Raw genomic sequence first — 72,089 nt, forward strand, 5'->3', positions numbered from 1 at the left:
GACGCTATAATGTGCAGAGCCTTCCCCTCCACTCTGAAGGGGGCAGTGCGTCAATGGTTTTCTCGTCTTCCGCCACGATCTCTCTCTAATTTCATAGCCCTAGGCTGGGCATTCTTGGCTCACTTCGTAAGTAGCAGAGTACACAAGAAGATAGCCGCCAATCTCTTGGCTATAAAGCAGCAGCCTGAAGAATCCATTAGAAGTTTTCTTACAAGATTCAATAAAGAAGCCCTACAGGTGCAAAACTTGGATCCGATGGTGAAGTTTCAAGCCTTAAGAAGCGGAATCCGAGATGTCGAGTTGAAAAAGTCGTTAATCATGGACGAACCAAAGACATGTATGAATTGTTCTTGAGGTGTGAAAAGTATATCAACTTGGCTAAAGTTCTTGCGGCGGAGAGAGAAGACAAAACCGAGAAGAAAGCTCAGGGGAAGAAGGAAGCAATCCCTCGAGAGGTCAGCGCGAAACGCAACCGAGATGACGAAGATGGCAAGAAAAGGAAAGATGATAGGAAAGCCTGGGTTCCTAGGGCCATAGATCGAGAATCCAAGCCAAGCTATACTGCCCTGAAGCACACCCAGGCACATATATTGAACAAGATCAAAGACTAGACGACACTACGTTGGCCAGCCAAAATGGTCAAACCTGCCCACGAATGCAACAAGAATAAGTAATGCCGTTTTCACCATGTTCATGGTCACGATATCGAGGAATGCAAACAGTTAAAGGACGAGATAGAGGCGCTCATCCAGAGAGGGCGTCTCAGCCGATTCGTCAAGAAAGAGGCGAATGATCGAAGGACGGATTACCGAGCTCGAGAGCTCAAGGGAAGGCGAAGATCACCCCCTAAGGCTAATAAAGAAGAACTCCCCCGAGGTGAACCCCATACCGAGAATGCGCTGTTGAGAGAGATCACGACCATATTTGGTGGGCCTGGCATGGGAGGAGAAACCTCCAACTCCTGAAAGCACCATGCAAGAAATGTGCTCCAAGCCGAGACCACAGTCAAGAGGAGGAGAACCAGTTATCCTATAACTTTCTCTGACAAAGACTTGGCAGATATACAGACGCCCCATGACGACGCCCTGGTAATTAAGATGGTGATCGCTAACTGCGGGGTGGGGAGGATCTTGGTGGACAATGGGAGTTCAGTTGACATTCTATATTATGATGACACATTCGAAAAGATGCTCCTGAAATCCGAGATGCTAAAAAGAGTGGAATCCCCTCTGTACGGGTTCAATGGAGCCCCTGCCCAGGTTGAAGGATCGATCGAGTTGCTGGTCACAGTGGGGATAGAACCCAAACTCTCTACCGTAATGATAAACTTTTTGGTGGTAAAGGTGAATTCCGCACATAATGGGATATTGGGATGTCCTGGTCTCAACACTCTACAGGCAGTGGTTTCCACTCCCCATTTAGCCATGAAGTTTCCAACCGATCACGGGATTGGGGAATGTCGAGGAAGTCAAGTGACGGCCCGTCATTTCTATGAAGGATATCTGAGGGCCAGGGGGAAGGAGCCACAAGTGAACCTTATCCATTTGGATGATAACCGAGATATCAAAGAGCTAGAAAGGAGTGAACCAGCTGAGAACCTGGCTCCCGTGGAGATAGTAGAAGGGGATGCCACGCGTATTGTCCAGATAGGCGCAAATCGACCGGCGAAAGAAAAACCGACCTCATTAGCTTCCTGAGAGCTAACATGGATGTATTCGCCTAGTTTGTCGCTGACATGCCAGGGATAGACAGAAAGATAGCTGAACACAAGCTTAGCGTCTACCCCAATGCCAAACCAGTATTTCAGAATAAGAGAACCTTTGCACCAGAACGACAAGAGAAAGTGATTGAAGAAGTAACCAAGCTACTTGATACAGGCTTTATCGAGGAAGCCATCTACCCAGAATGGCTCTCTAATGTTGTAATGGTCCTCAAGTCCAATGGCAAATGGTGAATGTGTATTGATTTCATTGATTTGAATAAAGCTTGTCCTAAAGACTACTACCCTTTGCCTCGCATTGATTTATTGATAGATGCCACGGCAGGCCATGAAATGCTTTCTTTCATGGATGCCTATTCAGGGTATAATCAGATCAAGATGTATGAGCCCGATATATTGAAAACTTCATTTATCGCGGGCAGAGATACATATTGTTACATCCGCATGCCCTTTGGATTGAAGAATGCTGGAGCATCCTACCAACGCTTGATAAATTACCTTTTCAGGCATCAAATAGGTCGAAATGTGAAAGTTTATGTAGATGATATGCTTGTGAAGAGCCTGAAAGCACAGGATCATATTTACCGATCTAAGTGAGGCATTTCAAGTCCTGCGAGAAAGCAAGATGAGCTTAAACCCAGCCAAGTGCGCTTTTGGAGTCACATTTGGAAAATTCCTCAGTTTCATGGTCTCAAGAAGACGAATTGAAGCAAATCCATCCAAGATTAAGGCTATACTTGAAATGCATCCTCCTGGAAGAGTCAAAGAATTGCAAGAACTTACAGGAAGAGTCGCAATGCTAGGGAGATTCATTTCGGCTTTGGGGGACCGATGTTTACCCTTCTTTAAGGCTCTCAAAATACCGAGCAAAGGAACGTGGAACTAAAGGCTCAAGGTTACCTTTGAATGGACCAAAGAATGCCAGATTGCCTTCACCGAACTAAAAAGGTATTTAGCACAACCACCACTTCTAGCCAAGCCTGAACCAGGAGATATATTGCAACTATATCTGGCCATTTCTACCGTTGCAATAAGTGCTGTATTGGTCAGACAAGATGGGCGAACCCAAAAACCGATATATTATGTCAGCAAAGTCCTCCTAGATGTTGAAACCAGATATAGTAGTATGGAGAAATATGCCTACGCGTTGGTTATGGCGGCTAGGAAGTTAAGGCCCTATTTTCAAGCTTACACCATTGAAGTGCTCACCAACCAACCTTTGAAGAAGATATTAGCCAAACCAGACCACTCAGGAAGACTGGTAGCATGGTGCGTGGAATTGGGAGAAATTCGACATCCATTACAGGCCCCGAACTGCAATAAAAGCTCAAGTCTTGGAGGATTTTCTGGTAGAATGTACACTTCCCGATGAGGAAATCACTACCACCACGGGGCCCGAGGAGATAACTGAAGAATGGACGCTCTATACGGATGGTTCATCCAGCATGCAAGGATGTGGGGCAGGGTTGATATTAACCAACCTTGGAGGATTTATCGTGCAATACGCGCTAAGGTTCGAATTCCAGGTTACTAATAATGGGGCAGAATATGAAGCTCTGATTGTAGGATTGAAGCTGGCACAAAGTCTAATGGTAAAGCGTATTACCGTACACAGTGATTCATAGCTGATAGTTAATCAAATCAAAGGGGAGTATGATACTAAAGAATCTCGGATGGCCCAATACCTGAGAAGAGTCTAGAACTTAATCACAAACTTCAATCATTTCGAGATACTGCAAGTACCTCGGGCGCAGAATGCATCGGCAGATGCCCTCTCCAGACTCACCACCTCGGATTTTCAAGATTTGGGCAGAACAGTGTACCTGGACGTACTCACCTCCCCGAGCATAGCACAGTCCGAGGAAGTATTGCCGATGAGACAGAACCTTGTTGGATGGATCCATTAATCAACTACCTCCAGAAGGGCATATTACCCACCGATAAAGAAGAAGCAAAGAAAATCAGAATGAGAGCTACTTGATACACAATGATAGAAGGGATACTATATAAAAAGGCATTTGCCATGCCTTATCTAAAATGCCTACAACCATCTGAAGCAGAATATGTACTTCGGGAGATACACACAGGAATTTGAGGACAACACTTGGGGGGCATAGCACTAGCCCACAAAGTCATCAGACAGGGATACTTTTGGCCATATCTCCGCAAAGAAGCATTGAGTTTTGTCTGCAAATACCTGAAATGTCATAAGTTTGCACCTATCACCCGTCAGCCTGCAATCAAACTCACTTCCATTTCTAGTCCCTTACCCTTTGACCAATGGGGAGTGGACATATTGGGACCTTTTCCCAAAGCATCTGGAGGTAAGCAATTTGCAGTGGTAACTGTTGACTATTTCACCAAATGGGTAGAAGCAGAAGCATTGGCAACCATTACTACAGCAAAAGTCTGAAAGTTCTTCCTACATTCAGTTATATATAGATATGGAATCCCAAGAACCCTTATCACTGACAATGGGAAGCAGTTTGAGCAGAAATTTAAAGAATTTAGTGACCAATATGAAATTCAGTTAAGAAACACCTCAGTATCCCATCCCCAATCTAATGGGCTGGCGGAAGCGACGAACAAAATTCTATTAGATGAAATTAAGAAAAAACTGAAAATAGCCAAAGGATTGTGGGTGGAAGAATTGTCCAATATTCTATGGGCGTATCGGATAACTACAAGGTTAGCAACTGGAGAAACACCTTTTATGCTGGCATATGGAACTGAGGCAATACTCCCAGTGGAAATAGGAGAAACCTCGTTGAGGATACAACTCTACAATCCCGAGGTTAATGATGAGGAGTTAAGAGTAAATTTAGATTTGTTGGAAGAAATCAAAGAAACAGCTCGGGTAAGAAACGCGGTGCACCAGTAGTACACAGCACGCTACTACAATGCAAAGTTGAAAACCAAAAGGTTCCATCAAGGGGAACTAGTTCTACGCAAGCTAGAAGCATTAGACCCGAGGTCTATGGGGAAGTTATCACCCAATTGGGAAGGACCATATAGGGTCTCCAAGCGAGTAGCCCTAGGAGCATATCATTTGGAGACCCTGGAGGGGGCACACATACCACGATCCTAAAATGCAGAGAACTTGCAAAAATTCTACCAATAATGAGGTTAGTTTCCAGTTGTTTGAATTCTGGTAACACTTTGTTATTGAAAGTTCCAAAATTAAATTCCAGTGCTGTTAGCTATTAGGCCTCCAAATACATCATTTGTGAAAAATCAATGATTAGTTAATAAAGTTGAAGACAAAAATCAGAATTTTTTATGGTTGTGGATATTATTGCTTTTATTAACAATGTGCCAGCAAATAAAATAATGGTGATTTACACCATAGGGGCGTTTCCCCAAAGAAAATGATGGTCATTCGACCATAATGGTGATTTGCACCATAGCGGCGTTTTCTCAAAGAAAATGATGGTCATCCCACCATAATGGTGATTTACACTATAGGGGCATTTCCCCAAAGAAAATGATGGTCATCCGACCATAATGGCGATTTGCACCATAGGGGCGTTTCCCCAAAGAAGATGATGGTCATCCGACCATAATGGTGATTTGCACCATAGGGGCGTTTCTCCAAAAAAGATGATGGTCATCCGACCATAATGGTGATTTGCACCATAGGGGCGTTTCCCCAAATAAGATGATGGTCATCCGACCATAATGGTGATTTGCACCATAGGGGCGTTTCTCCAAAGAAGATGATGGTCATCCCATAAGGGCATTTTCCCAGAGAAGATGATGGCCCACAGACTGAAATAGAGTGAGTGGCATCATAAGGATGTTTTTCCTAAAACAAGGATGATGATTAGCTACAACTTTACAAAGAGGATTCTATAAATCAAAGGAAGCAATCACGAGATTACATGAGAAGATATTCTACAGGAATATAAGATTGCGCATACAGAAAGATGAAAATATATCAAGAAGATTGCTCGGGTAACAAGAATCTTTTATTAAATATTCAGTACACTGATACAAGTATACAAGTGCAAGCTTACAAAGCAATTACATTTCTCAAATACAAGTACACAGTAAGGTTTACAAGCACTACAAAGAAGTCTTGCTTGGCTCCAAAAACCACTTCACCAAAAGGAGAAAACCTGGCAAACGAATTGCACAACCACACTGTCAGGAGAAAACTGGCTTTAGGGTCCCGAACAGAAGAAGGCTGATGAAAACCAAAAGCTGAGAATGGGGAAGTGTGAGACAGGAGTATCATTGACACAATGATCGATACCTAGCTCGATCATGATGAAGTAAAACCACCTACTCCACAGCGACCTCGAGAATCAACAATTGACTGCCTTGCCAAATGGGATTCACCATCAATACGCTAAAGCACCAAAATAGCCCTGTTTCTACTCCCCTCAAGGAATCAGAAATGAGGAGCCCGAAAAATCCTAGGAGAAACACTGGCTTTGGGTTCTCCAGCGCACCAACAGATCCACACCACTCCCTGTCAAATACGTTAATAGTGAAGGTTGGCGGCAAGGAGTCTCCTGAAGATTCTCTACCTCTCCGATGCTACCTTCCTTCTCCAAAGAGTTGGCAAAGGGAAGGTCCCCCAGAGAGGTACCCTCACAGCCTGATAACTCAAAAAACACTGCATGTCGATTGAGGATCGAAGCTGTGATGGAAAATGTCGATTGAAGATTGAAGCCGAAAGTGCTACTTCTAAGAAGATAGATCTTCAAAAACTTGCAACCTCTGTACCTTAGAAAACAACGACAACCCAGGCACCATAAGAAAAGAAGAGTCTCTATGGAACAGTTAAGGAGAGACAATGCAGAAGATTCCATTTTTCTTTGAGGAGGCAAAAACTATAAAAGGGGCAAGCCCTATTTATAGGGCGAGATGACGATTCAAAAGAAGAACCGAATATTGGAGAAATAACTACCCCACTTACTGAGAAGTTACGTCCAAGGCCATGTGTTTCAACCCCAGTGGACCAATGGTCTCCCAGAAACTGTAAGTGGAACAGTTACCTAGATGACGATTCGATTTCCTCACTAGTCACATTAATGCAAAAGTATAAGAAACGCCAGTCAAATAGGGATATAATAAATGTTAGCGTGGGAAATCCACAAAAAATCTCTGAAAAAGGGATTCGCATCGTGATGAAGAAATACGTCATGGAAAAGGACAAACGTCAATAGAAGTCAGGAGAAAAGAAGGATTTGACAATTCAATAAGTAGAAAAAGAAACATAAATCCAACCAGTACTAAGTACAAAGAAACAAAGTATATACATCTGAGCTACAACAACTACAATTTCAGACGTTTAAGCTTCGGACGAGGTGGAATTGGGGGCAGGTGCCCTGGGACATTCTGTGGAGGAGGAAGAAAAGGTATGGACAATGACAAGGGGTCAAGTGCAACCTCCTGCACGGGTACACGAGGATCAAAACCCAATCTTATTATTCTCCAACTAAACTGGGGGGCAACTTCTTTTATCTAGTCATATAGGCGTTGAAAACCCTCCAAAGCTTTATCTTTGCAGAAACGTTCAAATGCAGGCGATTAGATCACATGATTAATTGTGAGGTTGGTTGCAGCATATCTCTCTGCCCAAAGATAATCACTCACATTGTCCACTATGTCTCGGATGAATTCCAATCTAGCCAACAGATCCTTTTCCCAACGTTCCAAAATCTTATAATCTTCCAATTCCTCTTACAACTGTGAATTTTGCCTTCGTAGAATGTCGTTAGCTCTATCAAATGCCGCTATCCAAGATTGTAACTCTTTTTCCCACTCAGAAGCTTCTCGGGTAACTACATTGACCAAAGAAAGATGTTCCTAGGTAAAAAGTAGTAGGAAATCATGATCGGGTATGCAAATAAACAAAAAATCCGAGATAGATAAGAAAACCCATAGCAAATTCTCCATTAAAAAAGCGCATATGTGGTTACAACAAAGACAAAAAACATAAGATGAAAATAGCAACGAAAGATCCAAAACACCAAATTTGGCAAAATAAAAGAAATTAGGCTGTAGAGGCATCTACAGCATGTGAGGGCAGTCGAGGTGGTGGACATAGCCGGAGGAGGATTCTCTTCTCCCAACTCCCTTCCTTATTCTATATCAAACTCCATATCCTGTGCTTCATTCTCTTGGGAGGCAACCTCAGGAGCATCCGAAGGCACAACTTGCTCAGGTTCAGTAACGGTAGCTCCATTGGGATTGACCCCAGAACTAGGTCCACTAGCTTCAACAGAAGGCACTTGAGGAAATACAAATGGAGAGGGGCGGGGAATATCCATGTTTCCAACTGGAGAAGCAGGCTTATAAGCACCCGATTCTAACCGCTCCAGCATATGCTCCACCTCGGGTATCCCCTCAAAGCTGAAATCTGGATATTTCTTCTATATTCGAGCCCAGATGGAGTAAGCCGTTTTCAACAAGATCTTGGAAGCTGTCACCTTATGGTGGGTCTTGCAGAGCTAGGATTCAAGATAATCATTAATGGCCTTTGTAATACCCATGCCCAAAATATAAGGGTAATTTGGACTTTTCACTTTGTGTGCAGAATCTGTACCAATGGACCAATAAAGGGTGGAATTGTGGTTGTTAGTATGCACACTAGAGGTAAAACCTTACTAGTATTTTGTTAGTATTAGTGCAGGGTATGCTTATTTATTTATTTATTTTTTCTTTGTGCATGGTTATATGTTGCTAGTATCCAAATATATTTATTTATAAGTTTATTTACATCTAAGAGAGGTTAGCCTAGTGGTTAGGACCCCATATGGATTTAAACAGGTCTAAAGATCAATTCTTGAGGGAAGCAATTGAAAGGAATTTTATTTGTTTTGCTTTGGATAGCTTGGTGGACACAATATTGACTTTTGACTTGGGGACTATAATCGATATTGAAAGGAGAAGAAACATTCTCTTTGTCAAGTGTACTTGAGAAGTTGAGATAAATTAAGGGAAGGGAGAGAATGAAGAAACTTAAAGTTTAATGAATTAATAAACTGTAAAATAAATTAAGAGATTAAAATTTAAAATTTAATTAAAAGGGGGTTGAAACCTATTCTAACAAATAAAGAAGAAGAAGTAAAGAAGAGGAAATAAAGAAGGATTGAAGAAGAAGAAATAAAGATGAAGAAATAAAGAAGGAGGAGGAAAAACAAAAAAAAGAGAGGGAGAAAAGAATTTCACGTAAGAGAAAGAGAGAAGAGGATTCATTAGACTTGTTCTTTTTTTTTTGAAGGTAGACATTTTAACATTTTTATACTCTATTTCATGATCATTTGAATATAGGAGATTGATTCTTGAGGTGGTATTGTTACAGTGCACAGTTTTGGACAGATTCTGTCCGCTGTTAGAAAAAAAAATTGTATCTCTTAATCGGTAAGGATTTTGGACCCCAATTTTGGTGGGATTATAGATGACATGTAGATGAAATATTTTTTCAAATTTGAGGCCCATCCAATTTCGTTTGGTATCCCATCTGAATGAGAACTTGAGACTAATCTGTTGTCTTAGCAGAATTTGAACCTGAACTTGGGAATAATGAAAGCCCAACTAATACTTGGAATTTAGGCTTGAAATTTGGTGTGGGTCATTATTATTTAGTCTAGTTTAATACCAAAAAAATTAGGATTTAATCATGTTTGGGATATGATATTTATATATCTTGTAAATATGTTGCGCAGATTCTGGCAGAATCTGTGCACTAAGATTGAAACAAATGATTTAAATATAAAATAAGAGAATTTGGAGATGATTTTTGGTGGAGATCTTGGTATTAGGGTAAATTGGTCCCCTGTAAATTTCGAGAGTCTCTAGGTATATACAAGTGGGGGAAATATTGCAATTTGAGGGCTGCCCGTGTTTACAAGTTGGGTACAGCTTTATAAGGATGCATAAACCTATTGATTTTGCTATTTATAATTTATGTAGGGGATATTGGATCGTTATTTTTGTGATTTGAAGTGCAGTGAGAATTGAGTTAAAACTTGTAAGATGAGTGAGACCCCGCAGAACCTATGTATTATTTTCATATACAAATCTCTTTTCTTTGATTTGCCATTTTGTGAAATTTCATGATTTGAAACAACATGACTATTTGTGCATAATTGTCTTGAAGTTTATTTTGAAGTATTATGCATGTTTTGAAATATAATTTGATTTTTATGGAAAGAATGCATGATTTTTACTTTATTAAAAGTATGATGAGACTTGTCATTTTATAAGATATGATTTGAATGTAATATTGTTGGACTGCAACCCTTCCAACAAAGGGTTATGTGTTGGGGTGGATTGTTGAGAACAGGAGTGAGGCAAGAGCGTAACGTTTAAGGACATGGTCTGGTTCTGTAAGCCAAGAGCTCGAAGCTCACAATTCCATTATGTTTAGGTATGTGGACCGGGGGGTGAAGCAAGAGCGTGACGTTTAAGGAATGTGGTTTCCCCTCCATAGGAGCCCGTTACCGGTTCTGTGAGCCAAGAGCCTGAGTCCCATCCTATTGATTATATTGGTGATATGTTGATTTTTAGCAGTGCCATTTTATGAACCTACTGAAGCTATTAATTGGAACTGGATTTATGAACTTTTGAACTCATGGCATGTTTACTAGAATTTGTGATATTTTCAGATTTATATAACATATGTTTTGAGATTCTATTACATTTTGGGATTTGCATTTGTTTATCGATATTTATGGTCTGTTTTCCCTTACTCATTAAGCTTTCCCCAAGCTTACCCCTTTATTTAACCACACAGAGGACGAGAGTCAGGAGCCATGCTCATGTGATGAGTGCACTGAAGTTATTGGAGGAGATGATACTCAGATTGGGGATGATTAGAAAATTTATGGAATCATTTATCATTTTTTTTATTTGGAACGATTGTAATGATTTGGATTTGTATTTGACCCTGATACATGGTTTATTTTAATATTTGGATGGATGGATGTAATAGGGATTTATTCTTACTTTTAGTTGTGGTGCCACCAACACATTAGTTTTAAATATTCGAATTCATATTAATCGGATGCTGAATTTAACTGTTTAAGTCTTTTGCTGTGTTATATGATGGTATTATTGAGGATTTATTTGGAGATTATGATTATTGGTTCAATTTTGGTTCATTTATCTAAAATCATTTCGATCTTGTGGATTTGTGTGACGACCCTTACCCCTAGGCCGGTTTGGGGGCATTACAGCAGTGGTATCAGAGCGGAGTTTTAGAGTAGAGTATGAACTAGAACTAGTGGCATAGGATCTTTAACATAGAGATGTTACATCTAGGATTGAACCTCTATCAATAGGGTAGTTTGTCTTGGTTTTCTGTGTACTAGAAATTTTGGCGTGGGAGTGATATACTGCTTTGGACTAAAGTGTACCTCTTATTATTAGGTACAATGCCTCCCTGCAGAGGACGCTCAATTCCTCCACCACCACCACCATCTGAGGAGAATCCACCCCCACCACCACCTATTGTACCTGGGGTTACACCACAGGATTTTATGGGAGCCTTTACAAATTTTATGAATTTTGTGCAACAACAGGCTACAGTTGGCGCTAACCAACCATAACCAGGGCAACAAGCCCCAAGGAGAGAGGATACCAGCAGGGTGATGGAAAAGTTTAAGAAATTGGGACCACTGGTCTTCAAGGGAGTGAGTACAGATCCCTTGTGGCCATCAGTTTGGTTTGACGGGATGGAGAAAATCTTCAGAGTCTTGGAGTGCACCGACCACCAAAAGGTCACTTGCGCCACATTCATGCTGCAGGGAGAAGCTAATATGTGGTGGAAGACTTCTAGGCAGATTCTGGAAGCTCAAGATCCAGTAATTACTTGGGCAAGATTCTTAGAGGCCTTCTACGAGAACTTCTTCCCTGAAAGCCTTAGGGAGAGAAAGGAGGTGGAGTTTTTACATTTGACTCGGGTTTGACACACTCCTTTCTATCTAAATCATTTTCTGAGAAGATTAGTGTTGACCCTAGACCATTGAAACCCTCCTTATTGGTGACCCTACCATCTGGAGAGAATTTGGTTGTAGACACTGTGTTTGAGTCTTGTTTGGTTCAGATAGAGGGTAAAGAGATGCCAACAAACTTAATTCTTCTAGACATGACAGACTTTGATGTCATACTTGGCATGGACTGGTTGTCTACTTACCATGCCAGTATACAATGTTATGAGAAGGAGATAATTTTTAAACCCAAGAATGAGACTGAATTTAAGTTTGGTGGGTTAAGGACGGGTAAACCTGCATCGCCTCTAATATCAGCAGTGCGTGCAAGGAAGTTACTTGCTCAAGGTTGCCATGGATTTTTGGCTTCTCTAATTGATTTAAAGAAAGAGGAGCAACAATTGGAGGATATCCATATCATTAGGGACTTTCCAGATGTGTTCCCTGATGACCTTGTTGGGTTACCACCCGATAGGGAATTGGTGTTTACCATTGATCTAGTACTCGGTACGGCGCCGATCTCTAAAGCACCATACCGAATGGCACCATTAGAACACCAGCTGCAAGAATTATTAGAGAAAGGGTATATTAGACCTAGTGTGTCTCCTTGGGGAGCACCAGTTTTATTTGTGAAGAAAAAGGATGGGACCTTGAGATTGTGCATTGACTACAGAGAACTGAACAAGGTGACCATCAAGAACAGATACCCTTTACCCCGGATCGATGATTTGTTCGATCAGTTGCAGGGTGCAAGTGTCTTTTCCAAGATTGACTTGAGATCTGGGTACCATCAGTTGAAGATCAAGGGTGAAGACATACCAAAGACTGCATTCAAGACCCGTTATGGCCACTATGAATTTGTGGTTATGCCATTTGGGTTGACTAATGCACCAGCTGCATTTATGGACTTTATGAACCGGGTATTCCATGACTTCCTAGATAGATTTGTTATTGTGTTTATCGATGATATCTTGATATATTCCAAGAACAAGGAAGATCATGAGGAACATTTAAGGATTGTACTGCAGAGACTCAGAGAAAAACAATTGTATGCCAAGCTAAGCAAGTGCGATTTTTGGCTCAACCAAGTTGCATTTCTGGGTCATGTTATATCAGCTAGTGGGATTTCAGTTGATCCTGCTAAAGTTAAGGCAATTACAGATTGAGCCAGGCCAACCACAGTTACTGAGATCAGAAGCTTTTTAGGTTTGGCTGGTTATTATAGAAGGTTTATTAAAGGCTTCTCCAAAATTGCTGTGCCTTTGACTAGACTTACCAGGAAGGGTGTGAAATTTGATTGGTCAGAGGAATGTGAGAAAAGTTTTCAAGAATTGAAGCACAGATTGGTGACAGCACCAGTGTTGATGATACCAGTAGGAATTGGAGGGATGGTTATTTATAGTGATGCTTCACACAGAGGTTTGGGCTGCGTACTTATGCAATATGGTAAGGTGGTAGCCTACGCTTCGAGGCAATTGAAAAATCATGAGAAGAACTATCCCACACATAATTTAGAACTGGCAGCGGTGGTGTTTACGCTAAAAATTTGGCGGCATTACTTGTATGGTGAGAAGTGTGAGATTTACACAAATCATAAGAGTCTAAAGTACTTCTTTACCCAGAAAGAACTGAATATGAGACAGAGACGGTGGTTAGAGCTAATAAAAGACTATGATTGTGACATTCACTACCACCCAGGGAAGGCGAATGTGGTTGCAGATGCATTGAGCAGAAAGTCACAAGGATTTTCAGCAGCCATTTTGACTGAACAAATACAACTTCAGGAGGACATCATGAGTCTGGAACTAGAACTTATTGTCAATTGCCCCACATCATTATTTTCTAAATTGACTATCAAACCATCATTGATTGACCAAATCAAATCAGCTCAGACTATAGACCCTTATTTAATAAAAGTCAGAGGTGAAATCTAGGCAGGGAAACAAACACAGTTCCAGTTGACAGAGGACGGGGTTATGATGTATGGCACTCACTTGTGTGTACCAAATGACACTAACCTGAGAGATTTAATTTTGAATGAGGCTCATTATTCTCCTTACACCATTCATCCGGGCAGTACCAAGATGTACCAGGATCTAAAGGAACATTACTGGTGGAATAATATGAAGAGAGAAATTGCTCTGTATGTAGCAAAATGTTTGACTTGTCAACAAGTGAAAGTTGAGCATCAGAGACCATCAGGATTGTTGCATCCATTGAAAATTCCACAATGGAAATGGGAGCATATAAGCATGGATTTTGTCACTGCACTACCAAAGACCCCTAAGGGACATGATTCAATTTGGGTAGTGGTAGACCGTCTGACCAAGTCAGCACATTTCATTGCTTACTCTATGAAGCATTCTCTAGAGAAGTTGACGCAGTTGTATATTGATGTGGTAGTCAAACTTTATGGAGTGCCAGTTTCGATAGTGTCAGACAGAGACCCGAGGTTCACGTCCAGATTTTGGAAGAGCTTACATGAAGCGTTGGGGACAAGACTAAAGTTTAGTATAGCTTTTCACCCACAGACCGATGGACAGTCCGAGAGAGTGATACAGATACTTGAAGACATGTTGAGAGCCTGTGCTCTAGACTTGATAGGAAGTTGGGAGAAACACTTACCTCTGGTTGAATTTGCATATAACAATAGTTTTCAGGCGACCATTGGTATGGCCCCATATGAAGCATTATATAGCAGGAAGTGTCGATCTCCTCTTCATTGGAATGAGGTTGGTGAACGAAAAGTTATGGGACCAGAATTGATATAAGAAGCTTAGGAGAAAATACAGTTCATACAGAAAAGAATCAAGGTAGCATAAGACAGATAGAAGACCTACGCTGACATAAAAAGGAAGGAACTGGAATTCAATGTGGGAGACAGTGTTTTCTTGAAGATTGCACTGATGAAGGGAGCAGTAAGATTTGGCAAGAAAGGGAAGCTTAGCCCCAGATTCATTGGTCCGTTCAAAATTTTGCAAAGGATTGGACCAGTAGCTTACCGACTTGCACTACCCCCAACTTTAGCTGGAGTACATGATGTCTTTCACATCCCCTTACTCAAAAAATATGTAGCAGACCCATCGCACGTCCTGAGTTATGAATCGTTGCAGCTAAGAGAAGACCTATCCTATGAAGAAACCCCTATTCGTATTTTGGATTGTAAAGAACAAGTCCTACGGAACCGCACCATATCATACGTGAAAGTTCTTTGAAATAATCATGGCATTCACGAGGCTTCTTGGGAAATGGAAGATGATATGCAAAGAAAGTATCCACAACTTTTTACCGATCCAGGTATGTAAATTTCGAGGACAAAATTTTTATAAGGGGAGGGATGTAATACCCATGTCCAAAATATAAGGGTAATTTGGACTTTTCACTTTGTGTGCAGAATCTGTACCAATGGACCAATAAAGGGTGGAATTGTGGTTGTTAGCATGCACACTAGAGGTAAAACCTTGCTAGTATTTTATTAGTATTAGTGTAGGGTATGGTTATTTATTTATTTATTTTTTCTTTGTGCATGGTTATATGTTGCTAGTATCCAAATATATTTATTTATAAGTTTATTAATATCTAAGAGAGGTTAGCCTAGTGGTTAGGACCCCATAAGGATTTAAACAGGTCTAAGGATCAATTCTTGAGGGAAGCAATTGAAAGGAATTTTATTTGTTTTGCTTTGGATAGCTTGGTGGACACAATATTGACTTTTGACTTGGGGACTATAATTGATATTGAAAGGAGAAGAAAGATTCTCTTTGTCAAGTGTACTTGAGAAGTTGAGATAAATTAAGGGAAGGGAGAGAATGAAGAAACTTAAAGTTTAATGAATTAATAAACTGTAAAATAAATTAAGAGATTAAAACTTAAAATTTAATTAAAAGGGGGTTGAAACCTATTCTAACAAATAAAGAAGAAGAAGTAAAGAAGAGGAAATAAAGAAGGATTGAAGAAGAAGAAATAAAGAAGATGAAGGAGGAGGAAAAACAAAAAAAAAGAGAGGGAGAAAAGAATTTCACGTAAGAGCAAGAGAGAAGAGGATTCATTAGACTTGTTCTTTTTTTTTTGAAGGTAGACATTTTAATATTTTTATACTCTATTTCATGATCATTTGAATATAGGAGATTGATTCTTGAGGTGGTATTGTTACAGTGTACAGTTTTGGACAGATTCTGTCCGCTGTTAGAAAAAAAAATTGTATCTCTTAATCGGTAAGGATTTTGGACCCCAATTTGGGTGGGATTATAGATGACATGTAGATGAAATATTTTTTTAAATTTGAGGGCCATCCAATTTTGTTTGGTATCCCATCTGAATGAGAACTTGGGACTAATCTGTTGTCTTGGCAGAATTTGAACCTGAACTTGGGAATAATGAAATCCCAACTAATACTTGGAATTTAGGTTTGAAATTTTGTGTGGATCATTATTATTTAGTCTAGTTTAATACCAAAAAAATTAGGATTTAATCACATTTGGGATATGATATTTATATATCTTGTAAATATGTTGCGCAGATTCTGGCAGAATCTGTGCACTAAGATTGAAACAAATGATTTAAATATAAAATAAGAGAATTTGGAGATGATTTTTGGTGGAGATCTTGGTATTAGGGTAAATTGATCCTCTGTAAATTTTGAGAGGCTCTAGATATGTACAAGTGGGGAAAATATTACAATTTGAGGGCTGCCCGTGTTTACAAGTTGGGTATAGCTTTATAAGGGTACATAAACCTATTGATTTTGCTTTTTATAATCTATGTAGGGGATATTGGATCGTTATTTTTGTGATTTGAAGTGCAGTGAGAATTGAGTTAAAACTTGCAAGGTGAGTGAGACCCCGCAAAACCTATGTATTATTTTCATATACAAATCTCTTTTCTTTGATTTACCATTTTGTGAAATTTCATGATTTGAAACAACATGACTATTTGTGCATAATTCTCTTGAAGTTTATTTTGAAGTATTATGCATGTTTTGAAATATAATTTGATTATTATGAAAAGAATGCATGATTTTTACTTTATTAAAAGTATGATGAGACTTGTCATTTTATAAGATATGATTTGAATGTAATATTGTTGGACTGCAATCCTTCCAACAGGGGGTTATGTGTTGGGGTGGGTTGTTGAGAACAGGAGTGGGGCAAGAGCGTGATGTTTAAGGACATGGTCCGGTTCTGTGAGTCAAGAGCTCGAAGCTCACAATTCCATTATGTTTAGGTATGTGGACCAGGGGGTGAGGCAAGAGCGTGATGTTTAAGGAAGGTGGTTTCCCCTCCATAGGAGCCCGTTACCGGTTTTGTGAGCCAAGAGCCTGAGTCCCATCCTATTGATTATATTGGTGATATGTTGATTTTTAGCAGTGTCATTTTATGAACCTACTGAAGCTATTAATTGGAACTAGATTTATGAACTTTTGAACTCATGGCATGTTTTATTGGAATTTGTGATATTTTCAGATTTATATAACATATATTTTGAGATTCTATTACATTTTGGGACTTGCATTTGTTTATCGATATTTATGTTCTATTTTCCCTTACTTATTAAGCTTTCCCCAAGCTTACCCCTTTATTTAACCACACAGAGGACGAGATTCAGGAGCCATGCTCATGTGATGAGTGCACTGGAGTTATTGGAGGAGATGATACTCAGATTGGGGATGATTAGAAAATTTATGGAATCATTTATCTTTTTTTTATGTGGAACGATTGTAATGATTTGGATTTGTATTTGACCCTGATACATGGTTTATTTTAATATTTGGATGGATGGATGTAATAGGGATTTATTCTTACTTTTAGTTGTGGTGTCACCAACACCTTAGTTATAAATATTCAAATTCATATTAATCGAATGCTGAATTTAACTGTTTAAGTCTTCCGCTGTGTTATATGATGATATTATTGAGGATTTATTTGGAGATTATGACTACTGGTTCAATTTTGGTTCATCTATCTAAAACCATTTCGATCTTGTGGATTTGTGTGACAACCCTTACCCCTAGGCCGGTTTGGGGGTGTTACAGCCTTACTCTCCACTTCCTGGACCTGAGTGTTCAGGATAGTAACCTCAGCCTGCGCCTCATCAAGCAACCGTTTCTTCTCACTAAACTTCTTCTTGATTTTCTTATAAGAAGTTTTGGAAGATCGGACCTCTTCCTTAACCTCCTTCAGGTTCTCCTGAGCTTCCAACAGCGCCTTTTCAGCAGACTCTTTGTTAGCCTTCAACTTGGTCAATTCTTTCTTCAGACGAGGAGACCCTTCCTCATAAAACTCTATAGCCTTTCTTAGTTCTCTCGTCTCCTCCTCGGATTTTTGATACACCTCGGCAACCCTCCTCCTTTCCACCAACTCCGACGCAAAGGCCAAAATCTAAAATAAAACGAAAATTATATCAGCAAGCAGGAAGAAATAGGTGAAGATACCAACTGAGGAAAGAATGTTACCTCATAACCTCGGGTGAGAGCGGATTTCTCCAAAATATCATCAGACATTTCAGAAAGCCAAACTTGGTCTGAAGGAGCCATGCAATTCAAAGCCATATTTTCGGCCGCCGCCGCATTACCAATCACCCTCTGATCATTCGTGATGGACCATTGAGGAATGAATATGTCGAGACTGGCCTTGCCCTCGCCCTTATCCTTCTTAGTATTGGTGGAAGGAGGAAGATCTTTCGGGATCATAGAAGACCCCTCCTCCCGAGAAACCAAGCTTGAATCTGGAGTCTTCTCTTTACCCGAGGAAGCCTCTACAACCTCTGAACTTCGGAGAGGTGCAGGGGGAGGCTTAAATGATCCCTTTTTTTAGGAATCCTTATTCAGCTCACTAGAAGGTGCTTTCCTCTTCTTGCTCTTATCTGAGGAGGCAACAACATTATCCCCAGCAATTTGAAGGTCCTCCTCTTCTATGAACGATGTAAGACTCCCCAAATCGAATTCCACTGCAATCAACAAAAGAAATATATGAGACAAAGGAAATTTTCTACATTGGGGAGTAGCTCCCGAGATGCTCACCCTGTTCTAACTCGCCTATATCTTGCACATCGACGGCTTCTCCCCTGATACGATTTTTGTCCGCTATCAACTTCTTCAAAGTTACCTGATCTGTGGAGTCCAACCGAGGAGTCTTGTTCCCAGCCTTAGTATCGGGATAACCCCACACAGTAGAACATTCAGGCCCCGCCAGAACTGCCCAGAAAAACCTTTGTTTCCAACCGTGGTTGGACGTTGGAAGAGAATCTACTATAGGAATACCGCCCCGTTGACGAAAATAATACCACCCGGGGTGACCATTATTCTGGTTTAAAGTGAAACACTTAATGAATAGTGATGGGGAAGCATGCCTTTTTAACCAGAAACACTTTATTAGAAAGGCTCCTATACACCTCCATCCGTTGGGAACCAATTGACTGGGAGAAATTTGATAATGCCTGAGAAGTCGACCCACAAAAGGGGAGAAAGGATATTGAAGACCGGCTTCAAAAGCATCAAGGATAAATCCCATTTCCCCAGGTCGGGGCTGGTTCAATCTATCCTCGGGTGAAGGAACTCTCAGATCAATCTCCTTTAGAATCGCATACACATTTCGGATTTCCAGAAGGTTATACTCAGATAGAACGGAGCAAATCTCGTCAACCCCTTTCCCGATCGTAGGATCCAATTGTGGTTGACGAATTCGATAACCTTTTTTTCCAAGTTGTTTCATGGAATCAAGACTAGAAGAACTAGCCAACGCTCCAATGGAACTTCTGGGAACAAATGCCGAAACCCTAAGATCTGTATCCCCAACTGAATATGATTGGGGAGAAATTCCCTTACCCTTTCCTTGGGTTACCCCATGGTATAACCTTTCACCTTCATCTAGCAAAGATTCCTCTTCAATCTCCTCCCTAGATGATTGATTTTTCTTCGTTTTTCCCATTCCACCAAACTAAAAATAAACGGGAAGAAAAAAGAATTTTAGATAAAAAGAAGAGAAAGCAGAGCACTTACTTAAAAAGGAGAAGTTTACGGTTGTAGAAGATATGAATGGACAGAACGACACAATGGCAGAACTTGAAGAAAAAATCCTTCACAGAGAGAACTTAAAGATGAAGAAATGGAAAACTCAAAAAGATTAGAATGTTTTATATCCTTGAAGACAACATTAATAACCCTCGATTAGATCTCACTGTTCAAATATTTTTGAATGGACCAGTTGATAGGGAAGATGAAAGAACCTATACCTAGGAATAAGAGCACTATCATTAGAACACCGAGATGAGTAAAGAAGTTTAAAAGTTAAATTTTAACTTCCCATCAATCCCCCCTCAAAAGGCGTGAAAAGGCGGCAGATATTTCGCTCTCATGTGCTTAGGAGCAACCAAAGACAGCGTATTTGTAAATACCTTGTAAGGTGGAATATATACAAACGCTCCTTCAAATTTCGTTAAAATACAACCTACACCTCAACCGAGATGCCTCGACCAAGGTGAAGGGAGTAGGGGGCAAATGTTACACCATAATCTCCACTTCAAATCATGGCTGTACACGTGGACTCACCAAGAAATAAAGACTTGGAGAGCACGCTTGCGAAATCCCATGTGCCCAACAGTTATACAACTATGGCAGTTAGAGACCCCCTCATGAAAAACTCCCACGTGGACCGGGAATCCCGGAGACAAAGAGGGGACCATATCAAGAACGGAGGTACTAGAAAAACCGTGTTACGAAGGAAGGCTATGGCTAACAAAGAATGGATTACTGCAAGTTCTCTCCCCCCCCCCCCTTTTTGTCTATATAAATACAGGGCAAGTCCCACGAAAGAGGGCAGATTGTAGTGACATTCAATAAAAGGAACTGAGTATTTTGAATCTTCTGGCTAGTCGTCTTCTTTCTCTCATTTCCAATTTCTTTCAATTTTCCTAACTGGATAAAGAACTCTGTTTGTAACAAGGATTCTCTCCGGCAGAAATTCTTGTACAACACATGGGAAGGATAAGAGTAAGAATGTTGGACCTAGGGTAGCCATTTTCTCAGTCAAGCCATACTCCAGAGTGGAAGGTTCAACAAGATATACACACATGAGCATTGTCAATGAGTCGAAGAACACTTAAGCTGTGTTTGGTATGCATTCTTGGAATGCATTCTAGGTCAATTTTGCATTCTCAAATGATAAAAATAGTTGTTTTCATCATCCGAGAATGCAAAATCGACCTAGAATACATTCTAAGAATGCATACCAAACACAGCCTTAGAGAGTGTTGTTGATCTCCTTACCATTCTTAGCATAAAAATGACTTTTTAAGTTTGTCCATTTTGACTTGTAAATTTTGCAGGCATCATCGGTGTTGAGAGACGAGCATCACTATGGTATGTGACCATGAATATATGGGATTTCTAAGATTTTGTGACAATTAGTTACTTGCAATGACCAAGAGCCCAGTGAAGAGAGGAGGGAGTGAGGATGGGGTTCACTTTAACATTGGAAGAAACAGAGGCAGTTCAATTAAAGGCTGGGTGTTGGCCAATACCTTATTGACCAAAGCCTAACTATAGTCCTTATAAGACTGATTATTTTCTACACTCTGAAGAATGTTATTATTGTTATTGGTCTCGCAAATGTGTGGTAGCAGTTTGTTTTCACCATCAACACTTGCAATTAAATAGCTTCTCCTCATTTCTTCGATTTGTTGCATGTGAAAGATGCTAACTTGATTTTGGTGGTCAAAGAAAGATTTTGGCGACCTGCTTTGAAATCTAGACTCTAGAGTGAGTAGTTGAGGGTAAGGGGTGGATTGCTCACGGCAGAGATGTGGAGAAGATGGGTTATAGGAGGTGAGGACAAGATAGGTGCAGGTCGAGAGGAGGTGAGAGCAAAGGCTGGTTGACAAAAGTTGTTGTGTCACGGAATTTAATTCAACATTGGTTGTACCTTGGCCATGGAATGTCCATGTAAGTTACGACTAACCCCATAAAATCGATTTTTGATGGAATAAAAAAAACATAGAGGGTAGAATCGTAACCATAGAATACAACCCTAATCGAAAAGCATACATTTGTCTCATACACTATGGGCTCTATCAATCACCATCTATTTCAAAGATCCCTTCTGAAATTGAAACATTTTTCAAATACAAAAGTTCAGTATCTTCCCACGAATTAGTGAATTACGCACAATGCTTCTGTGCAAAAGAATAAACTACGGCTCAATTTTCATAAATTTCATTGCAAATGTGAAATACTTAATAAATGGATTCATCGGATACTAGGTCTGGATTGACAGGACTTGAACCCGCAGCGTCCACCTTGACAGGGCAGTGCTCTAACCAATTGAACTAAAATCCCAGGGATTGGAGGTGTTATGACACGTTTTAAGGCCATATAACAAACCTTAACCAAAGCAGATAATTTCGTGGCATGTGAGGCCCGCTATAGACTATGATACTTCATTGGTATTAGAGCCACAGTGTAGAGGAATGTTGTCAGTATGAGTTCCGCAGTGGAGGCGTAGAAGTTGTGCCATAGAATTTAATCCCATATTATTTGTGTCTTAACCATGGAATGTTCATATAAGTGGCTGTGTGTGACCCATGATCAATAAGATACTAGCATATAAAATTCCATTACAAAGTACTAGTGTATGGATGGATCCCTCTCCCAATAAACTAATGGGAGAAAGAACGCTAACCAGAGTTGTGCCTCGACGTGTACCTGCACACAGACACAGCCCAGCACGAAAAGATCAGTGCTGCCCCCGGTCCTTTCCAGTTAAAGTTCCTTTCCCTAAAGTAATATAAATCACATCAACAATTTGTTCATGGGCCTCCTTTTTGAATGGGATCTTAGGTAAATATAATTTGAAGAACACCAAAACCTGTAGTAAGATCCTCACATTGGTAGGCAGCCATGACACCCATCCATACTAAGTTCACAAGAGGAGCTTGTCCCACTGGACAATAATGGCATTCACAGCCAATGAAGAATGATCTATCTTTAAATAGTCCGATGGATGGAACTTGAAATAACCTTCTGTTTGATGAAGCTCCCACTGCATATGAAACAAGTAGGAGATACAATGCCTGAACTTGAGACCCAAGCTTGCCAACAAAAAGCCCTGGTAGGCTCTCCAGAATTTGATAATAATTGAAGATCTTCCAAATATATTCTATGGCATGGGGAATTGTCACTGCAAGCAAATCTTATTGCTTCCTCAGTGGCTGCAGTTCCTCTGATGCCTATGAAAGAAACTCTCTCTACCTGAACAGCCCTGGTCTGCGTTTCATTGTATATAATGTATGTTAGCAACTAGACTTGATTACGTACATAACATGCAGTAAGGTAGAGTGGATGGATGGAGGGAAGGGGGGGGGGGGAGAAAAAACTACAATCTTTAAAAACATTTAAGCAAACAAAGACTTTCTATTGGGATTAAAAAAAAAATGTTTCCAAGAATGTTAAGTCTAATACTGATGAAAATTTGTGAGTTTGATCAAACATCATTCAAGGAATTAGGCTCTAAGGACATGTTTATAAGAACACTAAACATGGAAAAGTAGTAGTCAGCAAAATCGTGTGAGCTTACTTTTGGGGAGGGGGGGGGGAGAAAAAACCTACAATCTTTGAAAACATTTAAGCAAACAAAGACTTTCTATTGGGATTAAAAAAAAAAATGTTTCCAAGAATGTTAAGTCTAATACCGATGAAAATTTGTGAGTTTGATCAAACATCATTCAAGGAATTAGACTCAAAGGACATGTTTATAAGAACACTAAACACGGAAAACTAGTTGTCAGGAAAATCGTGTGAGCTTACTACCTGGTTTTGACATGGTATCTGTGAATCACAGTAATACTGATCAATGATGATTGGGTTAGAAACATTTTCCATTACCACATTCTGAAATGTTATCTTTCGGGCAAAGCCACATCCTCCCTGTTGCACACAAAAAGTATGCAAGCATTAAATAGCCATGGATTTATTTCTTGAAATGCAAGGTGGTGAACTATATATTTTAGTGATTACCTGCCATGTTTTGATCCTCAGCCCATTCTCAGTGTTTGATATAAATGCTCCATCAACCAATACATCATACACATCATCACATGAATCTGATTTCCCCAAACTTCCTATACTATTTGAATGAAGAATGGAATTAGTCTTGTGTCAAGATAAGCCAAGAACAAGCTAAGATGATCTGTGATCCTTAATTGAAACTCAATTATGTGTTACCTTATACCATGGCCAGGCCCACATGTAATATTTCTGATTTTAACCCTGGAAGTATTGCTAACTATAGAGATGCAGTCATCACCTGGAATATTAAAAAAGGATTCATGTCAAAATGTATCCAGAACTACAATCATATCATCATATGTTAATAGGTCTAAGATGCTTAAAAGCAAGGGAAGGGAAAAAATTTTGTTCCTCAGATTGATTTCTGATTAAAATAAATCCTAGGTAGTTGAGCATATAGGTTGCAAGAGTGCAAGTAATATAGTTGCACAGAGGTGCGGATGTGTCTGCGATTAGAGGGCAGGCAGCAAAGGACGAATGCTAAAACAAGGTCTGTGACGAAGTATTATTAATAAATAATTCTCCATATCATCTTCACTCAAGATCCTACAGTGAGAAAACAAGATTTAGATGCTTGGGAATCTATGATACCTAGACCCTTCAATCTACCCAAATTATGAATTTCAGAGACAGAGAAAGGCTATTTACAAGGGTTGTGGAGAAAACCTTTTTTCCAGATTCACATGAAAACTTCATAGATATACGGTTTATGAACTGAAATTTTAACAAATACAGCTGAATATAACTAAATTTTGGATCATCAGAATATCAGACCTGTTCCAATTACAGTGTCTTTGACCTGAACATTAGTGGATGCACTTATGTGAATTCCATCAGTGTTTGGACTTCCGACAGGTGCAAGCACTATAAGATGAGATGCCACAACCCGGCTACAGTTGGTGAAAGCAATGTGCATTTGTTGACTGTTTATTGTCATGATGTTCCTGACTTTCAAATTTTGGCACAGATGGAAAGCAATGGCCTGAACAGTAGTAGTAAAAATTACGAGATCAACAGAGTAATATAATATTGGATTTTCAACACCACGATTAGAAACAAAGAGAACAAAAATGCATGGAACTAACAAAATTGCTCAAAGAATAAAAGAACAATGAACTAACCGTTGGAGCATGTCGACATGGCTGCAAAGATAAATTTAATGCAATAGTTAAACACCTAAAATACGGCTAATCCTAAGTCATAAACAAAGATTATTCTGGGAAAAACAAAACTACATTTGTTGTGTTGATCTTGCAAGAGCGGGACCACCATTCCTGTCCCATCCCATTGATTGTGCCTCCGCCTTCTACAATGAGGTGATTGAGATTATGGAAATAAAGCCACCTACGCCGATTCAAACCATCCCAGAAATGAGGATCTTTAGGAGCAATGATGGTACCAAAGATCTGTGAAAAATGGAAGTCCATATACAAAGAAATGGAAAGAACTCTACATTAAAGTTCACAACTGGCTGCAGGATGTAAATGTTTGAAAACATATTAGTTAAAAGTAACGAGGTTCTAGCAATTTTCCGCTCATACATACCCTTAAAGTCACCTTTGATTCACAAGGCCCACCAAAATCAATTGGCCCAACCAGATAAGTTTTCCCAGCTGGAACTTCAAGTGTTGATCGTGATGGTAAACAACAAGCTACCTCCCAAGCATTTTTAAAAGCCTGAAAGCAGGGATTCATAATTTGTCATTGAATCAATATACAAGTAACCTCTTTCTTGGCAATTATTCCAAGTGGGCTTCTGGATGAACTACAGTAATACATAAGCTTGAATAATTACCATGCAATTAAGAGAAGAACTTTTGATCTGGAAGAAATTAATTAACTAATATGTGGCTTAGAAAATCCTCATCTACTGCAGGTTTTGGATTTGAACACTTTTGGAAATAAGATTTTCTGGCAAAATGGGTATGGAACAATAAATATTCATTTCATACCATATCGATTTTGATACATGGGCACGAGAATTGCCGATCAGAAAAAGAAGTAAAAACATAGGTTCCTTAAATTTCACCAGAATAATTATGTGATTGCGTCCACCCAAACACATATCTTAGTATGCGACCCTCCTTGATGCAGATTGGGTTTTGCGTGTGAACATTAAAAGCATTCAATTAGCAAGAGAACAGTTTAAGAAGCATTTGGTTTCCTTCATTAATCATTATCCTGCAATTTTCACATAGGGGAGGAGGGTTTTTTTTTTTTTTTTTGGTTTCATTTTAACAGATTTCAGAGACATTTTATTTCACCACACACACATACACAAGTATCGAAACTAAACGAACATAAAAGATTGAGCTGAGACAATGATTAAGAAGATACACAGAGCTTGAGTTCTTTGGCCTACCTTGGTGTCACTGTGAAGACCATCCCCTTTCGCTCCATAATCGAGCACAGAAACAACTTTTCTGTTGCTGCCTCGCAGCTGAATCAGAGAATCAAACCCTTCAACATGAAAGAGATTTGAACAGAGACATAGATAAATCAGAATAAGAAATTGAGCGCAAGAAGAAGCACTTGGTTTTCTCATCAGTTCCAGAAAGCGAGGAAGAATGATGTGTAGCACTGCCGCGATTAAAAGAACAAAAGAGATTTCTCAGAAGTCTGAGTGCGTTTTTTTCGGGTAAATAGAAGGGATACAATTATACTGAGATTTATTTATTTATTTATTTTTTGTGTGGTAATAAAATATTGGGAATTTGTAATGGATAACGTGAGACGTCATGGCTCAAAATTTAATCTTACATTTATGCCCCTGTGGACATACGACAAAAACTGTTAAGTGTATTATTGTAAAAAATGTGATGCAAGTTCAATACAATTAGAGAGAGTGTCCGCTTGATAACCTTACGGGTGTTTCTGTTCTGGTTATGTATTGAGAAATAGTAAAACAGTTTTTTCATTTTCTGTGCTGAGAAACCTTTTTTGACCCACTTGATAAATCTGTTTTTGGAAACAAGCAAAACCCTTTTTTTTTTTTTTTAAAAAAAAATTAACAAGAGGATATGTTTGGCACACTTTTTCAATTTTACAAAAGAGAATAGTGAACGAATATAGGAGTTTTTATCGGGCACACTTTTTCAATTTTCAGCCAAGAAATGACAGAACATGTTGGAGTCTTCCAGGGAGCATAAATTTTGATTTATGTTTCCAAAAACAGTCACAAAAAACACTTCGTTATCAAACAATTTTTAGGTGTTTTTCCGTTTCTCAAAACAGAAAAACACCAGAAACAGTTTCTCGTAAGGTTATCAAGCGGGCTCAGAGCCTTATATGAAAAATCATTTGAACGGCAATTGGATGTTCTTACAATTTGCTGACATAAAATGATGGTTCTGACCGTCTGACTACCATCATCATGTGGATCCTCTCCAGCGTGGGGTGTTAGGATCTTGGATTCGACTTGTCTCTAGGGAGCGCATTCTCCGGGGAGTGCCAGGGATACCTGGGGCGTCGACACCTAGCAAGCAGCGATCCAACGATCGTAAAAAACTAACCCAGATTTTGAAAAAATTAAATCCACTTCTTGTTCGTGTATCAAGACCCGATTCGAAAATCACCAAAACTCATTTCACTTTTTTGTTTTCATTTCCCTCGTCGTTTTCCTCGATTCAACCAGGAAGTGCAATACTTAGAATCATTATTGTCTACGGTTCCTGACCGGTGTGATTCCCTAGTGCCTCTCACAAGAGGGAGTAGGACCCACCCGGGGCACCTAACCGAACACTCTGCCAGGGTGGGGTCCACCCTCTTGTGAGAGGCACTAGGGAGCCGCATACGATAAAAATTCCAATACCTACAATTCATTTGGGATTCAAAACCCTAACTCGACGAGCATCATTTTATAAAACTTTACACTCTGAAGAGCTCTGCGATGCCATTAACAGAATTGCATTTTAACTGTAGTCTTACTAATAGAGTTACAGTGATAGTAAAGATATTCTAATGCATCTTAATCTACTAACAGAGTTACAATAGTATTAATGAAATTCTATGTGTTGTGTTTATCCTTTGCAAATCGAACATGGGCTAGGCCTAGTCCAAGCCGCTCACAAGGGGTAGGCCGGACCTGACCCGACCAGCTTTGCGTGGGGAGAACTAACCACTTAAGTGGCTGGGTCTCTTCTCACCCCCCCTCTTAGATCTATTTTGTCACGCCCCCATCCCAATAAAGGATATTTTACAAGAAATGCAGGTAACTGGACGACTAGTGTCATCCCAATACTACTAGGATCATAGATGCAGTGTCCCGAGCCACAGTCTACCCAATTATCAATGCATGATAATGTCAGAGAACGTATCAAAATGGAATAAATCGTTCCAATGACAAAGTTAGAGGAAGCGAAATTCATTTAAATCATATAAATATAGAACATCGGTTCTCTAAATGATAACACACAATACAGTTACAATCAAGATTCTAAAACTTGGGTTTCGATAAGGTTTCGACCAGCCAGAAATCGCGTCTCGGTTTCGACCATATCTCGGTCGAAACCTGGGATTTTTTTCCCATTGATGGGGAAACCAAGGTTTTGACCCCAAAACAAGGTTTTTTAGGTCTGATTTTTTGCAAGTTGCCTATTTTTCACATTTTAAACACAATCCATGAATTACATTTACCAAAAAATCTTTGAAAATAGTACTTGTGGTTATTAACCCAAATTTACTAACGTACGCGTTGATACAATACAGACACTAAAATGGTATTATAAATTTATAATTAGTTCACATAATTATAAAGTACTTGAACCATGAATAATACATTGAATCCAAATAAAACATTAAGACGCCCCTCTTCAATTCCATGCAGAGTTTCTTGGTGGGTCTAATCCACGAGCAGTGTACCACTGAAGATTGCAAAGCCGTTCCTCCGAATGCACAACATACGTATCCCATGACATGTTATGGGACGAATTGGTCTGATAGTCCATTACCGATTGGAAAAAGAAAAGCACAGGGTTGGAATTTAATGTCAAACTCTTTATTGATCTCCCCAGCCCACCTGAGAAGCTTTTTGTCATACAAGGAGATGCCTCCATAAAAACTGATCTCCTCTTTGAAATGATCCTCTTTTCAAGATCTATGAACCCCCCAAAAAAAAGCAAAATCAACAAAACAACACAACATACAATTTGAACAAAAACTATGGAATAGAATAGAATAGAACGAAAGGAATACCAAGAACAACTTCATTTCTCCCAAATATTTCTTCATCAAATCCTTTCTCCATTTTGAACCAAAAATCTTTGGAAGGATGGACGACTTTGATCCAGAATGGAATTTTAACTAAAATAAAGAAATAAATAAGGAGAAGAAGATGCAAAAATAAAGAATAGGAGAAGAAGATAGGAATAGAAGATAAGGCTGTCATTGGTTTTAATGGGAAAAAGAAGGTAGGAGTAGAAGATAAGGCTGTGTAGTATGGTTCTACACCTAAAAGTAAAGATGCTTGGTCTGTGAATTATTGGCATCATGTTTAGTTCAGCTAAAACCAAGGAAAAAGCATGCTGTTTGGTCATGGTTTTAACCGTTTCAACCTGCTTTCAATCGAAACCATCGATTTTGGTTGATACCAGACCGAAGCGCTCAAAATGTCACACCCTAAACCACCCCCTGGGAGGAATGGATAGGTGACCCGAATTGCGTAATGGCAATGCGCCAAACCCCACGCATCTAGAAGCAGTGCTTACATTCATGGAACCACATTCATCACTTTACCAAAAGCAAGATCAGAGTGCTGCAAATAAACTACAATTTCAATAATAAAAGAAAGCATAGTGATACGGGAAAATGATGATAATATATACATAAGTAAGTTTGTACATTTCCCACCAACCCACAAACATAGAAACAAAGCTGACAAGATCGGTACTAAGGTTAACCTATTCATATACATATGCAGGGTGAGATAACTCAACCCAAAAAGAAAAGAAAATAGAAACTACAATAGAACCACAGTCAGCACGGGGATAAACTCCTAACAAAACCAAAAAGGAGTCCCCAAGATAAGAAGCATCACGTGCACTCTTCAACGGTCCTCATCAATGACCACCGAGAATGTATGCAGGATCGGTATGACCTCCGTTGGGGTCCACACCAACATCATCATAATAATCAGGACTCTCCTCCTTGAGATGAGCCTCCATGCCACAGCGGCATCGATCTATAAAATCATCTTAGAAAAACAATGTATAACAGAGTGTGAGCCCCACTGAGCTCGTGAGCAAATCATATCATCATGTATGCACATGCAATCACAATTCATAGTTCATATGATCCTACATGATATGTAAGTCCAGATTATTTATTAGCCACCTAGCAATACAACTAAGTTAGGTCTGTGCTACTACAATCCCCAATACATGTATCCCTGGTGCGGGCTTCTAACCCCTTCCCGCGATACACTTATTGAGTTGTCGGAGAGGACCAGTCAGCTCCCGCATTCATTCACCAAGGTCAGCCCGATCAGCCCTCTGTGATTAACCTGTAGGGCAATCCATTTCTTTTCTTTTCTTTTCTTTGGTTTATAGCACATATCCACCATTCCGGTGTTCTTTTCATTTCTTTTCATTTCTTTTCTCTTTTCACATATTCATATGGTCACCCTCATAGGCATCCAACACCTAAACCCCTGTTGGCAAGGGTACGTAGGACGGGTGATGAAACTCTAGCCCCATGTCTATATGGCATCATATGAGTCGGGTGGTGTCAATCGTATCCCATTCTACGGGCTACCACAGGCCTCATTTTCAAACCAACTACGACATCTAATCTAACATTCACAATCATCATATAAGAATTCACAGTGTTGATCAACAGACAGTCATTATGCAGTGATTTGAGTAACTTTAATCAGAAGTAAGAAACACACCATTGATAGTTACAACTCTTAATAGCCGGCATAGCATCATAATCACACATGCATATATGATAATATTATTCACTCACTTGAGTTGGGTTCTAAGACCTCGGTTGCAAACTCAGTTTCAAAAGCAGTCTGGTTGCTGACCTCGAGCGCGGGATCAAATCCTAAATGCAAATCAGAAAATATCTTATTAAGTTTTCAGTCTATCACTGGTACTCCTAGGGTTTACCTAAGCTCACTGGGTTGACCCGATGCTTGGTTGGTACTCATTTGGAAACACTGAGCCTTGCACTGGGTTTTAGGCTCATGACCCGGTGCATCATCCAGAGTCAGTGGCACAAGGGTAAAATGGTCATTGACAGTGACTGTACCTGACCCTAGGTTAGATTAGGTTCATAGTGCTGTCCACAGCTTGTTTGTGCTGTAGGACAGAGCACAACAGGGTTTCCTTCACCTGCGGGGCCACTAGGGTTTCAAAGCATTCCTTTAATATGGACAGATGTGGGGAAGGGCATTTGTATCATTTCCCACCTTTCCACACTGCCCCACAGCCATTGGGTGAGATCCCCTAGATCTGATTGCAAGAACAGCAGCATTTCCCTTACTGAGTGTTGGCTCTGGGCGTTGGGTGCATCGCCCAATGCCCTCAAATCGACATTGGGCTGAGTTCCCAAGGTTGGGCTTTTTAGGCTATGCTCAAATCTAATCCCTTTGCATGTTAGGGGGTCAGGTAGCCCCTGGGATGATCTACCTTTTGATCCAAATGGATCTTCCACCAAGGTCACCATTTGGCTGCCAGAGGCTGCCCAGACAACCTAGTGAATAGTGTCACAGGGTTTTTCCCAAACTTGGAATTCGATTTCAGCCACATGTAAGGCTGGATTTACACATGCAACACGGTTCTTGGGCTGCTACCACCCAGGGCTAGGTCTACGCAGCCCTAGCTTCCATCCAGGGTTCTAAATCACAAAGCAACAGAGCATTTGGCAGGGCAGCTGTGCACAGCTAGATTCGGCTCACAAGAATAGTGTAATAGCCTTATAAAATTCAATAAAAATCACAGATCTCCCATGCTCAAGGCTTGCATGGCAGATCTGGAGCTGTCCAGGGCAAACCCTAGCTGTTCAAGGCTGCCCAGAGAGCAAAAATACATCAACCATAGAGATAGGATGGGGCCAGCAGGTATACACATATGTATTTATACCTGAACAGTGCAGAAGAAGCACGAAAATCCAGGCCTAGGGGCTGAGAGCGGCTCTCCCTTCCTTCTTCCTTTCTTCCTTCCTCTTCCTCTCTTCTTTCTCTCTTCTTTCTCTCATTTCTCTCCTCACGGTTTCAGAGTTGCTAAGGGCTCTAAATGAGCCCAAGGCCTTCCTATTTATAGGCCCAGCCCCCATTGAGGCTTGTTTGGCTGTGAAGGCCTCTTTTGAAAATCAAATTTTAAACTGATTCTGAGTGATTCTGGGCACACTGGTGGGGTCCACAGTGAACTAAGGGTATGAGGTGGTCCCTCAGACTCCCCTCTATCTATGGAGGGTGCCCATGTCCATGTTGGGTGGTCCTCATAATTAAAAACCATTAAAATATGCTGTTTCACTCACTGGGCAATGTTAGTGGGCCTTGTCAGCATCGCCCAGTGCCATCGTCTAAAGAATTCCAACAAGCTGAAATTCAATGGGGCTTGCATAGGGGTTTAACCCTTGGTTAGGGCATTGTCCCCACATGCCATCTAGGAGTTTTTGCACATTTTTAGAGAGGTGGGTCCCACTGTTTGGGGAGGAGAGAGATTACCTGGGGTCCAGGCCATACATCATGCTATGAGCTGTGCAACTGCAGGGGTCCACTGTCCATCTTGTGACAGGTATATAGGATGATCCAAACAGGGTTTCCTCATCAATCCAAATCACTGGAGTAATACTCCACAGTGTTCTTGGTTGCCTGATCAGGGGTTCCTGTCCTTCAATCAAAATTCCAGCCAGTCAGGAGCAGGGTTTGACATTTCTCCTCACCTTACAAAAATTTCGTCTTCGAAATTTGCTTACCTTGCAATTCGAAGAGTTGAGGATACTTCTCCTTCATTTCTTCCTCACGCTCCCATGAAGCTTCTTCTATCGGGTTGTTTCCCCATCGAACCTTTACAAAAATGGCAGTGCAGTTATGGAGGTTATGCTCCTTTCTGTCCAATATCTTCGTAGGTTGCTCTTCGTAGGTCATATCTACATCCAACTGTTCAGGTTCAGTTGACAGTATATGTGTCGGATTATTAATGTACTTCCTTAGCATCGACACATGAAAAACATCATGGACGCCTGACAAGGATGGTGGTAGTGCCAGTCGGTATGCTACGGGTCCTACTTTATTGAGTATTTCATAAGGACCAATGAATCTTGGGCTCAACTTGCCTTTCTTGTTAAATAGTACCAATCCTTTAGTTGGGGACACTCGAAGGAATACTTTTTCTCTGATTTCAAATATAATATCCTTCCTTCGATTATCTGCGTAACTTTTCTATCTTGACTGGGCTGCTTTGATATTCTCTCTTATAACATCAACCTTGTCGTAGGTCGCTTGTATCATCTCGGGTCCGAGATATTTTCGTTCGCCAACTTCATCCCAATATAGCGAAGTTTGACATTTCCGTCCATACAGAGCTTCGAATGGTGCCATGCCAATGGTGGAGTGATAACTATTATTATAGGCAAATTCCACCAACGGTATGTGAGCATCCCAACTATCATTCATTTCCAAAACATAGGCTCGGAGCATATCTTCTAGCGTTTGGAGATTCTTTCCGACTGTCCGTCCATTTGCGAATGGAAAGCTGTGCTAAGATTTAGTTGAGATCCCAATGCCTTTTATAAACTTCTCCAAAATCTTTAGGTGAACTGAGGATCTCTGTCAGACACAATACTGACAGGCACGCCATGTAAGCTGACTTTATTCTCTATATACAATTGGGCAAGCTTATCCATGGAATAGTTTATCTTGATTGGTATGAAGTGTGCCGCCTTCGTTAGTCCATCTACAATCACCCAAATCGCATTCATGCCCTTCCTGGTGCTGGGCAGATTTATCACGAAATCCATAGTAATTCTTTCCCACTTTCATTTAGGTATAGGAAGTGGCTGCAATAAGCCATACGGTCGGTGTCTCTCTGCTTTTATCTATTGATAGGTGAGACATTTGGACACGTATATTGCTATGGTCTCCTTCATTCCAATCCACCAGTAATACTTCTTCAAATCCTTGTACATCTTTGTACTCCCGGGGTGGATTGTGTAGGGTGAGTTGTGCGCCTCTTTAAGGATTCGGTCTTGGACATCATAATCGTCAGGCACACACAATCTATCTCGAAACTGTAGTGCACCATCTTGGGCCAAGGAAAAGTCTGGGTCCTTATGGACACCTTGTTGTACTTCCCAAATTATCTTGGCCAGCTCAGGATCTAATGGTTGCTTCGCAATTATCTCTTCTCGTAGTGACGGTCGTAGGTCCATAGCTGCTAATTGCATAGCCGCTCCTTCAATCATGAGTTCCAGATCAAATTTCTGAGCTTCTTCTACTAACTATTCACTTACAATTAAGGAAGCAAGGGATGCAGTCTGAGATTTTGCTTAATGCATCTGCAACAACTTTGGCCTTGCCAGGGTGGTACTGGATTTCACAATCGTAGTCTTTCACCAATTTCATCCATTGCCTCTGTCTCATGTTCAACTCCTTCTGGGTGAAGAAATACTTCAGACTTTTATGATCGCTAAAGATTTCATTCTTTTCACCATATAAGTAATGTCGCCATATTTTCAACTCGAAAACTATCGCTGCCAATTCTAGGTTATATGTGGGGTAGTTCTTTTCGTGTTTCTTTAATTGTCTAGAGGCGTAGGTGACTACTTTACCTCGCTGCATCAGGACGCCACCCAATCCTGTTTTGGATGCGCCGGTGTATATCACCATTCCTCCAGTGTCGTCCAAAATGGTTAGAACTGGAGCTGTTATCAATTGGTTCTTCAATTCCCGAAAACTTTTCTCACATGCTTCATTCCATTCAAATTTGGCTCCCTTCCTTGTAAGTTTTGTCATTGGTGCCGAAATCCGTGAGAAATTTTTAATAAATCATCGGTAATAACTGGTCAAACCTAAGAAACTTTGAATCTCAGTGACACTTGATGAACACATTTATGTGTGAAATTTTAGGGCATAAATTATACATTTTACCACATTGGACAGAGTTACTCGGTGCTTTCTTGTGCTTTTCAGGGTTTAGGTGAATTCTTGTGAAAATGAAGGAGATGATGCTAAGGAGATGTTTTTAAGCTTTTTAGAAGTGTAAATGGATGCATAGCCCATCGAGTCAGCTTCGGAATGGTTCAAACGGCACTTGATTCCGAGTTGAAACGAAGAAGTTACGGCCGTTTCTGTAACGAAGCACGAAAATGGTCTGTAGGGGTTTATTTATAATTATTGACAGTCGGATGGGGACAAAGTGAAGCGGAAGTTCGGATTTTAGGGGCCTTAATGAATTATCAAAAGTTACTTTACTGTACCCGAAAGATTCCATTTGGAAGGCTCTGGACAGTCCAACTTCAACTTGAGATATCTTGGGCTCCCCAACTCCGAATTGGATGAAATTTGGGTCTATTTTGTGTGATTTTTCGCAAGGAACACAATGGTGAGACCTATATAAGCATCCCATGCTCCATGTTTTCTGAAGGACAGAATGGGTATTTTATTTATTCTTGAAGGAATCCTAGTCATCACCCTTACTCTCTCTCTCCTCCAACTTCTCAAGGGCACTTCTGGAATTCTACTTGGGATAGATTTATATTTTCTCATCTATGGAAGGTTGAAAAATCAAAGATGCTTTGATTTTATTGCTTGGAGAAGATATCTACAAAGAAAAGGAAGCACTTGTTAGAATTAGAAGTTTATTTTTCTAGAAATAGAAGGTCTATGTAAACAATCTTCTCTTCTTCTTCTTTCTATTTTTTTTCTTTTTTCTTAGGATTCAAGGCATTGTAAAAGAGGAAAGAGAAGAGAATATTATCTTTTCTTAGGGAATATTTCTCCTACACTTCCATCTTCTCTCTTCTCCTCTCTTCCACCTATAAATACCCCCTACCTCTCTTGTAAAAAATGGCTCATTCACTTAGTGAAATTTCTTCTCTTCTTCTCCTTCTAATTTGTGATTTTTGGCTTTTCTAAGTTCTAGTTTGCTTTTATAATTTTTATTTAATGGTTATAATAGGTTTAGTTTATGCTTTAATTTCAATTTAAGTCTTCAATTGGGTTGTAATTTCTTAATTCTAGTTTAGGTTTTAAGCCTTCTAGTCTAAGTTCTTAAGTTGATGACAAGACTTGAAGATTTAGAAGAGGAGGCCATGGTAAGTTTATGCAAGTATTCAAGCTTTTCATTTGCATTCATGCAAGCACATCCAGGTTTTACTATCTAAACTCTCAATCTCATTCTCCATCTCCTCTATTTCTCTCTATCTTCTTCTTCTTCCCCCTCTATTTCTTTTATTTTAATTTTATATGGTTGTGGTTTATGGATGCATTTTTATTCCCTTATTTCTTTTTATATGATTAGTATGTGTGGTTGCATTTTTATTCCTTCCAATTCGCTTTAGTTTGATAGGTTAGATGCTCATGTGTTAGGACGTCGATTTAATCCCTTAATTTTGTTAGATGCTTATGAGTTTGGATGCATTGATTTTCGTTAGTTTAATTAGTTTAATTTAACAATTTAATTTGGTTCATTTTGCATTACTTTTAAGTTAGTTAAATAGAGTGGCGTATATCTCCTCGTGTTCGACCCGTAGCTACGATTGACCCGTACGCTTGCGATTTTATTTTAACTCAAACAACACTCTTCAGAGTTTCCCATTCAAGAACTGCTTTCACCTTGCCTGGGTCTACTTTAATGTGATCCTTGGTGACGATGTGTCCCAAGAATCTGATCTGGTGAAGCCAAAATTCACATTTGCTGAATTTGGTAAAAAGCTGGTGTTCCCGTAACCGCTGCAACATGAAAGTAAGGTGTCGCGCATATTCTTCCTTGTCCTTAGAGTACACCAGGATGTCGTCAATAAATATTATGATGAACTTATCCAGCACGTCATGGAATACTCTGTTCATCATGTCCATTAAGGCTGTCGGGGCGTTGGTTAGTCCGAACGACAAAACCAGGAACTCGTAGTGTCTGTACCGAGTTTGGAATGCCATTTTATGAATATCACCACTCTTGATCTTCAGCTGATGGTATCCTGACCTAAGATCGATCTTGGAGAAAACTCTTGCTCCTTATAGTTGATCAAATAGGTCATCGATACGCGGCAACGGATATCGATTCTTAATGGTCAGCTTGTTTAGCTCGCGGTAGTCGATACACAGCCGCATACTTCCATCTTTCTTCTTCACAAACAGCACGGGTGCTCCCCAGGGTGATACACTGGGTCATATAAATCCTTTCTTCAGCAGGTCTTAAAGTTGAACTTGTAACTCCTTCAGTTCGATTGATGCCATTCTGTATGGTGCCTTGGATACCAGTGCTGCACCAGGAATTAGATCGATCACGAATTCTATGTCGTGGTCAGGCGGTAGCTGTGTTAGATCTTCTGGAAAAACATCAGGAAATTCTCTGACGACTTCTAGTTCTTCCAAAGGTTTTATCTTTGCCTCTGTGTCTAACATAGTGGCCAAAAAGCCTTGGCATCCATCGTTAAGCAACTTGCGCGCCTGGAGGGCTAACAAAGTTATTCTCCTGGGTTTCTTCTTGGGTTCACTTTGATAGGTGAAAGTTGACCCATCTTTTAAATTGAACATTATCTTCTTTTCCACACACAAGATGTTTGCACCATAGGCCGACAACCAGTTCATGCCTAGTATTACGTCAAAATCATTTATATCCATCTTTATCAATCGTGCGGTTAGTGTCTTCCCACAAATTTCAATTTGACAAGGGTCGTAGACCTTCTTCAAGCTCACGACACTTCCTGTCGGCGTGCTGACTACTAGCTCATGCCCGATGTCTCTCGGTTGATCCTTCATCTTACTTGCAAAGGTTAAGGAGACGAAGGAGTGGGCCGCGCCCGAGTCGAATAATACTCGTGCGGCTATGGTCAAGACATTCAGGGTACTTAGGGTTTATAGGTAATTTAGGTTACATAAAGCAAGCCAGTTAGTCCCTATAAGTTAGTAGTGTTCAGTAAACTTACTTGTCAATACAACGGGGTTCGCCTCAGCTTCTTCATTCGTCATTGCAAACGCCTTTCCTCGCGTCCAATTGTCCCGTGGCTGGAAAGACCTAGTGTAAGGCTGATTCAGCGAGTTGTTGCTGTACCCATGCATTTTATAATTTCTGGCCATATGCCCTTCCTTGTTGCACTAGTAACACTTAAAGGGTGGAGCAGCAGGTGTTGAGGCTTGGCTCACTTGACTTGTTGCTGGTCGGGCTGGCGAAGTTGTTGTTGTCATTGTGTTAAATCCGTGCCCAAAACCCGGTTTAAAACTCGGTCTAACCACCGGTCTGGTTTGAACCTTTTATGTAGAACCGGGAGCGGAGTTCGCTCGTGAACTGTGGACCATGATACTCAAGCCATCCCACAAGATTGTTGACCGTGACTCTAGAGAAGTCGTCGAGGATAGGTACATCGACAGAGATAGGGGAAAGTTTGTCTTCGAGGGTGCATTCCTAGCATTTCCTTATTTCGAGGATCCGCCCGGCCCTCGCCCAGTGTACCCGTTCCCACTTATAGATGATTGGGAGTAAGTTAATATCCTAATAACTCATGAGTATAAATACTAGAATGGGCTTAGGACCTGATGTTCCTTCTAATCATATTATGGGCCTAGTAGTATAATGGGCCCAATAACTTAAAATGGACCTGAAGACCTAAGATAACCAAACATGACTTAAGACTAAAGTGAGGTAAATAGGGGTCAATCCACTATTCACCTCACAATAGAAAACCTAAATCGTGGAGAGGAAAGGAGAGAAGGAAAGAAAGAAGAAGAAGAAAAAGAAGAAGAAGAAGAAGGAAGAAGGAACGAAAGAAGAAGAAGAAGAAGGAAGAGAGGTGGAACCCAAGCTTACTCTCCTACATTGGTGAGCATTCTCTCTCTCTCTCTCTCTCTCTCACTTCCTAATTTATAGACCTAGGGTTTGGACTTATGAGCCATGAGTGCTTCATCTACCCTAATGGAAAGGCCATTAATGGCTAATCTTTGAAGCTTAGTTATAAAGACACCTAATCCTACCTTGAACCCCCTTTCACCCTTTCTCCATTTATGAACCCTAAGTTGGGGATTCACCTCCATTTATGGGTTTCACCAACCCTCATGGAAGACCATAGAGGTGTGGTTTGTGGATTGTTAAATAACATTGATTAAAGCCCCTTTCAAAACCCCAATACCCAAATCCATGAGTTTTCTTTCCATATGTATTTTAATGGAGAAAAACCTAATCGATCATGGGGTTTACAAACCCATGTTGGGTGTGTGCTATGGCACCTTGGTTGGAGTTGTTCTCATGGCCAAAGAGACCCCTAAAAACCCCTAAGAATACCCCATTTTAGCCCAAGACTTTGGGGCTGCAAAACCATTCTCGGAATGGCATGAACAGCAAGACTGGCACGTGGACAGGCACATGCAAGTGCCAGTCCCTGAGAAACTAGATCTGCCGGTGGGAAGTCCGAGAGGGACAGGCACATGGACAGGCACATGCAAGTGCCAGTCCTGAGAAAGATCTGCCGGTGGGAGGTCCGAGGGACAGGCACATGGACAGGCACATGCAAGTGCCAGTCCCTGAGAACCTAGATCTGCCGGTGGGAAAGTCCGAGAGGGACAGGCACATGGACAGGCACATGATATAGCCTTGCTGTATGTGCCGGTCCCCTATTTTAGCCTTGTTTGATAACTTATGGGGCCCAACTCTTCTAGCCCTAAGGCACTAATCTCTCCCCACGTTGTACACTCTCTTTAGGTTGACTGACCCGGCTCGGGGGCGTATTAGTACGTGGGACAGTGTACTTGGCATCGAACGTCGATTTGAAGAGCTCCGTACTGACGATTGACTGAGAATCAAGGTGAGTGAGTTAAGCAAACGTCTTAATTTATGGAATGTTTGTGTGTCGTGTCTTGCGAATGTCATTCATGCATGTGTGCTATAATATATAATTATTAGTAAGATATAGGACGATATAAATGTTTAGATGTTGATCGGACTTTACATTCTTGTCTTGCGATATTATTTATTTTACTGCACTATGGTGCGAATGGTGTTGGATTTAGTTATGGGACTCGGGTGCCGGTTGGTGCTGGACCTGAGGATTCCATAATATGGACTCACTCATGGCATGTAGATCTAGGGCTTCGGAAGCGGGATCCAAGTGCCGGTGGGTGCTGGGCTTGAGATTGCCGTACTTGAAATTGCATTAGAGTTGTCCATTGCATTAGGTGGAAACGGGATGGTGACCGACCGACTGCCTTCGGTATTCACATCTCGTACTTGTATACGTACGTATGGGCTAGAGGGGCGAGAGGATAGCCGGCCGACCGTATTTCGGTATCTATGGACTCGGCCTCGGCCTATGCACATGCGTACCTCACTCATACAATAGGTGAATGCTGGCTAGGATAAATGTTTACCCAGACTATGACCCTTACCGACAGGGGGTTAGGTGTCGGTCAAATCCGTGGGTTCCGACCGTTATTCGGGTATACCCACCCGGGAAGTTCGGGCGCCAATCGTATTTTGGGCCGAACGCCAGGACGGGATTTGACTCGGGGGTTTGCGTATATCTCTTGGTGGAGACCGGTACAGCAGGCTTCCAGCGCGACTCGGGTTTGTCATCGCCGGTATACCATCCGTTTATGGTACCGATGTCGGGGATGCTACCTAAGGTGTTGCTATAGTACTATACCTGACTTAGTTGTGTGTTAGGTGGATAACAATAAAACTATACATCATCATTCATTCATGTAGCATGATTGTAAATTGTATGTGATGTACGGTCTACCTTGGTGGTATGGGACACCTTGGTATCCGTCCATCATGTATGGTTTGCAGTCAACCCCATTCATTATTATTATTGTGTATGCTTGTGTGGCTTAGCCACTCATTGGGCTCAGTTGGAGCTCACTCCTCGAGGAAACATATTTTTAGTTGATGCAGGTACATTCGAGCAGAGTGGCACAGAGTACGAGACTCCTGAGGCTGGTTACGTTGATTGGTGGGCTCCGGAGATCGTGGAGCATGGACCAGAGTGTTGCTGCGATGTGTGTTCCTTGGCGGGACAGTGACTTATGGCCGGTGGCCATCTTTTGATGCACTTGATTATTCATTTTGAATTATAGGTGTATTCTTTTGATTCCTTTCATGATAGATGTATTATTTATATAGTAGGTAATACATAAGTCCTGATTAGAACGAATTGTACTTGAAGGGGTAAACTTGAATAGATAATATTTTATATGCTATCACCTAGCTTCTGCTAACTCTGATGTTATTAATATTAATCCTTTCCTTTTTACCTATTATCTGTCGATGTGAATGAGTTAGTCTTGGGTACTGCATCAGTGATTTTGGTGGTTGGAGAGCGTAGTTGTATGCTCCGGTTGCATTTCCCGTGGTTCAGGGATGGGGGTGTGACACATTGACTTGTCGCCGGTTGAGCAGGTCGATTGAATGTGGGGCAGAAAGGGTTTTGACCCACGTTCGGCCTACGATATGGAGTCGAGATGAAATTTGAGTTGGTTCTGTGGTAAATTTTATTTGGCCAGGCATAGGTCTGGGATTTGTTTGGCCTTTTGCCCACGGACGATGTCACAAATTTTTCTTTCTCTTTTAATCTATCTTCTATGGTTTTCGCTTTGTCGACCATCTGAGCATAATCCCTAATGTCCATGATTGACAACACCGACCCGATCTCAATCTTGAGTCCTTTCTCAAATTTCTTCGTCTTACTAACTTCTTCTTTTAGGTGCTCTGGAGCAAAATGGAACAAGTCCTCAAATCGCTGTTGATAATCCAGGACTGACTTGGTTCCTTGCACCAATGCGATGAATTCTGCTTCTTTTCTATCCCTGAAACTCTCTGGGAAGTAGTTCTTAAAGAAAACTTCTTTAAATTGCTCCCATGTGGGGTTCGGATGAGTGGCTTCTAGATTAGGTTTAGTAGCTTTCCACCAGGCTTCGACTTCATTCTACAACTGATAACCCGCACAGATCAACTTTTGTGCGTCCGTGCACTCCAGTACTTCAAATGCCTTCTCTAGTGCACTAATCCACCATTCCGGCTACATTGCTTCAGAAGTTATTTTGGAAAATGCAGGCGGTTGGAGTTTTCTTGAATCTTTCCATAACCTTGGCGGTAGAGTTCTCCGCTAAATGTTGAGGCACAGGTGATGGAAATAGTATAGGCCGGTTGGGTGGTGGTGGTTGTGCAGCCGCTGGTGCCTCTGATGAAGCAGCCGAGGCGTCAGAATTTTGAGCCTCAGTTCTGTTAGGCAGCTCAACCTCCGGTACAACTTGAGGTTGTTTTCCTTTGCGACCTCCACGAGAACCTCTTCTGGTGTTGACCATGATGGCTTCTCTGAAAAGAGGAGCGTGTTCAATATTCCAATATCATCCGTATGGATCAACTGTTATTTCCTTGCTAGAGCAGGTACAAATCTAGTCCATAGTTCCAATGAGTTTCATGAGTCGCCTCAATAAGGTGGATTATTAAATATGTAATCTTGGTTTATAGTGAGATGTTTCATTGCTTGTGCTTTGTTTCTCTGGTTTAAACATTTTTATGTATCAATATGCTATGCATGACACTATATGAGAGGGTTCAAATTTTTAAATAAATGGCTTTTAACTATTTACCTGATCTAATAGGCAAGCATCTCCAGCTTCTTCCCTGTCACAAACTCCATCGCAAGCAGAAATTCTATGTCGGCTCTTACCTCTTCAGCTAAAGTCATAAAATATTCTCGCTCTTCTGGTCCACTAATGGCAGCAATGACTAAATAAAAATCCAATCGATTCTCGACTCGGGCTAACAGTAGTCGTATCCGTCTCAGTCTCTCTCGTAGATGTCTAATATAAATCATGATGCTGGGGTCTCCAGCCTTAGCTGAGGTAGTAGGTCCTATCATAGAAAATGATTCTAAGTATCAGGTCATACTTAATTAGAAGAATTAAGTTCATATCTACTGGAATTTAAATGACTAAGATTCAATAAAACTAAGCTTGGGTTGGCTCGAGGTACCTTAACATCTAAGTGCTTCGGTTGGTTAGACAACCTATTCTCGGTTGACCTAATCCCCGGGTAAGGTAAGATCTATGCTCCCTATACATCGTAATTATGCATACAACATACCTATTTATCTATGTTTGGTTTTGCATTACATCAGACCATTCGGTTCGTACATCACAATATTAGCACATAATAACTAAATATTTGATACTCACACCAACTTTTATAGATATAAATATATTTATTTATCCATAAGTTCTTACTCTAATGAGAGAATAAAAGAATGTGTTATATGTGGCCCACCAAAAATTCCCAAATAGGAGTTGTCTTCTCTTAACTTTAAGTAATCCATACTTGTTTAATTAATTAATTAAATTATATATTATATTATATATATATTTTTTATAATTATTTTTTTTACTAAATAAGGAAATTCATATTTTTATGTCCATCAGGGTTATTATGGTCAAATCTCAAGTCCTTATATGCAAATAGCCCAAATTAGCAAAATTACATTCACTGGGCGATGTCTCTGGACGTTGCCACATTGCCCAGTGCCATCGCCCAAAGAATCGGGGCGCAGGTTTATTAGTCCGAGAGGGGCCCATTTGCATTCTAACTTCTTCTAAACCTCTCTAAACTCCTAGGAAAAGTCTTTGGAGGGTAGTGGGACTCATTCCACACCAAGTCCCCGCGCTTCCTTGTGTTCTTCGCGAATCTACATGTGCCTAGGTAAGATTTCTTAGTTGTTTCCCTATTTTAGCTCTTCCTTTTGCTTTCCTAATATTTTGGCTAGGGTTTTTGCCAAATTTCTTGCCCTAACTATATTCTTTTCTTCTCTTTTTGTAGAAAATGTCTACAAGTCACCATACGGCCAGGAAATCTATGGCTCAAAAGCGACTTCGAGTTGAATCTAAGGATTCCTCATTTTCCTCAGTGCCTCCATCATCTCCTACAGACGATTCTTCTTCGGAGGAACCCAACTTTGACCGGTTTCTCTTTTCTAGGTACGAACATGCTAAGGAGTGGAAAAATTTTGAATCTCTAAAGATTGTGAATGGTCGGGTGGTCCGGGTAGAGGACTTTCACTAGTATAGTCTTTATGCTAGGTTTAATGCCCTAGGTTGGGCTTCTATGTTGACACCTACTGAGCCTTGTTATCCCTACTTGGTTCGGTACTTCTATTGTAACCTAGTGCCTTCTAGTGCACAGGAGTTCGGAGTGGAGAGCAGGGTGAAGGGTGTGGATATCCGTCTGACCACTGCTTCACTAGCAGAGATCTTAAGTTTACCTGACTCAGGAGGGAGGTGTTATTATCAGCCGCGGATGGACATTTCAGAGATGTTTTCTTTGGAGACCAGGAGGAAGGACTTCAAATCATTGACAGGTTCACAGGACACGCCTAGGTCTGAGACTTCTTACAGGCCTAGTGCTCGTGTCATTAGTAGATGCGTGACCTACAACATCTACCCCAAGTGCGGGAACAGGGGTAGTATATCTATGTTGAGAGCCTACATCACATATTGTCTTTTGGAAGCTGGTAAGGGGGGTCCAATCATAAACCTCCCATATCTTTTACTTTAGGTAATGCTTTACCATGCTTGGAACCTAGCTGATGGGAACCTTCCTTATGGGAAGTTCCTCACTTTAGTCTTCTAGTACTTTGGGGTTCCATTGGAGGGTGAGTACGCTGAGAAAGACAGGTCCTGGCCTATTGACAAGACTTCCATTCTGAAGATGAAAGTGCTTGGGGAGGATCCACCAAAGGATGAGGAGCAGATGGGGATGCAGTAGGGAGATGAGGGGTTGGATGCAGAGGAGCTGGGTGATGATATACATGATGAGGAGGTGCAGGACTTTGGAGTGGACATCCCGGGCGAGCATGGTGAGAGGCAGGGCATGGGTGCAGAGGAGCAGGGCATGGGTCAGGGTAATTTCGAGGGCATTGGCATACAGTACACCGACTTACCTGCCTATGAGGCGACGGGTGCCACTAGTTCTCAGGTTCTAGGGCCATTAGAGTGGACATAGATGATGACACACTTTCAAAGTTTCGGTACCCAGCTTTCAAATATGGCGACTAGGATGGATTGGGGCTTTACTTTATTGGAGAGTAGAGTGGGTTCTGTAGAGCAGCGTCTGGAGTTCTGGGACAGATTCTACAGGGTTGACTCTCACCAAACACAACCTCCACCTAGCTACATACCTCCTACCGAATAGTTCCTAATCAGCTCCTATCAGCCCATGCTACGTGATTCAGACTATTTATCTTTTATTCAGCTTATGTATTTTTTTTTCCCTTGTTTGTGATGTTTCTAGTTTAGCGTTCGTTTCTTTTCAACTTATGTAATTATTGAAGTAATACTTTCAATCAGACTTATGTAGTGGCTTGGCCACAATTATATTTTATTTAATGGAAATTATGCATCTTTTATTTAATTGCATCTACCTCCCCTATAGCTTTTAGTTGTTACTTATTTTATTATTTATAGATTATTAGTCCTAGTTCTGCACTCCATGAATGTAAGAAGAACCTCACGCTCTGATACCAAGCTCTGTCACACCCCAAACCACCCCCTGGGAGGAATGGGTAGGTGACCCGAATTGCGTAACGGCAATCCGCCAAACCCCACGAATCTAGAAGCATTGCTTACATTCATGGAACCACATTCATCACTTTACCATAAGCAAGATTAGAGTGATGTAGATAAACTATAGTTTCAATAATAAAAGGAAGCATAGCGATACGGGGAAATGATGATAATTTATACATAAGTAAGTTTGTACATTTCCCACCAACCCACAAACATAGAAACAAAGCTGACAAGATTAGTACTAAGGTTAACCTATACATATACATATACAGGGTGAGATAACTCAACCCAAAAAGAAAAGAAAATAGAAACTACAACAGAACCACAGTCAGCACGGGGATAAACTCCTAACAAAACAAAAAAGGAGTCCCCAAGATAAGAAGCATCACGTGCACTCTTCAACGGTCCTCATCAATGACCACCGAGAATGTATGCAGGATCGGTATGACCTCTGTCAGGGTCCACACCAACATCATTGTAATAACCAGGACTCTCCTCCTCGAGATGAGCCTCCATGCCACAGTGGCATCGATCTGCAAAATCATCTAAGAAAAATAATGTATGACAGAGTGTGAGCCCCACTGAGCTTGTGAGCAAATCATATCATCATGCATGCACATGTAATCACAATTCACAGTTCATATGATCCTACATGATATGCAAGTCCAGATTATTTATTAGCCACCTAGCAATACAACTAAGTCAGGTCTGTGCTACTCCAATCCCCAATACATGTATCCCTGGTGCGGGCTTCTAACCCCTTCCCACAATACACCCATTGAGTTGTCGGAGAGGACCAGTCAGCTCCCGCATTCGTTCACCAAGGTCAGCCCAACCAGCCCTCTGTGATTAACCTGTAGGGCAATCCATTTCTTTTCTCTTTTCTTTTCTTCTCTTTTCTTTGGCTTACAACCCATATCCACCATTCCGGTGTTCTTTCTCATTCATTCACCATTCCAGTGTTCTTTTCATTTCTTTTCTCTTTTCACATATTCATATGGTCACCCTCATAGGCATCCAACACCTAAACCCCTGTTGGCAAGGGTACGTAGCACGGGTGATGAAACTCTAGCCCCATGTCTATATGGCATTGTATGAGTTGGGTGGTGTCAACCGCATCCCATTCTATGGGCTACCACAGGCCTCATTTCCAAGCCGACTACGACATCTAATCTAAGATTCACAATCATCATATAAGATTTCACAGTGTTGATCAACAGACAGTCGTTATGCAGTGATTTGAGTAACTTTAATCAGAAGTAAGTAACACACCATTTATAGGTACAACTCTTAATAGCCGGCATAGCATCATAATCACACATGCATATATGATAATATTATTCACTCACCTAAGTTGGGTCCTAAGACCTCGGTTGCAAACTCAGTTTCAAAAGGAGTTTGGTTGTTGACCTCGAGCGTGGGATCAAATCCTAAATACAAATCAGAAAATGTCTTATTAAGTTTTCAGTTTATCACTGGTACTCCTAGGGTTAACCTAAGCTCATTGGGTTGACCCGGTGCTTGGTTGGTACTCATTTGGAAACACTGAGCCTTGCACTGGGCTATAGGCTCATGACTCGGTGCATCATCCAGAGTCAGTGGCACAGGGGTAAAATGGTCATTGACAGTGACTGTACCTGACCCTAGGTCAGATTAGGTTCACAGTGCTGTCCATAGCTTGTCTGTGCTGTAGGACCAAGCACAGCAAGGTTTCCTTCACCTGCGGGGCCCACTAGGGTTTCAAAGCATTCCTTTAATATGGACAGCTGTGGGGAAGGGCATTTGTGTCATTTTCCACCTTTCCACACTATCCCACAGCCATTGGGTGAGATCCCCCAGATCTGATTGCAAGAACAGCAGCATTTCCCTTACCGGGCGATGGCTCTGGGCGTTGGGTGCATCGCCCAGTGCCCTCAAATTGACATTGGGCTGAGTTCCCAAGGTTGGGCTTTTTAGGCTATGCTCAAATTTGATCCCTTTAGATGTTAGGGGGTCCGATAGCCCCCGGGATGATCTAGCTTTTGATCCAAATGGATCTTCCATCAGGGTCACCATTTGGTTGCCAGAGGCTACCCAGACAACCCAGTGAATAGTATCACAGGGTTTTTCCCAAACTTGGAATTCGATTTCAGCCACATGTAAGGCTGAATTTACACATGCAACATGGTTCTAGGGCTGCTACCACCCAGGGCTAGGTCTGTGCAGCCCTAGCTTGCATCCAGGGTTCCAAATCACAAAGCAATAGAGCATCTGGGAGTGTAGCTGTGCACAGCTAGATTCGGCTCACAAGAACAGTGTAACAGCCTTATAAAATTCAATAAAAATCACAGATCTCCCATGCTCAAGGCTTGCATGGCAGATCTGGAGCTGTCCAGGGCAAACCCTAGCTGTTCAGGGCTGCCCAAGGAGTAGAAACACATCAACCACAGAGATAGGATGGGGGCAGCAGGTATACACATATGTATTCATACCTGAACAGTGTAGAAGAGGCACGAAAATCCAGGCCTAGGGGCTGAGAGCAGCTCTCCCTTCCTTCTTCCTTTCTTCCTTCCTCTTCCCCTCTTCTTTCTCTCTTCTTTCTCTCTTCTTTCTCTCCTTTCGCTCCTTTCTCTCTTCACGGTTTTAGAGTTGCTAAGGGCTCTAAATGAGCCCAAGGCCTTCCTATTTATAGGCCCAGCCCCCACTGAGGCTTGTTTGGCTATAAAGGCCTCTTTTGAAAATCAGTTTTTAAATTGATTCTGAGTGATTCTGGGTACACTGGTGGGGTCCATAGTGAACTAAGGGTATGAGGTGGTCCCTCAGACTCCCCTCTATCTATGGAGGATGCCCATGCCCATGTTGGGTGGTCCCCATAATTAAAAACCATTAAAATATGCTATTTCACTCACTGGGCGATGTCACAGGGCCTTGTCTGCGTCGCCCAGTGCCATCGTCCAGAGAATTCCAGCAAGCTGAAATTCAGTGGGGCTTGCAGAGGGGTTAACCCTTGGTCAGGGCATTGTCCCCACATGCCATCTAGCAGTTTTTGTGCATTTTCACAGTGGTGGGTCCCACTATTTGGGGAGGAGAGAGATTACCTGGGGTGCAGGCCATACATCATGCTATGAGCTGTGCAACTGTAGGGGTCCACTGTCCATCTTCTGACAGGTATATAGGATGATCCACATAGGGTTTCCTCATCAATCCAAATCACTGGAGTAATACTCCATAATGTTCTTGGTTGCTTGATCAGGGGTTCCTGTCCTTCAATCAAAATTCCAGCCAGTCAGGAGCAGGGTTGACACGAAACCAGGCCGAGTTAAGGGATTTTTAAAAGTTTCAGTCCAACTTGTCTCGGAACCTATCAAAATAGAGACAACTCAACGGTTTTGATAGGTTTCGATCAAGTTCTTGATCACTGGTTACAATACCCCGTATCCTTCCAGTACATTCCATTCGTTATACATAAAGTTTATGCATGAATGAAAATGAATACAGAAATAAATAATTAAATCATGCCACTAGGGCACCATTCTTAGGTGTACATTGACATCCAAATCCCAGCCACCGGCTCTACTTGATTCGCATTCATAGGTGCCCCTCAAGAGATTACCTGCATATCAACTAAAAAGAGGTTGCGCAACGGGGTTAGCTCCACAAGTTAGTGAGAGAGCAAAGGGGAATGCACATACACACAAACACGCAATTTTGAACAGTTCATGATGAATGCAAATGTTAGATTCATTTTCCACCTAAGACACAAAGTCTAAGTCAAGTGTATGCTACTGTGATAACTTGGGAGACACTGTGGGTCACTTAACTTATCGCCACAATGAAACCTCAGCTATCACTAGGGAGCCTACGCTGGTAGAAGCCATCAGACCACCCAGTGGCAGACCCCGATAGACATCATTACCCCTGACATGGCCTCTCTCCCCCATAGGCAACAAGTGCTCAGACTATGCAACACATAAACCCCTGTTGGTAAGGGTCGTAGCATAAGGGAACAAGAATCCTAGCCGCTGATATACTACATTCAAGTCTTATTGTCCCAAGAGGTATTCCGGGAGCATCAGCGTCTCATTCCATCTAGTATCTGGGTGCCAGCATAGCACGATGCATGCAGATCAGAATGACAGTTAACAAGTTTTATAATTAATTCTAGGGTTCCGGTACTGGTACCCCCGACATCATAACCCGATACAATAGTGAGAACATTATCACATCACATTCATAGCAGTTCACATTTTAGATAAATAATGCAATGCACAAGATGCTTATAATTCATATAATAGCATGATAATGATTGTTTAATAGATATTCAAGCCCAAACAAATCACCTAAAACCCACTCACCTAACTCGGGTATCACCCGGCGTGGTTGACATGAATCTCACCGGTGCACCTTCTATCCATCGAGTTGGGTAGCCTAAGAATGCAAGAGCAAACATTAAAAGATGTATAGAGGGGTCTCATGTTATGCCCCCAAAGATAAAATTGAGTTTCAGCCAAGACAGCATGGACGGACCCACGGACGGAAGCAACAGGGTGAGTCCATCCCTGACTCCGTTTAGGATAAAAGGTCAAAACATGAGGGACGGATTCATGGACAGAACTTCCACCTGGATCCGTTCCTGCATCCGTTTGAACCCTGAGACCTACCCGAGAGCGAACGGAACCGCAGGCGAAACCTCTTTATGAATCTGTCCCTGTATTCGTTCGGTCCCTGAGACATTCCTGAGAGGGAACGGAACCGCGGATGGAGGCAACAGAGCAAATCCGTTCCTGCATCTGTTTGAACTAGCTACCAGAATACACTGGACAGACTGACGAACGGAACCACGATTGTGACTCTGTTCGTGCTTCCGTCGAAGTTCTTTCATAGGTTTTTTAGGGATTTCCCCTCCCGCTTGGAACCTGGAGTTCACATGGCACTCAGGGTCATGGAGGGCTTGTTGGTCAAACAACGGTCCAGGGATCAAGCCATGGTTCCCTAGGGAAACCAATATACTACAAAATTAGGGTTTTGCATGCCCTGGGTTATCCCATGGTGTCCCATGGGTGTCCCATTAAATTTTAGGGTTTCCCATGGTCGCCCATGGGAACCTTGGTGCATCCCTGTTAGGGTTTCTCCTTCCCTATTGCGTCCCATAAAATTAATTATCACAATAGGGATGGAGAAATTCATCTCTAGTCCATCACATGGCAAGAGGGATCCATCCCATACTCGAATGCGCAGCGGAATTAAATCGATTCGAGTTTCTTTCGCATCCCATAAATATTAATAATCAATAAACTAAAGGAATTAATAAAGAACTGCTAACCTGGTGAGCCTCAAGTGTTGCTCCTCCAATAGATAGTGGTTCTTCCTCCAATGAGCGCTCCAAGCAAACAGATCTGAACCTCCAATGGTGCTACCAAGGTTCTACATGCCAATCCCAGATGCCCTCAAACTCCTCAGCATAGATCTAGGGTTTCATAAACCCTAACTCTTAAACACAGGTGAGAGAAGCAAGAAGAAGAAGAGAGATCACATGAGGGAGAGAGAGACACCAAAAACCCAGAAGAGGGGGCCAGGCAAAAATGTGGAGCACTCCCCCCTCTGCATTTTTGGTCCCCTTTATATAATGCTAGGGTTTAATTAAAAACCCTGAATGGATAAGATTCAATCCTTTTGAGAGTCTGACTCTCTCTTTCTTTGTTTGGCTGTTCTGTTTAAACTCAAAGTACTACACAAGTGAAGAAGTAGAATCTAATAGGGAAAATATTAATTAGATTCTTTATTTAATTATTAATGGATAATTACAAGTAGCACCAAATCCATTAATTAAATAAAGAACCAATTAAATTAACAAATTCCAAATAACTCCCTATATGATAACTATTTATCATATACGACCCCCCACTAATCAACACCATCATTATGGAATCTAGGGCATGTACACATGTACTGCTAAATCCCAATCCATAGTACATGTCCATATAAGAGCGTCTGTGCATCTGATTGGGTCCCGTAAAACTCGATAAAACACTTTGTTCAAATAATTATAAATAACGTATCATTTTATGTAAAATAGATTTTTGCAAAACCATTTCCAAAATGGCACTGGATCCAGATTCTAATCCGACCATGCACAGACAGTCTCTATCTTGGTGTTCCCTAATTGGGCAGTGGTGACCATGTTGGATAACTCCTTCACTCACAAAGTGTTCACGTATTCCCAGAACACCGGCTTTGACTCGCTTGAGTCTCAATCATTGATGAACCAAAGAATGCGATCACACTTTGCAGTGACAGGGTTCCCTCAGGTACAGGGTGTCGGTGACACATGTCTATCCCTTCCTACATCCGGTAATAATACATGAGGGAATCAACAAAGTACATTCTTTGCCAATGCACACATCAAACATGTGAGCACTCACATTCGTACCCTGACATCACATGTCTAGGCATACCCAATGCGACGACCATATGATAAGGGTGCCCAACCCAAACCCTAGTTGTGACTACCATTTAAAGTATAACTTACAGACACATAATGCTCAAAAAGTTTATATCGCATATGACAATATCAAACTAATATGTATAAATATCCAATACAAAGGTGAACCGGACTGAACCGGGCCGAACCGGGTTTGATGGACACACACTTGTCCAACAATCTCCTACTTATACATCAAAGCCAATTCCCTATACATTTTAAACCCATGCCCTCCATGTGTTTCTCAAACACACCTGGTGACAAACCCTTTATCATGGCATTAGACACATTTTCAGTTGTGTCCACTTTAGAGATACTCATGTTACCCTATTGGATAATCTCTCTGATGAGGTGATACTTCCGCTGCACGTGCTTGTTCCTCTGATGGGCCCTAGGCTCCTTAGCTTGTGCAATGGCCCCTCTATTGTCATATAACAAGGGAATAGGGCCCTTGACAAGATCAGGGACTACCTCCAAATCTGATAGGAATTTTCTCAACCAAACACCTTCTTTTGCTGCATCACAAGCTGCAAGGTATTCTGCTTCGGTAGTAGAATCGGTTGTAGACTTTTGTTTCGCACTCCGCTACACAATGGCACCTCCACCCATTAGATATATCATCCCGGACGTGGATTTTCTATCATCCTTGTCAGTTTGGAAATCCGAATCTGTGTATCCCAATACTGACAACTGATCATATCCAAAAACCAAGAAATATTCCTTAGTCCTTCTCAGGTACTTGAGGATATTCTTGATAGCACTCCAATGCTCGCGTCCAGGGTTAGATTGATAACAACTTACCATACCTACTGCATAGCAAATGTCCAGCCTCGTACACAACATAGCATACATAAAACTCCCTACTTCTGAGGCATAGAGAATCCTCTTCATCTCTTTAATGTCTGTCTGAGACTGCGGACACTGAGATCTGGAAAGACTGACTCTATGTCTGAAGGGAACACTTCTCCTCTTGGAGTTCTCCATACTAAATCTGTGTATGAGTCAGGTGGTGTCAACCGCATCCCATACTAGGGCTACCACGGGCCTCATTTCTAAGCCGACTACGACATCTAGTCTAACATTCACAATCATCATAGAAAAATTCACAGTGTTGATCATCAGACAGTCATTATGTAGTGATTTGAGTAGTTTGAACAAAAGTAAATAACACAGGTATTATATTCAATTCTTATTAGCCGGTATCAGATCATAATTACATATACACATATGATAGTATTATTCACTCACCTGCACTTGGTTCTAAGTATTCAGTCACAATCTCAGTTCCAGCAGTTGTCTGGTCATTGACCTCGAGCACGGAATTAGGTCCTAGATGTAAATCAAAAGTTGTTATGTTAAGTTATCAGTCTGTCACTGAAAGTCCTAGGTTACCCTAAACTTACTGGGTTGACCCGGGGTTTAGTTGGTTACACTTGGAATCATTGGGCCTTGCACTAGACCTTAGGTCATGTCCCGGTGCATCAACCAATGTCAGTGGCTCAAAGGGTAAAATGGTTATTTCAATGGGTGTACCTGACCCTAGGTCAGAATTTGTTTACCGTGCTGTCCACAACTTGTCTGTGCTGTAGGACCAAGCACAGCAGGGCTTCCTTTACCTGCGGGGCTCACTAGGGTTCCAAAACATTTCCATATAAGGACAGATGTGGGGAAGGGCTTTTTGGTAATTTTTCAGCCTTCCCACAGTGTCCAGGGGTCAATGGGTGAGATCCCCAGGTCTATCCACCAATCCAGCCAATTTCCCTTCACTAGGCATTAGCTCTGGGCGATGTCTGCATTGCCCAGTGCCCTTAAATCGACATTGGGCTGAGTTCCCAAGGCTGGGCTTTTCAGGCAAGGCTTATACTTGATCCTCTGCATGTTTGGGGAATCAGGTAGCCCCTGAGATGGCCTACCCAATGGTCCAATTGGATCATCCATTAGATCCACCATCAGGCTGCCAGAGCTGCCCAAGCAGTCCAGATGAATAGTACTACAGGGTTTTGGCCAGGCTTGGGAGTTGGTTTCAGCCATATGCAAGGCTGGAAATGCATGAATAACAAGGGTTCAAGGCTGCAATCACCTAGGGTTTGGTCTCTACAGCCCTAGCTTGCACCCAGGGTTCCAATCCATAGAGCTACAGAGCACCTAGGCAGTGCAACTGTGCATAGCCAGGTTTTGGCCTCAAGAACAACATAACAGCCTATTAGATTTATACAAAAATCACAGATCTTCCATGCATAAGGTCTGCATGGTTGATCTGGATCAGATCTGGGCAAACCCTAGCTAGTTTGGGCTATCTAGGGAGCATAAACACAAAAAATGAGAGAGGAAAATAGAAACAGCAAGCATATAGGGTGTTCTTATACCTGCACAGAGCCAGGGAGAGCTCGGTTCCCAGCCTAGATGGGAGGTGGCAGCAGCCCCTTCTTCTTCCTTCTCCTTCTTCTCCTTTTCTCTCTTCTTTCCTCTCTTCTCTCCCATAGATTCTCCATCAGATAGAAAAGATCTAATGAGCTCTATCCCCCCCCTATTTATAGACCTCCCCTTCACTGAGGCATGTTTTCCTGTGAAGGCCTTTTTCAAAAATCACTTTTTAAACTGATTCTGACTGATTCTGGGCACATTGGTGGGGTCCACAGTGAACTGAGGTCATGAGGTGGTCCCTCAGACTTCCCTCTATCAGTGGAGGGTACCCATGTTCATATTGGGTGGTCCCCATAAATAAAATCCATTAAAATATTCAAAATTAGTCATTGGGCGATGTCTCTGGGCCTTGCTGCATTGCCCAGTGCCATCGCCCAGAGAATTCCAGCAAGCTGAAATTCAATGGGGCTTGCACAGGGTTTGACCCTAAGTCAGGGTATTGTCCCCACATGCCCACTAGGGGATTTTACACACTTTTTCAAAGGTGGGTCCCACCATTATAAGGAGGAGAGAGATTACCTGAGATCCAAGTTATACATCAGGCTGTGAGCTGCACAATTGCAGGGGTCTGTTATCCATCTTCTAACAGGTATATAGGGAAACCTGTTCAAAGTATTCTCATTGATCTCATTGAGTGGAGTGATGCTCCACAGTGATCTTGGTTGCCTGGCCAGGGGTTCCTGCCCTTCAATCAAAAATCCAACCAATTAGGAGCAGGGTTTGACACTGCGAGTGCCAGGTGAACAATCAGTTGCTTCTCTGCCCGAGATTGAATTTCTTGAATCCAAGCTAATCTCTTCCGCAGTCGCCTAATGTAAAGCATGTTGCTAGGGTCTCCAAGCCTGAACAACACAGTCAGATCCTGCTATGGAGAAGTTCTAGGTATTAACTTTATATTTTGACCTTATCCCATTAAACATACTTAACACCACAGGAAGTTAAAACAACATATTTAGGAAGTTAAATAGATCAGCTCAAGGTTGTACACAAAACCACAGTGCCCTATCGAGTCTAACACACCACTCAGGTAGGGACATGTGCAGTGAAAAAACTACCTATTTCTCCCTATGATCTATTGTGTTTATCATCAGGTTAAACTTTAGGTATGGAATGATCTGTGTAGGGGAAATGTCCTGGGTAGTGCCTAAATTCTTATAACATCACAACTGCTTACTACCATACATTCCTACATATCTAGGTTTGAGTTTCCACACATAACACCCACACAGAGGGTCATACATCCAAAGCTATGTATATTATTTATGTATAATATTTATACCCGTATTAGGTTGCCGAAGGGAAGGGAAATTTTCAGTATGACTTGCACTTGCTTAGTTTACTTGACATTGTCTATTCATTTGTTTATTATTACGTTATGGATATATATTATACTTTACTATATTATTATTATTATTATTATTATTTTATCCATATTAACAACTAAGTGCCACAAGGGACCCAATATGCCTCCTTAAAGCAAGAAGTCATAAGCCCATATAGCAAAATATCCAATTCTGCTGTTTTTCCATTCTTTGGGCATTTGGCTCAATTGCCCAATGCATCGCCCAGAGAATCAGGGCACAGTTATAAACAGTCCGAGAGCTCAGTCTCTCATTTCTATTTTCATTTTGAGAGCTCCAAACCTCCAAGGCTGTGCTCAAGAGTGTTCCTAGGCTACTCCACCATCATTTCCAAGCATCCAATTGAGTTTCCCCACGCACACACGCGAGCCCTAGGTAAGTTTTACTACATTTCTACTTTTATTTGCATTGTTGTCCTCATTTTCTCTTTCCTTTGTTTGATTTTTAATGTTTATGCCCTAATTCCCTATTCTCCTTTCTCTTGCCATGTTGCAGCCATGTCTTCAAGTGGCAAACACAGCACTGCAAGGAAGGCAGTGACCCACAAACTCCTGCGGTCAGACCCATCGCCATCGGCAGTGCCATCTCCATTACCCGGAGATGATTCCTCATCCGAGGAACTGGAGTTTGATCGATACTGGGTTCTCCCGGTACGAGCATTCTTAGGATTGGGTGAAGTTCTCTTCCAAGAACATCGTGAACGGTAGGGTGGTGCAAGTAGATGATTTCCACCAATTTGGGCTCTTTGCCAAATTCAATGCCCTAGGTTGGGCACCGATGCTATCTCCTATGCTGCCATGCTATCCAAACCTGGTTCGGTATTTTTACTGTAATCTTGTACCGGCTTTTGGGGTGCAAGGATTTGGTTTAGAGAGCAGGGTTAAAGGGGTGGACATGAGCTTCACTCCAACCACTTTGGCCAAAATTTTGGGGGTACCGGATACAGGTGATAGGTGCTATTACAATCCTAGGGTTGACATTTTCGACATGTTTTCATTGGAGACTAGGAGAATGGTCTTCAAATCTCTAACTGGGGTCGAAAGGACTCCAAAATCTAAGGGGGATTACAAGCCGACTGCGAGAATTTTGAGTAGGTGCATCTCCTATAACATCTACCCCAAGGGTGGGAACCGGGGCAGTGTTTCCATGCTTTCAGCGTATGTTACCTACTGTTTGGTAAGGGCAAGCAAGGGAGGTCCAATGATTAACCTTCCTTACCTACTTATGCAGGTTATGCTTTATCATGCCCAGAACCCTTCTGATGGGAACCTGCCTTATGGGAGATTCCTGACCCAGGCGTTCCTACATTTCGAGGTTTCTCTTGGTGGTGAGTATGAGGGAGGAGATAGGTTGAAGCCTATCAGCAAAACTTCCATCAAGAAGATGAGGATGTTAGGGGAGCCAGAGAGTGATTTAGAGTTCAAGGAGGAGGAGATGGAGGAGGGACACAAGGTAGCAGAGGGAGCTGGAGTGGGTGAGCAGGAGCGTGACCCAATGGATCCAGGCACACAGTTTGGAGATCTGCCTCCCTATGAGCCTACAGGAGCTTCTAGTTCACAAGTGCCACCTCAAGCGCCTGAGTTTTAAGGTTAGACAGACATGATGACATAGTTCCGAGGTCTTCACACTCAGCTTGCCCAGATGTCATCATGGATGGACCAGGGTTTCACTTCCCTGGAGGGGAGAGTAGGTTTCGTTGAGCAGCACCTTGATTTCTGGGATTCCTACTACCGGGTTGACTCACGACAGGCTCATCCTCCACAGAGCGATGTCCTCCACAGGAGTAGTTTCTCGAGCTTCGGTGTCTTATTTAGGATTTAGTCTTTTATTTCAGCTTTACTTCATGTAGTTTTTTTTTTTTGTTGTCATGGTTTATGTAGTTCTTTATTTCCAGTTTCTATCTTTTGTCTGTTTCCTACTGAGTTGTAACTGGAAGTAGTACTTCCAACTTGAAAATCAATGTAATGGCTTTCGCCATATTTCAAACTTTATTGAATCTTACTTGCTAGTGTTTTATCTTTCCTCATTATTTATTATTTACATTTTGCCCCCTTGTTAACTTAATTATTATATGTTTAGCTTCTTACAAGTTGTTAATTCCTATTCCGCTGTCCGTGAATGTAAGAAGAGCTTCTCACTCTAATACCAAGCTCTGTCACACCCCAAACCACCCCCTGGGAGGATTAGGTAGGTGACTCGAATTGCATAGTAGCAATCCGCCAAACCCCAAGGATTTAAAAGTTGTTGATCCATTCACAAACACACACACATCCACAATAATGCAAGATGCAAACACAGAGTGCTGCGAAAGTCTAATATTTACATGAAGCTTTTAAGAAAACAAAAGGGAAAGCAAATATATACAACCAACATTGTTTAGTTCTCTCTCTCTGTGAACAACAGCAGTCCCAACTCTATCCGACCCAGCTTTACAAAAGAATATAAACAGGGCGAGGCAACCCGAGCCCCAAAACAAAGCTATACAAAAGAGGGATCCCTAGTATAACCCAAAAAGAATCCCACAGTCAGAAATAGAGTCACCTGCACACCCATCACAGGTCCTCCCCAACTATCACCGAAAAGACTCGCACCAGTGGTATGACCTCCATCCGAGTCGACACCAATATTGACATAGTAACCAAAGCCCATCTCCGGGAGATGAGCCTCCCCGCCACAAAGACATCCATCTGCAGGATCATCTAACAAAAGCATATACAAAAGAGTGTGAGCTCCACTGAGCCCGTGAATAAAATATAACCATGCATGCACATGCAATCACAACCATATGAGTCCTCTATGAAATGCAATTCATTTTATTTATTAGCCACCTAACATCACAACTAAGGTGGGTAAGTGCTACTACAATCCCCAATACATGTATCCCTGGTGTGGGCTTTTAACTGCTTCCCGCGATACACCCATTGAGTTGTCAGAGAGGACCAATTAGCTCCCGCATCAGTCACCAAGGTCAGCCCGACCAGCACTCTGGGATCAACCTATGAGGCATCCATCCTCATTTTAACATAACATATTTCTTTTACTGGCATGCAGCCTCATAACCATCCTTTCGGTGCATAACATTTCCATCTGTTTTCTCTTTTTTTCTTTCTTTTTCTTTTCTTTTCTTTTTCTTATGGTCACTCTCACAGGCATCCAACACCTTAACCCATGTTGGCAAGGGTGCGTAGCACAGGTGATGATACTCTATCCCAATGCATTCTATATGGCATAGTATGAGTCAGGTGGTGTCAACCGCATCCCATTCTACGGTCTACCACAGGCCTCATTTCCAAGCCGACTACGGCATCTAGTCTAGTAGTTCACATACAAGCATTCATTGTTCATTCTCAGTATTCACCAAACAAGCATTTCTTACTTAACAGAATATATAGTAATTGAAATAAGAGAACATAATAGATAGCATCATTGTAATTGTCATGACTCATTAGCCATGTTACATTTACACACACGGTGTAATTTCACTGACCATGCACTAGTCCTTCTGGCTCAGTTGTTGGCTCGGTCCCGGTTGGTAATTGGCACTGCACCTTGAGCTCAGGATCAAAACCTAACTTATCAGATAATAAAAGTGCATCAAACAAAAGTTTAAGGTTTTCTCAGTGTCCCAGAGTTGGTCTAGGCTTAATTAGACTATCTTTGTATTTATACAGGTATTACTAGATTTCACTGGGTCTTGCACTAGGCTTTCGGGTCTATCTCCCAGTGCATCATCCAGAGGTGAAGGATTCACTTGTCTTGGTATTTCCACAACATAACCTGCCTATACATGGCCCTATCAACCTCACAAACCAATGCAAAGGCTCACAACCCAGCTGAAACTAGCTCTGGGCATAGTTACTTGGCCCTGTAGGGCCCACTTGAGCATCAGAGGTATGGATGATAGCAAGGACCCATGGGGAAGGGTATTTTGGTCATTTACATCCTCCCCATGCTGCCCTAGGTCTGTTGGTGGAGGTTCAAAGAGCAGATTCTGCATCTGAGCCCAAATACCATCTCTGGGCGTTTCACTTGGCGTTTGGGCCAATCGCCCAGTACATCGCCTAGAGCCTGTTTAACACGAGTTTCAACTCCAATTCTTGGATTCTGTAGTAGGGCCATCCATGGTTTCGATCAAGGATGCAAATGGGATGATCATGGACCAAAAATAAGGTAAAATGCATTGCTCCAAATGGATTCAAGCTTGGTTCTCCTATTTAGAAGTTGGGGTGAGCTCTGACAACATAGGGAATGGCTGTCCAGACTGAGCTCAAGCTTTGGGTCCAGCTTTGGCTGCATGCAAGGCTTGATTTACATGTATTTACATAAAGCTAGACTGGTCTTATGCTAAGGAGTGGAAGAATCTCATTGCATGCAGGGATCCATGCCCAGACAGCATGATCTAGGTGCAAGTTTGCAGTACAGCTCAGCACAGAGGCTGACTTCAGTCTCAGTTGCAGAAATAGTAGCATATCATTGCATCTAATGATCAAATCTTGCATGCAAGATCCCAAGCTTCCCTAGGCATCCATGTGGTGCTCTGAGCTCTACTAGTCAGAGACACACCAACTTGGCCATAGAACTATGGTCTTTCATAGTGAACAATAATGTATAGGGATAGAGATCTTACCTTTGATCTTGTAAGTAGGCTAAGATCAGTGTCAGCGGCAGCTCTGGTCTCTCCTTCCTCCCCTTCCCTTCTCTTTCCTTCTCTTCTTCTTCCTTCTCCTTCTCTTTCTCTCTTTCTATTTCAGTAGCAGCAGTAGGAAACAAATGGGAGTTGGTCCCTTCCTATTTATAGTTTTAGGATAATTAAGGCCTATTTGGCCATAGGTCCCATTTCCCAAGAATGCATTTTTGAGTGCATTCTGGGCCATTTTGGCTGCACTAGTGGGGTCCACATGATTCCAGGGGTGGGTAATGATTTCTAAAATTCCCATCTACCCCTAGTGGGTGTTCACAGGCTATATGCATGGTCCCTTGGTGTCTGGAGTCCAATAAGTCAGTTTCAGGCACTCTGGGCGTTTCACTGGGCCTTTGGGCCAATCGCCCAGTGCATCGCCCAGAGAATGCAACTGTAGACATTGAAATTTTGTCACCACCTCTGGCGATGATGACAATGGGACACAGACAATGAACATCACACCATTTCCCCTTTTTTAAACCTAAGAAACAAGGCCCACGGCCCAGACACACCCAAAACCCCAAGAAAGCCCCTTTAAGGCTCAAAAAGTAGGAAGAGGGGGACCACACTATCCACGGCTCCATGGACAGTGCCCCACGGCCCCGTGGAGGCCTCCCATGGTAGTAGGGTACAAAACCACACTGCCGCGGAAGGCTACAATGTCAACTTGCTGACATCATCCACGGCGCTGTGGATAAGTCCACCACGGTGCCGTGGAGGACCTATCTAGGGCCGAGGGTGTGGGACACCCTCTATAAATAGGAGGGTCCCCCTCCCCTCATTTCAAGTAATTTTAGGGTAGGGAGACCCTCCTAGCCCAAGTTTAACCCCCCTTCACCCCGATTCTCGCTCTTCTAAGTGTCCATTAAAGTGAAATTCCAAAGTGTGGGTAGATCCGTCGATTACCCGTTCGAGAAAGGAGTGATCTCGTCCACTCCAAGTTTTTATCCTGTCAGTGTACGGATAACAAACATTCTCTCCACAACCATTATTCTGTCCGTTTACAGATAACTAAAAGACATTCAAAAGAGCTATTACCTTGTCTGAAGAAACTGGTGTTGGTCCATTCGTCCATCTCCCCTTGAGCCAGGGGATCGTCAAGATTTGAGGTATACTCATATAGAGGTATAATTGCTGCATTTCCATTGTTACGATGTAGTCTCTCGTATTTTCATCGTTTTGATGTATATATTGTAAATATAGGTATAATGTACATTATATAGCCTCATTATCATAGAAAGAGAGAATATTCGTCATTCCAGCATCTATAATAGAAAGACTGGTTTTCACCAGGCAAGATGGGTGCCTAACACCTTCCCATGCTTGTAATCCGACCCCTTACCCGAATCTCTGACCAGACCATATGGAATCTTGTAGCCCGTTTCCATTCGTAACGGATAGGGCTACACCCATTGGGTCCTAGGCCCTAATCCTAGGTGGCGACTCCTTATTATTTTTAATAGTTTATGAAGCATGACCCCAACCCCATGATGATGTGTTAGAAATGATACCCCTACAATTACCAACCAATAGTGTGTCACCAATAAGGCTGAGGAAACTCATCACCGAGGACCATGGTACTTACAGTGGTGACTCTGCTGGGGAGTTAAGTAGATAAACATCCACTTGAGGTCAAGCTTTCTAAAATAGATGATACCAATAAATGCAAGAATATTCTTTCCAATTTTGTAAGAAAACCTGTGTGGCTAACTTTTCTATGTACTAACTACATCATGCATAGTACTCGAAGTGAAATCAAACGACGAGGGTACTCCCTATCATACCTTTACCCCCGGGGAGGTGAGGTACGTCATACTAAGTACTCTGAGATCGGATGATAGCTGCTTCCTGTACCACTCTCGTGCACACACACATGGCATGGGAACACATTTACCTCGTGGTTAGTCGTTGGACCCCATGAGTAGTCATGGGTAATTCGCGGCAAAGCCACAACCTTTGATATTTACTGTACGAGTTTAGAATCACCAGCGAGGGTAACCACTAGTGCGCTATGGGGTGCTTTAGCCACTCAAAAAAGGCACTAGCCCGGTTGCTCTGAGATTGTGTGACCTACTCTCCAGGTATATTAAAAAATCCACATACCAATGACTAGCGTAAGTGACAGGTATATCGGTTCTGTCAAGGGTGACCTATTTCTGTCCTACTAGCCTACCCATTGCATGCATCATGTAGGAAAATAGACCATATATGATTAGGATACGACACAAACTAACCCTTGTTAGCTTTAAGAAGGTCCAAGTTTAAGGTCACTTGATGATTAATCTAGCTTCAATATAAGATGCCGCCCAAAGTAGGGAATTCCATAGTCCGTCCCTTGGAGAAAGATGGGAGTCCACTCCCATATGATGGAATCCTACATGTCCCTCAAAAATGGGGCACCTCGTATTGATTCAAGATACAATCATCAGAACCTGAAACTAGGCTTCTTCTTTGTTTGTTTATGATTCCTTTAAGAAATGTTTGGGCGACGATGGCATTCGAAGTATGGTTGGAAAGAACTTCTACAATACCGAAAGTTTCGATGACAACTTCGATTACTTGAGCCAAAATAAAAAAAATGATAAAAATAATACAAAAAATATATATAAAAAGAAAATAGTAAAAACTTGTCTTAAATTGTTTGATATGTGAGCTTTTTTATAAAATTCACTCTTAGTATCTAAACTAGGGTTTCTCTTTCTTGTAGAGGTACAATTCCATACCCGAAAAAGTCATTCTCACCCATCTGGATCCGACGAGATGGAAGGCTGATCTAGGCCGGTCCCTCAGTCTTCTCAAGCTCCCCATCTTCTTCCCATTCCTCCAATTCATCGATTGAGATATCACTTGAGAGTGACATGGATCCAATGGACGATCACCTATTTGAAAGTCACATGGAGCACCGAGTAGAGAGGCTGTAAATAAACATGGCAGAAATGTGATAACTCATGGCATAATTGGTGCAGTCAATCCATGAAATTTCCAAAGGGGGATCCACACCTGGACCTGCAGAACAAGAAGTAAGAAGGACTACCTCTGTAACCCCCCAAACTCCGATTACCATACTAGTAGAGGAAGGAGATGACAGTCGATCTTCGGATCCCCCTGAAACTGAAAGGGAAAAGAAAATGAGGGAGAAAGTTGCAGAACTTGAGGTGGCAGTCAAAGACAAGGGTAAGGAAAAAGATGAAGAAGAATTAATGTTCTTACCTGAGGGAAAAATCCCTGAAGATTTCAAGTGAAAGTTGGACAAGTTCGACGGTTCGGGAGACCCTAGAGCTCATCTCAAGATCTTCGCCACCGTTACTAGATCTTGGGGAGTTTTGGAAAACCAGATGGGACAGGCCTTTCTGTATTCTTTGGCTGGATCCGCATTGAGATGGTTGACTCAATTGGATCATACCCAGACCCAATCATGAGCATCTATGGTGAAGGCATTCACAAAACAGTATTCGTATAATACGGAGATGGACATCACCAGGAGGGAGCTGGAGACTTTAAGACAAGAGTCAAATGAAGAATTTTTGAATTTCATCATGAGATTCAGAGAGAAGGCTACGAAGATGTGGAACTGTCCTACAGAAGAAGAATAAGTAGAGATCTTGTTGGAAAACCTATACAGTGAGTATCACGAAAAGATATACTACCAGCACATCAAGACATTTGATGCACTCATGACCATTGGGAAGAAGATTGAAGATAAGATCTTCAAAGAGAAACAAGCACAAGGTGTAACCCGAGAGGCTACGGTAACTTATTTCGGAAGGAAAAATTCAAGAGTAAAAGGAGGAAATGCAATAGGAACAAGCCGCCAGACAGCAGAAGTACAAGTGGTGACCATAGGGACCACACCTCTTGTGATCTAGGCAGAGCCAGAATCCCCTAAAAGAGTCTTCAATTTCGGAGGAATGACACCAACATTGTTGTTCATTAAGTTCAAAAAGGAAGGAATGATTGACTCGGTTCCCCCTAAGCATATGGATCTGAATAATCTGCCTACATGGTACAATTCCAATCTCTATTGTCATTATCATGACCAGATGGGGCATCACATGGATAGGTGCATACTCCTCAAGCACGCGATTCAGGACTTGATCGACGATAGCAAGATTAAACTTCAAGCTATGCAACAACCAAATGTGACTACAAATCCTTTGCCAGCTCACAGGGTGAATACATTGTAGGAAGATTCCAAACAAGGGGATCCTATTCTATTGATCAAACCGATCAGAAGGAAGAAGAAGTTGATGGATTCAGGTGTCGACAGGGCGATCTTGGTAAAGAGACACAAATGGAAGAAGAAATGTTTCGTTCAGGAGGAAGTGTCTCAAGAAGTGAATCGTCCAGATTCCCCTTTTTATCACCCTAGATCAGCAGGTGCTACATGGGTGGAATACCCAACACCATCATGGAGAGCGCCGCAACCTCTCCTAAAAGGGACTTATTCTCCGAAATCCTCCTTGGGATCAGTAAATATGTTGAAAGAAGAAGGACCAACCCTGGATCTGATGACTTTGATCTAACCTACCATGTGGTATTTAGGAAATGATCAGGCCCGACAAAGAAGAGCTTGGAAAATGCAAGTTTGTGTCCATTGTGCCAGGATAAACTGTGATGGGAATGTCCAAACAGGTGGACAGTTGTGTGACCGTGGAAGAGGAATCAATAGCCAGCTTCAGAAGTTGGATTTCCTAGAGCACGGTCTAGAAGGCCTCAATCTAGGGGCTCTCTTGTGTAAGTACGGTGTCTCAACATTTGAAATTTGCAACCAGATTCAAGAGCAAGAAACTCCTGAAAGGGAAGATGTGGATGATTTCACGCGTGTGACACCTAAGCTTCTCAAAGCTGTGTCAGCATTGGCCATAGGACAATCTCTATCAGAAGAAATCTCCCTTATCCACATAGGGGGAGACACCGACGATAGTGAGGAAGAAGCTGACAACACAAAAATTTATAAAGAAGGGATGGAGTATGCTGAAGAAGAAAGATGCCCTGAATTGGCCGAAGAAGGATTCCCCATGACGGGGTGGGTAAACAATATCGGGAACAACAATGGTGATGATCCAACTAGTCTCATTCAACCAATTTTGTTGAGTGACGATGAAAGCAAAGATGATGAGGAGATATCATCCGCTGAAGCCCCCAGAGAAGAGTGGACTATGTCTGAAGAAGATTTTGATCGGTGGAGCATGAGTGTTTTCTATCAGGTATCAGAAATACTGGATATCACCACTAATAGTCAAGAAATCCTTTACAAGGCCACTTCCCTGTTCCTTGATTTGGTGTGCAGTAGTTTTGCAACACGATGTGAGAGGCTAGTAATGTCAGATGAAAATGACATACTTGCTCGGACTCTCCATGAATTAAAGAATATGGTTTGGCTGGCCAATGCCCTGGCACAAGATCTATTCGGAGCCCCCATGAAGATCTTACACTCTTCTCAGATACTCTTTCCTACCCAGAACCTCCAAGGAGAAGCAAAAGATGGGAAGTATGGGTTAATGACATCAATTTGGGAGATCCCCACATCGACCCAACTGACAACATCCACCCCATGGAAGTTGATAATGAAGAAGACTCAAGTGGAGAAGGCTCATCCAAAGAAGATGAGAGTGAACAAGAATTTGAACCTAGAGAATCAGATGATGAAGAGCCAGAACAAGAAGAAGAGTCTGAAGAAGGAGAAGAGCCTTGTCAGCCGGTGATGCGCCTTGACAAGTATGAGAACATCTGCGGGCCAACACCATGGGATTTTCCATCTCAGGTAAACAAAATCTGCAGAAGTGTTGATAAAATCCAAGAAATGCTCACGAGAATTGTAGTCTCGGATGACAAGTACCAAGAAGAGCTTCAACAGTTGGAACCTGTTAAAGAGTAGTGGTCACTTCCTCAAGCAGTATGCCATCTAAAGAGTCATATGAAATTGACTCTGGCTTTGGCACAAGATCTGTGCGAGACTCCCCCTTCTTCTCCTAATCGCGAGAGTAAGGAATACCATGCGTGGGTAAGAGCGCATGATGATTTCATCCTTTGCCATGTTAATGAAGAAGGATTATCCAATGATCAGACAGGGAACATTCACCCAGTCATTTCAAGTTTCGAGGAAAGTTCAGAATCCAATCTTGGAAGTTCTGATTCCCAAGAAGAGGAGAAGAATTGCAACTTCTACCAGTCTTTGGTCGAAGCAAAAAGAATATACCAAGCAGCTTTGAAAACTTTCCAAGCCATACATCAATTGATCCTAGAGGACCCATTAAGCCCTGAGCATCATCTTCTGATACAATAAATCACCAAAAAGCAAGAATCTCTGTCCAAGATCTTGGACCAAGCTCAGAAATCCATCATAGCTATGGCAAATAGAAAAGTAATAAGCCAAGAGTCAAAGAAGGGAAATCACTCAAAAGGCACTATCATTATCACAGATAGTGATGTGGAGGAAGATAGTCTTTGCCCAGTCGAGTTGATCATCAAGGATAAGAAGCCAGAGGTCATAGAGACTAGAAGTGGAAAGAACTTAAAAAATAAAGGGTTAATGGTGGAAAAGTATCAGTCTAGTCAACAAAGGCCGAGTATTGATCTGGAGAATCAGGTGCTGGACCAATTAAAGAAGGCACAAGCCAACATCTCAATTTGGGGATTGTAAATGGCTTCACCAACTCACCAAGAGGCGGTCTTGAAGGCTCTCACCAAGGTACAAGTACCCATAGAAATGGGGTCAGAAGAATTATCTTATATAGTAAGGGCCACATATGCTATCCAGTCATTGTTTTTCTTAGAAGAAGACCTACCACCAGGGGGAAGAATCATAACAGGGCTCTCTACATCACTGTAGAATGCAACAAAAACCAAGTCCCTTAAGTCTTAATTGACAATGGATCCACCCTCAATGTCATGCCACTAAGAGCTGCAAAGTGCATGGTTTAGCCCTTGACAAAATGAAGCCATCAAGTCAAACCATCAGAGCATATGACAGTTTCAGGAGGGAAGTAATCGGGATTCTTACCACTGATATCAAGGTAGGGCCTGCTTGGTTTGTCATAGATTTTCAAGTCATTGATATTCAGGCATCTTTCAACATGCTGTTTGGAAGACCATGGCTACACTCAACAAGAGTCCTGGCAACAAGTCTCCATTAGAAGCTGAAGTTTATACATGAGCAAAAGGTGATTGCCATTTTCGGAGACCTAGAGATGGTGCAGACCTTAGCTAACATAGAAGTGGGCCATTTACCTCTACCAGAAGTACAATTAGGAGGGTTTGAAATTAGAAATATTTGCATCATGTCCACAGAAGGAGAAGAGCCCATTCCAGCGAAATTCCCAATGGCATGGAGTAAGGCCTCCGTGAAGATCATGAAGAAGATGAAATATTTTCCAGGGCTAGGACTGGGAAAGAACCAGCAGGGGATTCTGACTTTTTCGAAGAAACAAGCCAACACTAACTGTCACGGTTTAGGTTTCAGTCCGAGAAAGAGTCCAAAGAAGAATATCTCAGAATGAAGAAACAATGCAACCAAAAGCATTCCTTACTTCAAGACCCTGAATGGTTACTTTGTGAAGAAAGGAGAGAATTTTCCTTACTGTGGAAACAATGAGCCATGGTTCAATCAAGAGAAGGGCAAACTTCAGATGGGGTTCAAGATATTCTTCAAAGATGAAGTGGACTGGGTGGCCATGGAACTGGATCAAGTGAGTAAGACTGGAATCCAAGGAGATCAGGGAATTGGCGGATTGTTTGAAATAGCAGCAATCATCAAGGAAGAAGGAGTACCATCACCTCAGCTTCTCATACAACCTCTTCAAGGATCTATAGCAAACTGGGCGAGGGTGACAGAAAATTTCCATATTAATGAGTCTGAAGTTGTAGCCAGCTTTGATTTAGTCCCGTCTGAGTCTGTTTCTGAGTTTGTATTTACTTTCCCAAAGGAGGTTGGAAACTTCCAGTCTGTTGAGTCGGTCTGTACTCCCTCTCTTATCATGAATGAAATTGTTGATTCCGAGTACAACTTATCTTCTTCTTCTTATTCTTCTGAGGATGATAATGTACTTGAACATCATAACTTGTTAGAACAACTAGAGCAAAGAAAAGCTCAAACCATCCGAGAAGACACTCATCTTATAAATCTGGGAACTGATCAATGCCCTCGAATGATCAAAATTGGTTCTTCTCTCAATAATGACGAAATATCCCGAATGACCTCTCTCCTCAAGGAATTCGAGGAAGTCTTCACTTGGTCTTACAAGAACATGCCTGGCATCGACCCAGAAATCGTGCAGCATAGGCTACCTAAGTATCCAAACGCTCGCCCTATCAAGTAGAAGCCGAGACGAATGCGGCCAGAATGGAGCGAGAAAATCAGGGAAGAAGTCATCAAACAATGGAATGCAGGATTCCTCCAAGTGACTTAATACCCTCAGTGGTTGTCTAATATTGTTCTGGTTCCTAAGAAGGATGGGAAAGTCAGAATGTGTGTTGATTTCTGTGACTTAAACAAGGTCTGCCCCAAGGATGATTTTCATTGCCCCATATCGACATACTGGTCGACAACACTGCAGGCCATGTCTTGCTGTCATTCATGGATGGTTTCTCTAGCTACAATCAAATCAGCATGTATCCAAAGGATCAAGAAAAGATAGCCTTCACCACACCATAGGGAACATTTTGCTACAAGGTGATGCTTTTTGGATTAAAGAATGCTAGGGCAACATATCAAAGAGCAGTCACGGCCATACTACCCGACATGATACACAAACAAGTGGAAGTATATGTCGATGATATGATAGTCAAATCAACTAATCGGCAAGGCCATTTTATAGCATTAAGGAAATTCTTTGAAAGAATAAAAGAATACAAGCTGAGGTTGAACCCCCAAAAGTGTGTGTTTGGAGCAAGGGCAGGCAAACTGCTAGGATTCCTTGTCAGTGAAAGAAGAATAGAGGTAGATCCTGACAAAATAAAGCCATCACGGAATTGCCACCACCAAGGACGAAGAAAAAAGTGCAAGGATTTTTAGGCCGTATCCAATACATCAGCAGATTCATATCTCGTTTAACTGCGACGTGTGAACCCATTTTCAAACTTCTGAGAAAGAAAGAGCCGAAAGAATGGTATGATAAGTGCCAAGAAGCTTTCATGATAATCAAGGAGTATTTGATCCATCCCCCTATACTCGTCCCTCCAGTATTACTATTGTATCTATTAATGGAGGAAGTGTCGATAGGATCAATGATGGCACAAATTGATCAAAGAGATGGAGAAGAACATGCGATTTACTACTTGAGCAGAAAATTGGTAGAGTACGAAACTCGCTATAGTCCAGTAGAACAGACATGTACCTCTCTAGTCTGGGTGACTAAGAGATTGAGGCATCACATGATCTCACACCCTGTCAGACTTGTTTCAATGATGGACCCGATCAAATATCTCTTTGAGAAACCAGCATTGACCGGAAGGATGGCTAGGTGGCTGTTGTTATTGTCAAAATTCGACATAACATATGTCAACCAAAAGTCTATAAAGGGGTGAGCAATCTCAGATCACTTGGCGGCATATCCTGTAGGGTCAAATTCATGATCAATAGAGGATTCTTTCCCAGATGAAGACTTGTGTCTTGTAGAAGAAGATCAAAAATGGCAATTGTATTTTGATGGAGCTGCAAATCAAAAAGGATTTGGGGCAGGAGTATTACTCGTAACCCCAGAATCCTTTTACTTACCAATGGCATTCCGCCTGGAGTTCAGTTACATCAACAATGTCACAGAATATGAAGCTTACGCCATTGGTCTGGAAATGGCATTATCTGTGGGAGTAGAAAAGATCAAAGTCTTTGGAGACTCTTCGATCGTGATCTATCAGACTCAAGGGAAATGGAAGACCAAGGATGAAAAGTTGAAGCCTTACTAAGTATATTTGAAGAAAATGGCTAAATGCTTCAAAGAGATCTCTTTTGAATACTTTCCTAGAGCTAGCAATCGGTTTACAGATGCCTTGGCTACTTTAGCCTTCATGGTAGAATGTGATCCTCGGGATAAGATCCGACCTTTTCTAGTTGAAAAAAGAACTAGCACGGCATACAGAGAGCCAATCAATCTACTCACCGAGGATGGAAGGCCCTGGTATACGCCAATAGTTGATTATATCAAAGAAAGGAAGTACCCTGAATACTTCACAGAAGGGAAGAGAAGGCATTTGTGAAAACATGCCACTCAAGTCATTCTCCAAGGAAGCCTACTGTATAAAAGGTCTTATGATGGCATTCAACTGCTATGCGTAGATGAAAAACAAGCTTAGAACATTATGGAAGAAATCCACCAAGGGATCTGCGGATCACATATGAATGCAAAAATGCTCGCCAAAAAGATCCTCAAGATGGGGTATTATTGGATAACAATGGAAGCTGACTATGCTACCTTCGTTAGAAAATGCCACCAATGTCAGATATTGGCTAACATCATACACATTCCTCCCACAAAGTTACATTCGTTAAATGCCCCATGGCCGTTTTCTACTTGGGGAATCGACGTGATTGGGAAGATAACTCCAAAAGCTTCCAATGGTCATGAATTCATGCTAGTCGCCATTGACTATTTCATAAAGTGGGTGGAGGCTCAATCTTATGCGGTCTTAACCACTACTAAGGTAGCAAAGTTTATAAAAGAAAACATCATTTGCAGATATGGCGTACCTCAACAATTGATTTCGGATCAAGGCTTGCATTTTTAAGGAAAAGTGGAAGAACTATGTACCAAATTTGGCATTGAAAGGCATAGGTCCACTACTTACAGGCCTCAAACCAATGGAGCAGTGGAAGCAGCCAATAAAAATATAAAAGTCATATTGCAGAAAATGGAAGATGCACACAATGACTGGGCCAAGAAGCTCCCATTAGCTTTATGGGCTTACCGGACGTTAATTCAAATCTTAACCGGGGCAACTCCGTATTCCCTTGTATATGGGGTAGAGGCCGTTTTACCTGTAAAAATTTTGGTTCCTTCCCTTTGAGTACTGTTTGACAACCAGCTACCAGAAGGAGAATGGATGAGGTCTATATGAAGAGCTCAATCTCTTGGATGAAAAGAGAATGAAAGCCATGGATAACCTCAAGATATACCAGCAAAGGATGGCTAGAGCATTCAACAAAGGGGTACGCCCTCAAAACATTAAAGCAGGAGATTTGGTTTTGAGGGAGCAAAGGGCCCAATTCATGACCCAAGAGGCAAATTCCGACCCAATTGGAGTGGTCCTTACAGGGTGAAAGCAATATTGCCAGGCAAAGCAGTGCATCTCACCGATCTTGATGAAGAAGACCTTCGAGGATTGGTCAACATGGACCAACTGAAGAAATACTTCATCTAAACTCTTTGGTCAACTTGAACTACGTTTGACCTGATTCCTCTCAAGGGATACATAGGCAACTCGGCATGTTCGAGTGCGGTCTCAAAAAAAAAAAAAAAAGAGAGAGAAAAACAACAAAAAAAAAGGGGCATTGTGTTAGTCCATTCCACAACCCTACCAATCGACGTCTCCTACAAATATGATAGATCCTGCCATTTGGCCTTCAAAAATTTGTTCTTTGGACTTATAGTATACCTAGGGTTGTTAAGGGCTGGCTATTAGCTGAAGACTTACTAATGTCCAGGGTACTAACAGGGTCCTTGATGTAGGTATTATGCGAGGACCAAAGAAAGAAGGGCCAGACGAACAGTTACGTCAATGGACCCTCCATA

General features: G+C 41.7%; 1 protein-coding gene across 1 annotated transcript; it reads right to left on the bottom strand.

The window, feature by feature from the left end:
- Positions 1–22,513: 22,513 nt before the first annotated feature.
- On the bottom strand, positions 22,514–26,294 carry LOC122672603 (probable polygalacturonase At1g80170). The gene is made up of 9 exons (XM_043870064.1): positions 26,085–26,294; positions 25,268–25,399; positions 24,958–25,128; positions 24,844–24,864; positions 24,497–24,704; positions 23,879–23,960; positions 23,672–23,780; positions 23,465–23,581; positions 22,514–22,921 (listed from the first exon to the last, which is right to left on the bottom strand). Exons 1-9 carry the CDS (start codon positions 26,265–26,267, stop codon positions 22,643–22,645), a joined length of 1,302 nt encoding a protein of 433 aa, XP_043725999.1. The 5' UTR covers positions 26,268–26,294; the 3' UTR covers positions 22,514–22,642.
- Positions 26,295–72,089: the final 45,795 nt, after the last annotated feature.

This window comes from Telopea speciosissima, chromosome 8, assembly GCF_018873765.1.
Source record: "Telopea speciosissima isolate NSW1024214 ecotype Mountain lineage chromosome 8, Tspe_v1, whole genome shotgun sequence".
In the NCBI taxonomy this organism is placed as follows: Eukaryota; Viridiplantae; Streptophyta; class Magnoliopsida; order Proteales; family Proteaceae; genus Telopea; species Telopea speciosissima.

Bases quoted from the DNA above. Each gene is read 5' to 3' on its own strand.
- LOC122672603 (XM_043870064.1), bottom strand. From the start codon at position 26,267: ATGAGAAAACCAAGTGCTTCTTCTTGCGCTCAATTTCTTATTCTGATT. The intron at 23,582-23,671 runs GTAATCACTAAA...TGTGTGCAACAG, and splicing joins TGAGGATCAAAACATGGCAG to GGAGGATGTGGCTTTGCCCG. The intron at 22,922-23,464 runs GTAGTAAGCTCA...AATGAAACGCAG, and splicing joins AGATACCATGTCAAAACCAG to ACCAGGGCTGTTCAGGTAGA.